This window comes from Marmota flaviventris, chromosome 13 (assembly GCF_047511675.1).
Source record: "Marmota flaviventris isolate mMarFla1 chromosome 13, mMarFla1.hap1, whole genome shotgun sequence".
Lineage (NCBI taxonomy): Eukaryota > Metazoa > Chordata > Mammalia > Rodentia > Sciuridae > Marmota > Marmota flaviventris.
The window spans coordinates 29,226,600-29,298,688 of record NC_092510.1 but is presented as its reverse complement, the minus strand read 5'-3'; the positions used below and the strand labels follow the sequence as shown (position 1 = coordinate 29,298,688).

The following is a 72,089-nucleotide window of genomic DNA, read 5'->3' as shown; positions in this document are numbered from 1 at the left end:
TCCAGCCAGTCCCTACCTGTTTTACTTACCACTGGGTCATCCCTGTCAGGGGATTTGTTCACTGATTGGGTTAAGGCTCTTATAATGCAATCATTTCACCTCTTAGTATTCTTGCATAGTCTCATGCATGAGTTTTTTGGGGACACCTAATATCTACACCATAACAAGAGTTGACTTTCTGGGCAAAATAAGACTATGAGATAATTGGTGAATTTTTCTCCAGAAACATCTAAGTTTTTGTAATGTTAGGCAATTCACTCTATCAAATTTAGACATCTTTCATACATATACACACACACTCACCCAAAGATGAATCTTTCATTTTTATTGTACTTCCAGCTAACCTAGACCTGCTACCACCTTGTGATCGTGACTGTTAGGTGGTAAGAATATCATAGAGAAGTGGACCCAGCATGGAGTTTCTGAACAAATCCTTGAATTATTTAATGCCAGGTGTTTATTATTTAGGAAACATAAAATACTATTTGGTTAATTCATTATCAACCAGATATTCTGTTGTAGCCAAAAGGATCTTTTATCTTTCAATTTCATAATTGAATGTATCTGCTAGAATAATTTGTAGCAGCAGATATCACAATGTCTCCAGTACTGGTTATCTCATCTTTAAAAATGAAGATGAAAACACTTGCCCTGGAGAATTGTTAAGATAATATGTGCGGAGAAAAAAATCCTGTAATATACCTTCTGCAACATAGTAGATGCTCAGTACTTCCCTTATCCTAGATTAATTCCTCTAGAGCTAGCATGCTTATTCAAATACCACTTCTCCATCAATTTGTCATTCTCTAGACTCGAGATAATATTGTAATTTTTCTTTTTATTGCTTTCCACATATAACCAATTGTGCTAAGGTATGAAGTTTTAAAGATGGTATTACTTTTCCCTACACTTGTAGATTTGGGATTTGAATTAGGAGTTAAGCGCTCCATTGATTTTTCCAGTCCTCTAGAACAACATAAATTATTTACTATAGCACAATATAGAATTAAATACAAATGATATGAAAACAATTTTATTGAATGTTTTTGGATTATGAGATCATATTATTCCAGAACATTTAGGACTAGGAGAGAACTTTAGAATTCTTTTTGATTACATAGATGAGAAAACAGGTTGGACTGTTAACTGATTTATACAAGGTTAAATCTGCTACTGTGAGCAGATTAAGATCATCCTGCAAGAGATATTTCTGGATGAAAGAGAAACAGGATAATTCAGACAGTGCAAGTTTTATCAAACTCTAAGAAGGATTATGGACTATTTGTCCTGAGAGTTTTTATTTTAAAATAATTTATTTTATCTTCTGTGAATAATGCTTAAAGGAAAGTCAAGATGATGTTTTGCCACTTCAATTCAACTAATGAATTTAGATAAGATCCAATAGGGCAAATACATAAAAAGATCACAGGCATATTTTTTTCAAGAAATTCAGCCCTCTGGTTTTCTATTTAAAACCTTTTTCATTTTGGGAATATGCTCTCTCCAGAAACACAGAGCAAATGCATAATATACCCCATGAGCAAAAAATTTTAATGTTCTGTCATGAAATCAACAATATTAATAAAATGGAATTGCATAGCATAGGATTTGTTTTAAGGCAAATATTTCCTTAATAGGAAAACTGAGCCACAGATTTTGAGCAGATTAGAATATGGGTTTATTCTGTGACAGAACTCTATAATGCAGCCACACCCCCAAGCCCCAAACTCAGAAGTTGACAAAGATTGACCATATCAACGATTCTATGTGTTGATTTTACCTTGGCCTGGGATTGTGAATGTGAAATAGACATTTCAGAAAAGTTCAGCTGAACATTTCCAAAATAGGTGGGCACATATGAGCTACAGGTTCTCGGGAAGCTCCTGGATTTTGTTGTAAGTTGTGAGCATATTTACATTGCTCATGTTTGAAGGTGCATGGTCTAGTCCAAGCAACCAGCTTAAATGCTTTCACTAAGAGCCCTTCGAGTGATCTGATTTACAAGGCCTCTTCCTAAGGAGCATACACACTTCTTTCTTCAGAAATGAAATTTATTTAAAAATCTCATGCCTTCCAATAAGCTATTATTATCACCAGAGGACTGTGGAACAACAGCCTTCGAACCTCACACGTGGAATGTTCCCCAACAGCCTGTGAAAGTTTCTTGGGCTCATCTGTTGTCTTTTGTTAGCAGCTTCCCACACCTCCTCCCCCAGTACACTCTATGTCCACATGACTCTTCTAGTATTTGAAGAATTTTTAGAGAGGGGAGGTGGCTTCAAGTCAGAGCTAAGCCAGATTCCACAGCTGGCCCACACACGATGCTTCAAGCCTCCACCAATTGACTCTGGGAGGTCAGAGCCACATGTTTGCAAATTATAGTTAGGTCCCTTATCAAAGAAGTAGACTCTCATCCTTGGCCATAAGTTCATCATTGTGCATATTTAACCATTCACAGAAAACTGAAGTCTGTGGGTTTTCATACTTGGAGGTTTTATTTTTGCCTGAGGGTCAAAGGCTCAAAATGATCTTTCTCAATAAAAAAAAAATAGGAAATTAAGGAAAACGACCCAGTGTCACTGGTGTTTTCTGTTGGTGGTATCTTTTATAATGATGAGTATATTGAGCAACTTTTGAATGAGATGCTTATATTTCTGGGAAGGAAAAAACTTAGAAATGGTCAATGTCACCACAACCTCTCTCTCCTCCAGCTATAATGAATGAAGAAGGATACTTTGCCCCATTTACAATGGCCAACATTGAGTCTCCATTGCTGTCTTATCTGAACAAACAATTTTACAGTTTCAAAATCACGTTTGTAGGCATTATCTCCTACTTCCAGGCATTGTTGATTGTCTCAAATAGATGGCAACACTGAGTCTAGGAAAGCAATGCAGCTCCTTTCCCATAGTCTCACTCACAGCAAAAAGCAAAAACTAGTACTATTTTATTTTAGAGAAGGAACCAGACTTTCTTCTGGTAAATAACTCACCACTCACAACTGTACATCTTTCAAAGACATTTCAAAACAGGGTTTTCAGTAAGGAGGAGCAATGGTTTCCTCTGAGCACGGTGACATTCTTGGAGGCAGTACTCCTAGAGGAGGCATCTTTAATGAATGCAGAAGCCCATATTTCCACAGTTGGCCTCTCCCTTTGTGGGGATGCATATTGACGCTTCTTAGCCCTTTCTCCAGTGGTCTTTCCCTCTGTCCTAGGCTACAGTGATCTCTATCTTTGCATAAATGCTGCTAAATGCTGTTAAGATGACCCTATTTGATAGACGTTTCCTATAATAAAATGATCAAGAAGCTATTGATTATGTCTTCACAAAATAGAAGAAAAGGATTGTCCCCAAAGTTGCATAATACAAGTAAAATTCCTACATTTTCTTCTGCTTAAAAAAGTGACTCGAATTCAGATTGAACTTATCATCGAACTCTTGGAAACACAAGGGGATAATGGAAGACGACAAGGCTATGCAGTTCTATAATTATTCTAAGACATGGTCTGGTAATTAGAGTTCAAGTCAAAGGAGTTAGGTTTTTCTGCCTATCAATCCATGAAAGACAGCAGGGTTTTTTTTGCCTGGTGAGAAAAGCCTGAACTTTCTTTTGATTCTTGTTTGGTCTTTGGGGTTCTCAATGTGTGACAGTGAAGGATGCAACGTTGATTAAGTTCATCTCTTCTAATCTCCTTTATTCTTCTGTAAAATGAGAATAAAGGCATCCATCTTAAAGGTCACTGAGAATATTAAACAAGTCTCTGACTATAAAGAACTTAGCCAAGTGCATGACACATGGTAATACTAATACTCTTACTACCAATACTAATGCAGAAGTATGATGTATGGGAAGATCATCAGCCAGGGAGTCAATGAACTTGAACTTGAATGGTAATTCAGCATTTATCCAAGTATTTATTGTTATGCAATTTTGTAATAAGTTATACATATAAAGTGGAGATTTCTTTGAGATCACTTTCAGTTCCAAACCTTTGATTATTCTGTTTGAATCTATCTATAGTGCTATGGATAAATGGAAATTCCATGTAAGTTAGGTGTGGTGGTGCACGCCTATTATCCCAGTGACTGGCAGGAGGCTGAGGCAGGAGGATCATGTGTTCAAAGCTAGCCTCAGCAAGTCAGTGAGGCCCTAAGCAGCTCAGTGAAACCCTGTTTCTAAATAAAATATAAAAAAAAGTCTGTGGATGTGGTCCAGTGGTTAAGTGCCCCTGGATTCAATCCCTAGTACCAAAAACCAAAAAAAGAAATTCCATGTACTTTCTGTCGTGTGAATTTAGTTGTGATACCATCTGATATGGAGTTAGTATGTTTTTGATTTAGATTCTTCGAAGTCACTGAATTTATCCTGTTCTTCATGTAAGAACTTTAACATAGCTTCACCTTCTACTTTTTGTTTATGGCTTCATCAGCAATGTGGGGACATGCAATTTCTAGGGAAGGATGTTTACCAGTTGATGACAGTGACAGTCCTCAGGACACAGTCATTTGCATAGGTTAGTCCCTGTTCCCTTGTGGATTTTGTATGACAAGTGGGGAAATTAGAATCAAAAGTAATCTCTTAGTTATTAAATTCAGTCACCTTCTTTTAGTGCTTATCTTTCTCGATAAATGTAAAACCTTATATTCATGCCTATTACCCTTTGGGGAGGTGGCAGTGGTGGTACCCATGATGTGAGTATCTTGTGTTCCCTTAGAAGCAAAACTAGAAATGAGAATTCAGATACTCGGGATCTGTTAAGGGAGCATGACCGATAAAGACCAGACAGCAAGTTGGGGCGGCAGGATGGAGAAGGAGCAAACCAAGCAGGGGTGGAAGGGTTGAGCCTCAGCTTCCAGTTGATCTTGCAGGAAAACTGCCAAAATACACTTCCATGCTCCCACACAGACAGTCATTGGCTAATGGACCACTCTGGGCGGGGAGGGTGGGGATCATACCCTCCTAGGTACTTTCAGATCTTAAAGCCTAGGGAGAAAGTAGTTCCAATAACCTCGAGTCAGGTGTCTGAAGAAAATCAAAGCTGTAGGGCTTTTGTGGCTAGGACCTGAGGAATCCTGGGCAGTGCACCAGCAGTATCCACTGGTCTCCATCAGTATCTCCTTTACACTCTAAGCTTTGTCTTAATGAGGTTGGAGATTTCTAAATCCTGATCTCTAAATTTGACCTCTTACTAAAATTTGTAATTCCCTTTATATCAAAAGTTGACCCAGTGTCCCCCTGGTTACGGGTTGTCTAAGCAGTCAGAGGTGGGGAGAGTGTGTAGTGGCTGACCTTGAGTCCTCTGATTGACCACTGCTCCTCTAATGGATGATCCCAGTATCATACACTCAATTTAGGGTCATTCCTCACTTTAGGAAGGCTTTCATGGAGCAAGCTTTCTGTGGGTGAGGGTTTTGACTCCATCTGAAGGACTCTGAAGACAGATGGATATAGACTGGGTCATCCAGTGGGCAGAACATTTGTCTCTTTGTGATATCTTCTCTGATTTGTCTTTTTACCTTGCATGATTTTAAGACTTTATAAAAGGATGGAAAAACATAAAGGGTTTATACAAAAGGCTTTAAAATGGCATTTTATGGATGGAACTGAAGCAGGCCAGAGACCCTCTACCCAAAAGACCTTTGCCATAATTCAGCTTCTCCTCTTGTTAGATCAGAAGGATGTCTGCAGAGGTTATTGTGGTTGGTAGTTTCCTCTTTCTTGTAAATGCCAGGTTTGCACACAAAAAGTGTGGTAGAGTTAGTCTGAAGGCTTGTTGTACAGAAAGATATTATCTCCATTTTCTTGATTAAAACAAAAACAAAAACTTGTGAAACCTGTGTCTGGGTCTAGGGGATAGAACAGAGAGTACTTGTCATGTAAATCTCCAAACCCCTCCATTCATTGGGTACAGAGTTCAAAGAATTTCCAAAATTTTTGTTCAGAGAATTTGAGGCAACAGCCCTCTCTGAAACCTGCAGTCAATAAACCTGCTTCCTGAAAATTCAAAATGAATGAATGAATAAATAAATAAATAAAATAAAATGGCATTTTATTAAATATAACTTTTTCATAGTGAAGAAAAAAAATCACCCAAGAAGGTAATTCACTAATTTGACTCCTAAGCTTTCTCTTTTGTATCCAGGTCCTTGACTTTCTTCCAGGAAATTCTCCTGTAAGGTATAAATCTCCAGTCTTCTTTTGTGAAAGACTTTTCCACTGGAACTTTGTTTCCTCTTTCTTAGGTTCCATCTTCTGACACCATCAGACTCTGTGGGATGCAGTGCTTCCCAATGGTGCATTTCCTAAGTCTGGGTTTTGAAGATAGAAATAACACTTATTATTGAAGAAATAATGGAAAAAAGCCTTAGCAAGGTAGTCCAACATTGAATGCCATGCACACATACCCATACCCTCAAGTTTTAACAGGAAAGATTCTCAGATGCAGTGTGGTCCCTAAAAAGGGGAAGAGGAGATTAATTTTGTCAATTGTCCTAAGATAATAGATGATTTCTTCCTCCCATAATGGCAATATTAGTTTGTGTTTTTATAGAGAACTATGGTTCTTTATGTTTATCCTCTGACTTGTACCGTGTCTTTGAAATTTGTGACATGAAGGCCAATGTTATTTGTTCAACGAAATTATTTTGTTATGTTTTTGGACTAAATAATTTCCATGTTTTCAAGCCTCTCTTACAGTTAAATTATGGTCATGTGACTGAATTGTGGGAAAAAGTGATATACACAATTCTTTGGCTTGATTTCTAGAATCCTTTCATTAAAGTTTCCATTTTCTCTCTTGTTCCCACCCAAGTGCCAGTTGGCATCAATATTACGATGATCTTGGAATCCAAGACTAAAGAACTTCCATCGTCCTAGGTCCCTGAATGACTACATGGAGTTCCTCTTCCTTTGCCAGTATTATCTAGAATCAAATGAATGAAAAAATAAAATCCATGATATTAGGTTTTCAGATTTGAGGGGTTTTCTGCCAATAGTAGTTAATACTGTCCAGACACATGGCTTGACTTGAAATAAGTAATAACTCTGCATTTGACCACACATTTATTAATGGCTGCCTCAATCATTACACATCCAGTTACTTATAAAGCCTGATTAAGTTCTTAACCAAATCACTGGGGCTTCAGCAGTGTGTTTTATGAAATTTTTTTCTATTCTCCTCAGCAAGAAGGAATGCCAATAACACTGCATGTACCTCCCACCCCTACCTTTGGTACTTGTCCCATTTTACTGTGACTTGTAGAGGTGATGAGTTGTAGCAGATTTGGTGTCAGATAACCAAGGGTTGAGTCTGAGTTCTGTCTTTTATTACTTCTGTGTGGTTTTGGTACATATAGAAATAATCATTTAGCCTCTTTTTTTCTTTCAATTTTTCTTTCATTCAAGAAGAACAAACACTTCCACAAAAATCGTAAGGTTATTTTGAATATTAAATGAGAAGATGTATATAAAAGGTTTGTAATATCAGTATATATTAGTTCATACTTGACCTGCATGTCAGTTTCCCTGTATCTAGGAAGCATGGTTCATTCAGTTTTTGAGTGTGTGTTCCTCACAATATTTTATTTAGGGTTTTATATATAGCAGGTACTCAAATATGTTTGTTGGATTGCTTAATGTTTTAACATAATAAATTACACTGAAAAAAATGCCAGAATTATCTTGTTTATATCCCACATAAACAATGACCTACTTAACGCAGTCTTTCTCTTTGTCCACTTGAGAGTTCCTCTTGATATGGTTCCATTATTCAATCCCAATGCTACAAAATTATACTGTTTATGTTTATGTAGTTTTCTCCCTAATGTTTATACTCTAGTTCATCTAAAACTTCTATCCGTTTTATCTTGAGTCTTTTGATAAAGATGTTTTCTTATTTGAATATGGAAGTCTCTGTGTAGTTCTAAGTGCTCGACATTACAATTTTATGGTACTATAACTTTGGCAATTTATGTCTCATAATTTTTAAATCTCAAGAAAAACCAACACACACCCACGTCCACATGTGTGCATGAACACACACATACTCAAATAAATAAAGAGAAGAAGGAAAAGATTTTTGCAAATTTAATTTCTTAGGAAAGAACAGATTCTTCTTTTTGCCCTGAAGGCTTAACCAACTGTAAGACACCAGAGGGTGGAGATCTAGGACTATTTATGGCATTTATACAATTTGTCCTTGCTTGCACAGCCTAACCTGATATTTAGTCACTTAAGATGATTGACCAACTGGATTGTTACTCTTTCTTTCTTCTCTTCCATTCTTTTCAATGTCAATGTTGCAAGCACCCTACCTCAGAATTATCCAGAAATCAGGAATAAGACCTACAGGGGAAGGGAATGTTGAAAAATACAGAAATATTGAACAGAGAATGTTCAGAAAATGTGGACTCCAATGAGAAGGTGCCACTTAGTATGAAACTTTCATCCAGTAAAAAAAGATCACTATTGTTTGTTCTTGTGATGCACCAATGAGGAATTAAACTTAGAAACCCAGATCCTACATGTGTCTTCCCTCAATGGGAAGAAAACTTGTTTGGGTTATTTAGGAGGCAGCATAGGATTAAGGAGTGACATAATCTCCTTCTTGGAAGAATCTGGCTGGAGTTTATGCCATTTTCGGAAAGGGTTGGGTGATACATCAAGAATGATAGACTGTTTGGAAAAAGACCTATGACAAACTCTAACCCCCTTGAGTTTTCTTGGGGAAGAAACAAGAAAGCAAAAGAAAATCTAGGCACTAATGTGCAAGTTCCTATTATCCTGATACAGAAAAAACTGTGTGCCCAGAATCCTTACAAGTCAATTTGGGCGATTCCATGGGGGACTGCATGCATTCAGATAGAATCTTAGTCTCAAAGATGCTTATATGGAGGGCTCCATCTTGTGTTGAGTGGAGGGAGGGTATTTTATGAAAAAAAAAAGAAAAAAAAAAAAAGAAGAGAAATGCAAAGGAAGGATACCCCAAAGCTGTGTTGAATCAAAGGAGCTGTAGTGAGTAACTTAGAAATGGGGCGCAATTTATTTACAAAATGCACTTTAAAATTCCCACTGTCATTACCTCTGTGTACTCTAAGCTTGTGTGATTTGTGAGTGGAGGGAGGATAGGATCTAGGCACTAATGTGCAAGTTCCTGTTATGACTCCATATTTTTTCAGTTGTCCATGATGATGAAGAAGGTGGCTGACTGGGGAATCCAACATAAAGGCATAATCTCTGTCTGTCTCTCTCTCCCTTGCACACACACCTACACACACTTCTGGATTTCTGGGAGAAGGCATTCTGCCCTTCTTTAGTCTTCTCTTTCTGATTCTACAGGGCTTTCTTACTTATACGTTCTCATCTGCTGATAGAAACCAAATTCATCCTAAATAAAATTAAACACATTTTTTTTTGAGGGATAAGAAGTTCAGTTTTCTGTCTTCCAAAGGTCAACTTATGGCAAGTTGATTAGTTTAATTCTCCGTCAAGGTGGTAGCAGAGGAGGACCAACTACCTTTTCAAAGAAACCCACTCTGTCCCATTGACTGAAGCTGTCTGCCTAAGCCCAGCACCTCCTGTTGTGTTTCATAATTGTAATTTCTCACAGCTTCTTGAAGTGAGTTTTTAATGAACAGACTGAAAGTATTGGTCATCAGGGACCAATGATGCATCGTTCATCAGAAGAGCCAATAGAGGATGTCAATAATATGATTCTAGTGGGGAAAAAAAAACCCTTCTAGATTAGTCGACAGGAATATATTTTGAATTCTAAGCAGTTCAAGATAATAACCTGGGGAAGGGACTCAAATTCAGACAAGAATATTAATTTTAATTACCTCTCCCCTTAAAAAAAGAAAAAAACTTCCTTGTTCTCAGTATGCTTCTTCAATCCTTAAGAGGTCCTGGACCCCATTCTCTGATCTGCAGAGGCAAGGCTGCATGCAGACCCCTCTTGGCCCTGGCATAGCCACATGACTAACGGAAAGCACACATGGGTTCAGTTACTTGAATTGAAAACGTCCTTGAATGAAGAGATATCCATACTGTGTCCCAATACTTCCACGTCCAACTAGTTATCAGCAGGCTGTGTGGAGTGGAAAGGTCTTCCAGCATCCGGGCTCATCACTGCCTAGTGATTTAATTCAAAAGCCTGGATTGTAAATTGGACTTGATGTCAAACAGCAGCCAAGGCTGAGAATCCGCCTGGGTGTGCTGTTCTTGCTGCAGGCTGACTAACCATCAGGTATGCTGTCACGTCTGGGTCATCTGCTGTCAGTGGACAGTCCCTGTGGGAGATCCAGGTTGGGAGCATTGCAATAGTCTAGACAGGAGGTGACAAACACATTGACCTTTGGGTTGAGATTGATTTCTGTGTGTTTTGACAGAAGACCTTTCCAGAAGAGAGTCTGGGGAGGGACAGCCTAGAAGTTTCATCATCTGTGAGGGGAATTAAACCTGTGTATCATCTCCACCCAGGCTTCAGTGCCAAAGAGAGTTTCCCAAGTGTTTGTTTTTTATTTTCCGTTTTTTTTTTTTTTTTTTTTTTAGCTAAAGGGTGATGTTTATTTATCAGATTTCCTGAAATGTTTTCTTTGGGCTTCAGGAGTGGGAGGGGGGAGAAGGGAGGAATGAAAAATGGGATAGAACTTACTTTAATGGAGTGTCAACTCTGGAGGCTATGGCCTCCAACCCAGGAAAGGTGCCTTCTTATAAACTATTTCATTTAAACCTCATACCGTGTTAGGAGTTTTGCACCCTCACCCTCACATTAAACAGGGCAGTTAGGCTCACAGCTGAGCAGACCCTACTCAAGGACATGCAGAAAGTAATTGCTTGTGTATTTCGACATTATGTCATTCTGCCTTCCCAGGGTCTGTATTTTTTTTTTAATTTTTTTTCCTGTCAGCTCCTCCTGGAATTCTGAAGGTTATACAAATGTTAAAATAATTAAAAAGTATGTTTTTGCTTTTTCTAAAATCATTTAACTTTAAGTAAAACTTTTGTAGCCATGGGTGGTAGTCATGAAAGAGAAGAGCGAGGGAGGTGAAGTAGGAATTTACTCAGGCTAACGTGTTTCAAAGTCTATTTCATGGGATGCTGATTTTGAGGAATAGAAAGTCGATGGTCCTTTTTCATAGTATACTATTTAGCGGTGATTAGATCCAATTGTAACCATTTTAATTATAGCTCTTCCCTTTGCCCCCCTATTTTAAAATTAGCCAATTGTGTAGATTGTAACCCTGAGCTCCTCCAATCAGAGTGAAGGGCAGAGCTGCAAAGCAGGCAGATGGCTCCCCACCCGCCCCGCCAGGGTTCTGCATGCTTTTGCAAAAGTTTGCCTTGTTCACCTGCTTTCTATCACGTATTTGATTTCTTGGTATTTCTAACACTGGCCCCTGGATATTTTTTTTTTTCCTTCACAAAAAGCGGTTAGGGAATTTTGTATAAAATATCTGCTTCATGAAGGGGCATATGATTGGATTTGCATTTTGTTGAAACCTAATTTTCTCAAATGTAATGGATCATGCTTTCCCTGCTCCTTGAAAACTGATTAACATACCATAAGTCTAATATTCTGTGGCCCACAATTTATAGACACTTGTTTTAAGTATTAATAGTAGTAGTTTTTCTTTGGATCTAGATTCAGAAACTTTATTAACTTCAGGCATGAGGACAGGATCAATTATAAAGGTTTCCAGTCACTTGCTATGGCCAAGGCTATGGCCTCTTAGCAAACCCAAGGACAATCTCAAACACTTGAGGAATACTTGATTACTGTTTGGAAGATGGCAAAGATATTTTAAATGTGAAAAAAAATACATAGTCTTCTAAAGTGAGTGGTATATGTTTCCTCACACCTGTAAGCCCCAAATATTTGCACAGACTATTTCTCAGAAATATTCTAAATCCAAAGGCCATTTATCTTCTGTAGATTAAAAAAAATGTCCAAACTAAATTGAAACATCTGACAAAGACTTTTCTTTTCTCATCTTCCTTCTTTGCTTTTATCTTCCTTGGCCTCCTTGAACCCTCTTCCTTCTTTTCCCTCCCACACATTTCCTCCACATTTGGACTATAGCTGCATTCCCCCTTAGCCTGGGCACTTCATCATGATGGGATAGATGTGTCAGTAATACTTACACAGAAAGCTCTATATCCAAGAACTCGTAACTACCTTCAAGCTGAACTTCATCTATGTTAGCTTGGTCATCTTAAAAAGAGATTCCCACTAGGTTAACCAGAGTTTGGAGGTTAATAAAAGCTTGTTTAGAAATGAATTTCAGCCAGCATCTCATTCTATGAACTATCAGATACAATTAGGCCACCCCTCCAGTTATTTATTTTGGATTTGTTCATGTGTTTAATAGTACACTAGAGATTTTTCTATTTGATTTTTAAAAATAATTATATTTATTTAGAAAAAGAGGTTTCAAAGCTAGGGGGAATTATGTAAACACACACACACACACACACACACACACACACACTACTTTGGTTGCCTCAAGCTATTTATTGATTTATTTTCCAATAATAAAACATTTCATATGGATTGTTTGTTTAAAAAGGAACAATATGTATGGTCAGAGAATTTTCTTTAAATGTATTGGGAGGCTTAAATTTAATTTTATTTGCTCTGATAACAGAAAATCCAATCTTCCAGGCCTTCAATTCAGCCCTTAGAGGAGTAGTCTCCTCCAATGGGGTTTTGTGCACATGCCATCCAGGTACAACTTGGTGTTTCAGTTAGCTTTGCTGAAGATTCCCATTGGGAGATGTTTCATAACCACAAGCAACCCAACAGTCTTTAAAATAAGAAAAAGAAATGTATTGCTTACTTTTTGAGTCTTTTCTCCACTCTGAAAATAACATCTACCAGGAAAGGGAAAAACAGTATTGAGTCAGCCTGGAAGCCTGAAGAGTAGATACCCTTCATTAACAAGGATTTTCCCAAATGCTTTGAAGTTGGTTTCTTGGCTTGCATTGCCAAGGGAGGACTCTGCACTTTAGAAACAAGAACTAGGCTCTGTTTTTCTTTCTTCCTTAGGTTCTTTACAGAAAATTTTCTTTCTTTAGTCAAATGGAGTTTGTCTTACATACGGATGCGAATTACCATAATATGAGGTTGAGTGACAGATATAACTCAAAATGTTTGCCATGGGGTTGGGTGAATGGCTTAGTGGGAGAGTGCTTGCTTCCTCTGGATTCCATCTCCAGTACCACAAACAAACAAAAAACAACAAGTAAGAATGTTTGCTTTCCATAATAAAGCCAAGATGATCCTGGAATTTAGGTAGCTGTGATAAAATATTTGTTTTAATGGCATTAAGATGTAGAAAAGAAATCTGGCCTGGTGGTACATGCAGATAGCCCCAGATACTCTGGAGGCTGAGGCAGGAGGATTGCATGTTTGAGGTCAGTCTGGGTAACTCTAAAAGGATGATAAAACTCTCAAATAATGTGCTTATGTGTGAAGCCCTGAGTTCAAACCTCAGTACCACCATCACAAAAAAATAAAAATAAAAACAAAAACAAAAAGTGAAAAAGACTGGTGCTTCCTGCAATCTGTAGTGGATTAGTATATTTTCTAAAATTTCTTAAAAAAATAAACTCAGATTCATTTTTTCCTTTAAAATTAGGAGACATTGATAGAGTATGGAACTGAATCACAAATGAGAAAATAAAGAGTAAAAATAGTTCTCAAGTGCTCAGACTGCCTGGGTTCAAATCTGGGCTTCACCAACTACTAACTGTGCAACTGTAAGCAAGAATCTTAACTTCCCCTAGTTCAGCTCTCCCTTTTCTAAAATGGACTGAACAATAAAAATATCTATCCTACAAGGTTTTAGTGGGGATTAAAGAATATGGGTACAGCCCAACAGACAGACTTTTATGATTTTCATTATTAAATGTTTCTGATTCCTACAAATACCTGGACCTATGTTCTCTCTGGTTTGTTCCATATATTTTGTGTCCCTGGAAGGATGAATATTGTGATTCAGATAAAAGGTGTCCCCCCAAAAGCTCATGTGTGTGGCAATGCAAGAACAATCAGAGGTGAAATGATTGGGTTATGAGAACCTTAAGCTAATCAGTACATTAACCCACTGATATGGATAGACTGGGTGTTAACTATAGGCAGGTGAGTGTAGTTGGAGGAGGTAGGTTACTGGGGAGAGCATTTGGGTTTATATTTTGTCCCTGGTGAGCAGAGTCTCCTCTGTTTCCTGGTGCTATGTTCTGAGCTGTTTTCCTCCACCACACTCTTCCACCATGATGTTCTGCACTGCCTGGGGCCCAGAGCAACACAGCCATCCACCTATGAAGTGAGACCTCTGAAAACATGAGCACCAAATACTTTCCCTCTTCTCATTGTTCTTGTCAAGTCTGTTGGTCACAGTGGCCAAAAAAAAAAAAAAAAAAAAAAAAAAGATTGTAAAACAGTGAACAAGGAGCGGGCATTTCTGACATGTTAAATGATCTATTGAATCAGTTATTCAAATAATTTTTAATGAGGGGCTACTATGGGCCTGGTACTGTGCTAGGACTTGGGATATAGCAATGATAGTAGAAATAAGATCCGTGCTCCTATAAAGCTTACTGGGAGAATAATCAATAAAAAACATTAAAAAAAAATGAACGATTCCACATGGCGCTAAAAGCTTTGAGGAAAATAAAGCAGAGAAGTGGTTGAAGCATTCCATTTTAGATGAGCAGGTCAGAAATGGCCTCTTTGAGAAAAGTTTATTCAAGCCAATACTTGAATAAGAACACAAAGAGGTCATCCAAGGATCTGGGGAAGATGGAGAGGGCACACCAAATTGCAAAGGGTTGAGACGAGTAGGAATTTGGAATATTTGAGTGATAGATAGAAAGCCAGTATGTCTGGGGCAGAATAAGCAAGAAGGAGGTTGGTAAGGAAAAGTCATACAGCCAGATTATAGACGACCTTGAAGGCCATGGCGAGAACGTCAGGCTTTATTCCATCATAGTACCAAGAAAATTACTGTTGACCTTTACGTACAAAAATGACATGGTGGAGCCTCCCTGAGAACACAGAGTGCTTTGGTTATTTTCTGAGATTTGAAATTATCCTATGTTGTTCTCTTTCTCTCTATACCTTTTAGGTAGAGTCAGCTCAATAGATTAAACATTTGTTTAATAAAGTGAAACTTGGTAGAGTGCTTGCCTCACATGCGTGAGGCCCTGGGTTCGACCCTCAGCACCACATAAAAATAAATAAATAAAAATAGATTATGTCCATCTACAACTAAAAAAAATTAAAAAAATAAAGTGAAACTTTTAGAACATTCTATCTGTGACATTAACTGTATCAGATGTAGGCTTCAGATGATGTTTTCAACCCATGTCCACAATTTATAAAACCTAAAACATGCCCCAGTGAAGATTCTAGTATGTCCTTGGGTGAGGAGAAGGGAAGCAGATTCACTTCTTTTTCTTATTTCCACTGAGAAACAAAACAAAATTAAACAAAAATACCTAGTTTTTCATACTCCCACAACCGATAAGAGTCAATCCAGTCTAGTTGTTCTCTCTATAGTTTCTGATTAAAAAAATAGAGAATTGTAAAATTTTCAAATATGACATTGTTATGTGTTTTTCCTACTGCATCCAGCTTCTCCCAAGTTGAGCATCTGGGATCTTAATCCTATTATTAACCAACTGAGAGCATAATTCAAATACTGCACTGAATTTGAGGTTCTATCATCTTCTGTCTGTTCATGCATTATTGTGCTACAAAAGTCAGTCCTATGGAATTAGAACTTTGCAGAAGGATCAGAGTAGATATATATGTTGCATGTCAGGATACCCTTATTCTGGAGTTGGTTCTCTCTCTATTCTGTTAGCCCAAACTCATCATTTGATCTCTTGGCTTTGCCTCTTTGCCTCCAACTAAATTCTTGACCTGCAAAATGTGAAAATTATATCAGTTCATCAGTAAGTTTTCCTTCAGGAATAAGAATGTTTCAATAAAATTGGCTTACAACCAAAAAAGAGGCAGGGTTTGTCCTTGGCAAAATTGTGAGGGGGGTAAAAATCATCACTGTTATCTGGTTTCATTTTTTTTTTTAGCACTGCCTTAAAAGGACAAAACTCAAAATGTGGAACTTCTAGCATTACCTGGTAAATTGAAAACTATTCTAGAGGGTAGTGAGCTTCCCACACCCTTAACCTGCATAGGTTATCCCACTATGCTGGTCATAACCTATTCTATCTCTGTAAATATGCTTATCTGGAAGCTTTGGCATCTTAGAAGAATTTCCATATTTATGTTTTTGCCAGAATTAGGAATCTTCCCTACTTCCAAGTTGTTTCAAAAATCCCAGTAAAATTCCACAAGTTTCTTCCTTTACATTTTCTTTCTTTTCTACTTATCCATTGCTTACCTTATCAAACAGCTAATAACCCATAGATAAGGTTCAGTTCACCGTGTCTCCAGCCACACTGATGAATGATGGATGAATTGAGGCACATGATAAAGTTTGTCACCTCCCATCTGAAGTGGAAACTTGGGGTAAGGGTGTTAGGAATCAGTGTTGAGACTCAGGTCAGCTAGTCTGCTCGCAAATCCATGGAAGAAAAAATGAATTAGGTAGAAACACATCATGTGTGGCTACAAGTAAACCATTTCCTTTCCTCCTGCTCATCACTACTATTCACAAAATAAGTTACATGTTTCCTAATCATTTTAAGGTGAACAACTTTACAGTCAGTGTCTGCTATTTTCTTGATGTTTTAAACCAGGCCAAACCACCCATGTACCAGAACCAGCTAGTTCAAGAAAACAGACCTCATCTGAGGAAATTACTAAGGACTGCTCTCTTCCTATTTGCTTGTGACTCATTCACATGGCTCTCATCTTCTGATCCCGTGTTTAGATGTCTTCAGAGTCTCCATCTAGTCAGAATCCCAATGCCTGGAATCATCTGTTGGGGATGAGAGAAGGTATCGGGCATGTTTGTAGAAAAGGAAGGCTCACTTCCTAGCCTGGACATGAAAATAGTTCTTGTGCTTTCTAGTTACTCTGATGCACTTTGGTATTTTTAAAAGACATTTTCAAAGAGGAAGAACTGTCCTGCTGGGTCACTTTAGTCATAAATTCCTACATTAGCACATCAACGTTTGCATGAAAACAGCCCTAAAACATGAGATGAAACTGTTTGCCTGTACCTAGTGCCTTGCAGCCCGGACATTTCTAGTAAAATGACTGTTATTTTATCCCTTTCACTTTTTTTTTTTAGATGGACACAACGCCTTTATTTATTTTAGAGAGAAAGAGAGAATTTTAATATTTATTTTTTAGTTTTTTGGCGGACACAACATCTTTGTTTGTATGTGGTGCTGAGGATCGAACCCGGGCTGCATGTCAGGCGAGCGCGCTACCACTTGAGCCACATCCCCAGCCCTAGAGTGCTTGACTACACGTGTGAGGCCCTGGGTTCGATCCTCAGTGTCACATAAAGATAATAATTCATTATAACTAGTAATAATAGGTAGTTAATAATTAATAATAGGCTGGGCTTGGTGGCACATGCCTGTAATCACAGTGGCTCTGGAGATAGAGGCAGGAGGATCTCAAGTTCAAACTCAGCCTCAGCAATTTAACAAGGTGCTAAGCAACTCATGAGACCCTGTCTCTAAGTAAAATACAAAAATAGGGCTGGGGATGTGGCTTTGTGGTTGAGTGCTCCTGAGTTCAATCCCTGGTACCCCACCCACCACCAAAATTAATAATATACCAATATTGACTCATCAATTAAGGAATGTACAACACTAATAGGACATGTTAATATTAAAGCCAGGTGAGATAATGCACACCTATATCTCAGCTACTTAGAGGAGGCTGAGACAGGATTGCAAGATCAAGGGCAGTCTCAGCAATTTAGTGAGACCCTAAGCAACCTTGGAAGAACTTGTCTCAAATTAAAAGGGCTGGGGATGTGATTCAGTGGTTAAATTCCCAGCACCAAAAAATAAACAAAAAAAAAAAAAGAGGCAGGGAGTTAGGGTTATAGCCCAGTGGTAGAGTGTCCCTGGGTTCAATCTTAGTACACACACAAAAAAATTAATATTAAAGAGAAGCATAAAAGAACTCTTTTGCTCAGTTTCCCCATAAACCTAGCAGCTCTGCTTAAAAAAACAAAACAAAACATATATGTATTGAGTCTGACACAAATGATCAGGAGACACTGAAAATGAAAAGATGGTCAGAAACCGGCCCAGCATTCATCAGGCTGTGTGATGATTTACCTATGGGCTCTCTACCACTTGTCCTGGGAGGGAAGAGGAATATTTGCAAATTTATGTCCTGTTTTGGGGCCAATAGTTGGAAAGCAGAAAACTTTTTGTCTGTTTCTTCTCAATTGCCTTCAGATCAAAATAGTATTTCAACATTGCTTAAGGTGGCACCTTTTGGTCTCCCTACAGTGCATTGCTTTTTCTCTCTTGTTATAATTAATCCTTTCATCATCTTCTTATTCCTTTTTACACATTCAGGGCATAACATATTATCTTCTAGTCCTGAGGGTGGAAAAATATAGGCAGGTAACAGGAAGAGGGAAATCATCCTCTTGGGAGTGTCAGGGACCCAAGTCTGACCTGCATGGAACTGCAGTCGAACCCAGCCTGCTGTTTCTGCAGAAAGAAATTGGCCATGGACCACACACCACCTGACACCAGAGGTTTGCAGCAAAAAGGCCTCCACAGAAGTAGGGATGGGACACGAATTCACAGCCTTGCTCTGATTGGCTCTGGCAGCGATCCTTGCCCAAGATGCCAATATGGACTCCTGAGCTGAATTTACCACTTCAATCATGTTAGTCTCTTCCTCTCTTTTAACCTTATTATGACTTTCCTGAAGCCCTGCTGCATTGGCCACTGCCTTCCATTTCCTGGAAACTGGCTTCAATCTGGCCTCCCGAGATGTTTCAGGAATATCATATTTTTGTCCGGGATATGCATGCTTCTGTAGCCTCAAATAAACCTCTATTTTCTGGCCATCAGTACTCAAATTAAGTTGTTGGCACCAGTTTCGCAAAGTATCCCGAGAAACCTTATTAATTGGAGGCAAAATGGTCGGCAAGGGAAGGGGTCGTATTTTACAATTAGGTTTTATTTCAGGAAAGCAGACTTCCTGTTTGATTTCTGCAGTTGAAGAAACACTTGTTTCTATTGGATACTCTTGTTCTTCTGTAACTGGGACCAGTGTTAAAATCACATTTTCCCCATCGAATTGCTCCTCAAGGAAGTTCTTCTCAGTGACCCTGTCATTTGCGCCTGACATTTCCAGGAACACCGGGAGACGGCAAAGGAACTGGGCTCAGGACAGCTATGTTGTGTGCTCCTTGTATCCCTTTCACTTTTATGTGCCACATTTTCAATGACTTGCCCCAGTTCAATATTACTGTTATTATTTCTAACCATTTCATACACTGAAAGGAAAAACATAAAACATTCACAAATCAGGCTCCAGGAGGGACAGGAAGCTCACTCAGCTTGAATTTTCATTGTGGCTAAATGCAGGAATAGAGCCAGGTAATAAGGAGCCACCAAATAAAACAAAGCTGAAAAATTAACTAGTATCTATCGGGCTTTCTCTGTTGATGGAGATAAAATCTTAAACATTCATTTCCTGACTCCAAAATCATAATGAAAATGTTCATGACAAGCCTATTAAAGATATTCTTTTTTAAAAGAGTTTCAATGACATAAATCCCCAGAAATGGGCTAGAACCATTTGTGGTATAAACAGTTTTAAAAGTCAAATACTGAAATAATTTTAGGGTTATATAGATGTGTATATATTTTACATATGATGCTGTTGAAAGGATGTCACATGATAAGATAAAGGCTATACATTGGATTGCTGGAAATTGGTGCAACCACTCTGGAAAGCAGTATGGAGATTCTTTAGAAAACTTGGAATGGAACTACCGTTTGATCTAGCTGTTACACTCCTTAGCATATATCCAAAGGACTTAAAATCAGCATACAATAGTGATGTATCTACATCAATGTTTATAGCAGCTTAATTCATGATAAGTAAGCTATGAAACCAACCTAGGTGCCCTTCAACAGATAAAAGGATGAAGAAAATGTGGTATATATACACAATGGAATATTAATCATCCATAAAGAAGAATGAAAATATGACATTTTCAGGTAAATGGATGGAAATGGAGACTATCATGCTAGATGAAATAAAACCAATCCTCTCAAACCAAAGGCTGAATGTTCTTTCTGATATGTGGATGCTAACACAAAATATGGGAGGGGAGGAGGGAAGAACAGAAGTTGTTTGGATTAGATGAAGGGGAATGAAGGGAAGGGAGGGGAATGGGAATAGGAAAGACAATAGAAGGAATCGGACATAACTTTCCTATGTTCACACATGACTACGTGACCAGTGTAACTCCACAGCATGTACAACCACAAGAATGGGAAGTTATACTCCATGTATGTATAATATGTGAAAATACACTGTACTGTCATGTATATCTAAAAAGAACAGATGAAAAATAAACTTTAAAAAGGCTATATTGGATGTGGTCCACCAGAGTAGAGATTCTTTAACAGAAGTTTAGGAAGGAGTAATCCATTTGTCCATTGTTCATTCATTTATTTCAGTAGGTGCTGTGATGTGTTGCTCTGATATCCCCCTTTGAGACTGAGTCTCTTAATACCCCACCTCTCTGAGGGTTGACCGCTGATAATTCATAGTTCAGTGCTTCCTTAGGAGAATTTTCCCTGGCTGAAGGGAGTTGCCTCATCCCTAATTGCCCATCCCCCAGGGAAGCTCACTTGTCTGAGTGGTCTATTTGGAAAAACAAGGCTAGACTCGATTCTCTCCCCACTGGGGGCTTCTCTGAAGGCTCTTCTTGCTCATCTGCATTTAACTCACAGTTCAACTCTTTTAATTATATGTATTTCTCGAAGATCACTCCTTATAAACTTTCTGAGAACAAATCTCTGCTTCAGGGTCTGGTTCCCAGGGACATGATGTAGGACATTTATCAAATAATTCTGAGCGTCTATCATATCCTGAATGTGGTTCTTCATACTGGGGAAGAAAAAATTCTTTCTATCATAGAGCTTACATTCATGGGGGCTCACAGAGTTTATATTCATGAATATTACAAAAGAAAGCTTTGGATAGTGATAAATGCTATGAAGGACATAGAACAAGAAAATGTGTTTGAGACTCTTGGAGTGTGTGCATGTGTGTGTGTCTATGTATGTTCACACATGCGTCTAGGGAAACCCAGATTTATTTATTTATTTTTAAAAAATGTTTATTCTTTAGTTATAGTTGGACAAAACCTTCGTTTTATTTATTTATTTTTATGTAGTGCTGAGGATTGAATCCAGGCCTCGCATGCGTTAAGACAAGCGCTCTGCCGCTGAGCCACAATCCCAGATTAAAGAAGTGATGTATTTTGTGGAGCCCCTTGAATGACAAGAAGGAGTTGATCATACAAATAGCCCAAGAAATGAAGTTCCAGACAAGTACAAAAAGGACTTTGGCAACCCACATTATGATCGCCATTGAGGATGAGTGAAGCATTTATTCCAAGAGGTCGGAGCTCTATATGTAGAGTGACTTTTAAATGGATCCTAGGTAGAAAACACTTCAACTAATCAAATCTCTTCGTTCTTGTTCCTTGTTGTGTGACTTGGAGCTTATAAGAACAGTGAATGTTCCAAATGAAAATTCTAGTGTTATTCACTGAGAGAGTCAGTTTGTTACCCTGCCCAGGGTGAAAAGCCAGTTCTCTGTGTCCAGCGATCTGTAGCTCTTCACTTCTGAAGGCCATTGGTCTCAGGAGGATCTTGAAAAAAAAGTGCTTTGTTTTTTTCATACTTATTTCCTACTACTTCTAGAAAGCACCAACCCCTCCCCCATAGTATTAGGAATGAGATAATTTCAGGAAGCACTGCATGCTTTTCTCATATGTCAGAATAAATTGTTCATGTGTAATATAAAATTCAGTCTTTTTCCTCCTCCACTAAGTATTTCTGAAAGGATCCCATTACTGTTTATTAGTTGGATACAAACAGGATAATAAAGGATACTCGTAAACTTTATGGGTTTCTCTTACCTTTCTCTTTCAACACTGTCAGTGGCTTAGTGATGTATTTGTCTCTGATTAAAAATTTTATTTTTCACTGGGTATCTTATAAATAGCTTGGCAAAGTGGTATGGAGGAATTTTTATGGGTATGCCCCATAAAAAATAATCAGAGGTAGGACCAAGGGAAGTCTATATGGGCTTTCTTTAAGTATTAGAAGCTATTTCTTGGGATGTTGCTATGTCCCACCAGGATTCAGAGTTAGGACAAAGGGTTGGAATTTGTGCCTATCCAGAGTGTACCTCACCACAAGGTGAAACATTCTGAAAGTCATAATTCTCCAAAAGTGGACTTAATTGCCTCTGAGGTAATTACTTTTATTGTTCAAGGCATTCAAGTTGAGACTAGATTGCTAAAAAGTTCTCAAGTGTTCAGAAAGTGTTTCTCCATCATATGTCAATTTGAGTTAGATGAACTTGTAGAGCTCCATTTATGAGTTAGATGAACTTGAGGGTTCCATTCATTGATTCCATGGCATGAGATAAACACTGTGACCAGAGTGAGGAAATGCCGTTTATAGCAAGCCATTGAGGTTTTGGGGGTTGTTTGTTATTGTGGCAGGACTGAGGGCATCCTGATTACTACAGAAATACACTAGCTTTGCAATAGCTGAGTCTCTTAATGATCATGATAGTCAAAATTATAATAATGATGTTGGCATTTTGTATGCTGTAGGCATTGAGCTCAGTAGTTCATATACATCCTTTCATTTCTTCCTCATAGCCCTTTGATGAGATGTGTATTATTATATAGTTGTAATAAACAAGAATGAGGCCTAGAGTTTGAGGGACTTATTGAAGGTCACACAGTTCATGAGTGACAGCTAGAATCTGATCTTGGTCATGGATGAGTCCAGAATCCAGGTGCTCAGGCAAGTCCTTGTGTTGTCATTCCTCTTCTTCAATCTGAGTCTTAAACTTCTCATCTGTAAGGTGAGGCTAGAAACATTACTGCCACATCACTTTTCTTCCATTTGATGCTGTTTTGTGGAAAGAACAGGGTGAAGAAATCTTTCCTCTCTCTCTCTTTTTCTTCTGCTTCCTGGAATAATGGAAGCACAATCTCAAAACAGATTCCAGAAGATGGGTGGCAATGGGATATTTAACTAATTGTGAATTATCCTTGTTTGACCTTTTTTGGCTATATGACAAAGCAAGGATTCAGTGTGATCTGGTGATGCATGCAGTGGTATGTGACAAGATGCCATGGCTCCTTAGAGGCTGCAGTGAGGTGCAGGGTCAGAATGAAATCTGGCCTTGTGGCTCATTTACAACAAAGACTTGAGACAATTGGCATGATTTCAGTGTAGCTGGGGACGGCTGGGTCCAGCAGGACCAAAGAAACTCCTGTCTCCTTGTGGCCTGAATGGAAGCAAGAAACACATCTGAAAAATCTGAAAAATCCTGAAGATCCAGCCACTAGTCTGTTACATGAAATAGTAGGTGGGTTGGAGAGTGTGATAACATGCCACAAAAGACCACAGAAATAATTGGGCACAAGTTTTACTCAGATTGTTTGTATATCAGCCATTTTTTTTTTTTCTGAAACAGCCTGAAAAATACACTACACTCAGGAAGGAAATAGAGAGGCCATTTTTTTCTTTTTTCCCCTGGTAACTTTGTATTCCTCTCTCAACAGCTTCTTTCCTCACAAAAGTGGCCATTTCCATGGCCTTCTTTTATAAAATTTCTATGCATATATGAAGTTTGACCCATTCATATTGTAAGTGAATCAATCCTCCCTAGCAGCAGTTTGTAACCCTTGTATGATTAATCCCATTTATCTTGGTTTTTTTGGAAGCTTGTATTATTAGATTGATCCAAAGAAAGCAAAACTATTCACCTGTCTGAGCAATATCAAGTGTGAGTGTGTTTATGTGTGTGTGTGTGTGTGTGTGCGTGTGTGTGTGGTGGGAGCTGGACAGGAAAACAATGAGATGGGAGAGAAAGAGTGAGAGAGTCAAGGGAGAAAATATTAATATCATTTTCATTAATCCTTTTATCATGGGGACTTTGACATCAATATCCTTTCAAATTAATATCCTTGCCAGAAGTACTAGGATCACAAGTCAATGCAAATAAACAAAGGAAGAGTGCTCAGGTAGTGATAGATGAGGCAGTAGCTGCTGTTGTTATTTCTCCTCCTTGTTATCTCTTTACATTCTATTTTCATTCTTTTAAAAAAACGTGGTAAAATGTACATAAAATTTAGCCCTCAAGAGTTTGCAGGATAGAATCACAGTAGTCATGCTTTGAAGTTGGAAGTGGATTTATGGGAAAGTTAGAAATAAGCCAAGTTCACTTTCAATTCTTATCACACCATGGGAGCTTCAGGGTTTCTCATGGACTTTGCAAATCATAGGCCAAAGACTGCACAGGAGAAGGTCACAACCTTTGAAATGAATGGAGAAAGAAGTGACTGATGAGAGAGCCAAAGGCCTTGCTGGGACACCTGTGTGGATTGTCTTCATACATATTATTACATGTAGAATAATACGTAGAATAATAAAATGAGCCTTGCCAAAGGGCCATGCATTTCCTTTCTTGGCTTTGAGATATGTTTCTGAAAACTCCCAAGTAAGATTGGAACAATGTCTTTCCACCTCTTTTCAGTATCCCTTCTATTGCCACTCAAAGAGCCTTTTGAGGTGATTTTTTCCTCCCCTTTTCTCCATGAAAATTTAATTCCACAGTTATACTTTAAATCTGTTATGTATGGTATGTATTTCTATGTTTTACCTATAATAAGAGTAAGATTTTTTTGCCTCCTTCCATGAATCAGTTTTACCCCTTGACGGTGGTATTGCCCTCATAAGAATACCTGGATTGGAAGAGTGCATGTCACAAGTCACACTATAAAAACGTGTAAAATGAGTTTTCTGTTCATTTAGTACACATGCAATGATAAAGCGGAAATTGCCTATTATCTCCACTTTCTCATTCTCCCTTTCTTCTTAAGTAACAAGTTGCAAATATTTAGCTAAACATCTCACCATCAACTGAAGAACTATATTTTCAGGGCTTCTGGACGTGTTTCTTTCAACTGTCTGAGCTGAATGGCTGCATTTCTTAGCATCCTTGGTAGACTTCCTTTGACCACCTGACCAAGTTATGGCTAATGCCTTATAAGCAGAAGGAGATAAGTAAATGTCTACATTAAGCTATTGTAGTTTGAAGGTCTCTGTTACAGAGAACCTAACAGTTCCATTTTCATTACACCTTAAATTATTCATCAGTGTATACAATTGGTTCCAGAGAACCAATACAAGTTCCATTTTCATTACACCTTAAATTATTCATCAGTGTGTACAATTAGTTTACATTTACATTTATCAGGCTACATTCCCTATGTATTTTCCAGAATTTCTTCCTATGCCTTCTTTTCTATCCATCACCATAATTGTAATAAATTGCATTAAATAATTGCATAGAAATGCAGACCAAAAAAGTAATGGAACTTTATATGTATAATATTTGCTATAAAAAGTTGATTACAACAGATGGACATACACTTTGCATTTATGATTTATAAAACATATATGATTGAATTATGAATAAGGGGGCTTCTCAATTAGGAACAGACCATTGAATATTGGAATAAACAGGAGACAGCTGGAAGAGAATAAAATTGAGGAAAAATAAGATTTGATAAAAATCAGAAGTGATAGAAACAATTTATTTTTTAGATTCACCTAGAAAAAAAGAAGAAAAATGAAGTATTTGGGAATTCACTTAAGGGTGATATTGATTAGCAGGAAAAATAAAGTTCTAACAGTCAAAATATCTGTCAAAGGAAAAGGTTAGTAGTTCAGTGGTAGAGCACTTGCCTAGCACACACAAGACTCTGGCTCCAATCTTCAGTATCACCAAAATAAATCAATAAATAATTAAACAAACAAACAAATAAATAAAAACATAAGCCCTTAAGGAAAGAATGGAATTCCAGCCACAGTCAGACTGATGCTGATTTGGATCAGGCATTTGCCCACTGATACAAAAAAGCCTGAAAGACCTGTCACCTGCAGGCTTGGTGTAAGAGCTATCAATCATTTAGCTTAAAAATGAGGGGTAACAGGTGACATCTGGAACAGGATTTTCTGAATTTTTTGTGTATGTGTGCTGGGAATTTGATAGTGAAGACTTTTTTCGTGGTAACCAGCAGAATCATTCACAATGAAGTTCAAAATTGGGCAATAAAATCATAGACCTCTTAGAGATTTGAAAAGAAATAACAAAACGCACAAAAAGGACCGAGTCTGGTTGCCTTATAAAACTGGATCAAGAGAAACCATCTGACAGGATGGAGTGTTTTGCTGAATTTAAGATTATATAAACACATAAGTTTTCTTCCCAAGTCATGAATCACACACAAAAATGTTGCACATGCTGTATGAATGTTTACATAGCAGACATTGTTAGTGTCTAACCAATAGTCTTTCTTCTTTACTTTCCTTTTTTTTCCTTGTTTGGTTCTTTGTAGTCACACATGACAGTAGAATCCATTTTGATATAATTATGCAAGCATGGCATATTTCTTATTCTGATTAAGGCCCCATTCTTGTGGATGTACATGATGGTGAGACTCATTGTGGTATATTCATATATGTACATAGGAAAGTTATGTCTGATTCATTGCACTGTCTTTCCTTATCCCATTCTCCTCCCTTCCCTTCATTCCTCTCTGTCTAATCTACTGAACTTCTATTCTTTTTACTTTCTTCTTAATCAAATCAAACCATATTTTAGTTGGAGAGGCACCAGAGACTGGATCAGCCTTGGTATAAGTCAGTCATGGAGCTTCCCTTCTCTTTTGAGGGATTTTCACTTTCCCAGCCACCTTTGCAGCCAGGAGCAGTCACGTGACTCAGTTCTGGCCAATGAATTATCGATTGAAAGTCTTCTAGGGAGTATCTGCGAAAGATTTTCTTCTCTAATAAAAATGAAAAGCTCTGTAAGGAGAAAAAAATTGTTTCTCCTTATTCATTTTGCTCTGCTTGGGATGCTAGTGTGGTGACATGCTGAACTGCTCTATATGGATCCATTTGTAAACTTGAAGTGACATATAGGAAGATAAAAAGCTTATACAGGGAGGTTGATTGAATGTAATTATGGAAAATGTCTGATTTTTAAAAAAAATTTTGAGCATGGATTTTTTTTTTGAAAATATTGTTCAGTTACTAAATCACTGCGTGGTGGGGTGGGGGGAGACCATGAACACAATGGTGTAAATTTGATGATGAATGAGGAGCAGAGCATAGAAACTAACCAGGGAAGTAAGAATCTCCTTATTTGGTAGTAAGGCTGACGGTTTGATGCTAACATTATCCTTCCTCCCAACTAAGCAATATCAAAGGCAGTGAGCATTAAGTTCTGAGCTTTCCTTAGTGGATTCAGATTGAACCGTACTCTGATGGAAAATTTTTGGGAAAAAAGAGAAGACATAAAAGAAACACTCATCTGCTTCCTGAGTTAGGGTATATTTTCTTTTGTCAGTTTGGTAATGATAAAATGAAATAATTTTAGCTAATTCTGAATTGTTCTTATCAATCTTTGAACTCATATTAGTTTTGGGGAAATTAGTTAATTCAAATAGCCTCATTGTTGATGCCTCCTAGAGCTTGTTTACTACTTATAGCCAAAAGCATTCCTAATGCATACCAACAGTAATTCCAATATGTGTGGATTAAAAAGGAGATAAGGGTCAATGAAGGGAATGGCGAATGTCTACATATGGTGTTTGCCGATAATGACATTGAAATGAAACATTACACAAATAAGAGTTCTGAATGATGTGCAAATAGAAGAGAAAATAATATATGGTGGTAGAGAAAATAATATATGAATAATAATATATGAAAATAAAATATAAAAGTAAAATAATATATTAAATAGATGAGAAAATAATATATGGTCCAGGTGGTAGAACTAGTACAAGTTCAATATAACAGCAAGAGAGAATTAGAAGACCTAGGTTTAAACTTGTCTCCAGTACCTACCAGTTGAGTGACTCTTGGTAGATACAATAGCTTTTCAAAATCCAGATTCTTGATTTGTGAACAATAATAACATCTTCAAGGGGGTTGTTGAAAGATTTCAGGTGGCATATACAGTTATGCACCACATAGTAATGTTTTGGTTAGTGATGGACCACGTATATGACATTGGTCCAATAAGACTCAATAGACTGGAAAAATCCCTATCACCCAATGACAATGTTGCTGTTAGAATGTTGTAATATAACATATTAGTTAAGTGTTTGTGTTGATGTTGGTGTAACAAACCTACTGTGCTGTCAGTCATGTAAAAGTGTAGCACATATAATCATGTGCAGTACAGAAGATTTGATAATGATAATAGGTATCTATGTTACTGGTTTAATTATTTACTATATTATACTTGTTACCATTATTTTAGAGTATACTTCTACTTATAATAAAAAAGTTTTCTGTAAAACAGTATGCCATGTTATGCGGACAGGAGCATTTACAATTTACATCAATAGCCACCCTGAGTGATTGCTTATATCATCTTAGTTTGTGTGAGTAACCTCTGTAATGTTCACATAAGATGAAATTGCCTAATGACACATTTATCAGAATGTACCTGAGTTGTTAAGTGATGCATGACTATACTAAATTTATGGTGCCCAATATTCACTAGATTCTAAATGATAGAAAGTGGGTAACAAGCTGTTTTCAAATTTGTGATGAATATAGAAAGTCCTTGAAGCCTTAAAAAAAAAGGTCACTTTTGAACATCTTTGGGTCTGCATTTCATAGGAGAGGTTTAGATATTTAGGTTTAGATATTTCTAATTTTTTTCATTTTGTTTTAGATTTACATGTTTATTTCTAAGGATATAGGAATAAATTCAGTAAGTAGGCAAAAAGGATAGAAAATTTTGAAGGAACTATGGATGCTAGTCATTTATTTATTTATTTTTTTGTTTAATAGTCATTTATTCCTTTAGTTGAACAACTTCTACACACAATCAAAATGTATGGGCTTTTTGTTTTGTTGGGTAGAATGGAATTTAATTCTCAAGGCTTTATGAGCCTGCTTTAGATTATTTCCTAGAAATCAATTGACTTGAAATTGCTGGAGAAAAATCAGTTCAAGAAGGGCATCAATTAGATTTTAAAATTGAAACACCTATAATGTCCGCAAACCCAGAATTTGAAGACTAAGGGGCAATTCCTCCTCCACATTCAACTTCACCCTAGGAAAGAGCAGCCTAATCTACAGGAAAAGATTAACAGAAATGAAACAATGTGGTAATATACTTAATTGATGGACCAACTCGAAGAAAGATTTGGGGGATTGCTTCACCAGCAATGAGAAAAATAGCCACACAACATAAAGTTACGCAGGTAACAACTTTTTAAGTACCCTTGTGTGAGTTGCCGGTGACTTAACTGAGCAAATAAGTACTTTAAAATAGCCAGACATACATTTGCACATGTGGCTTGAGGATTCAATATGGTTTCAAACTGGCATTATGTACTTTAAAAATCTTGATCAGGACTTCTTTCTAATCTTGCAAATACTTAGCAAAAGCCATGGATTCACCAGCTACCCACCCTAGCCTACAAATCTTAAGTTAAACAATGAATACTCGAACCTGTTTCAAAAATATACTGATGTAAATGTCACAGAAAACTGTTGCAACAAGTTCAAAACGCTGTATACACCAAGCCACATTATTAAACCAGCTTTTACTCTTTATGTGAACTTATAGGACATGGTGAAGACTTTTGCAATTTTGTTTAGCCTAGATTTTTTTAATTTCTAAGATTCTTTTAATTTTCTCACAACAGGTTTATTCCTCTGAAAGTTCGACTGCATTTGGGGAGCTTTTCCCCTTTCAGAAGGAGCAATTACACAAATGAAACACTGAGTTAAATTTTAAAATGTGGGCTTTAAATTTGAATGCACATGACCATGTTATAGGATTAGGATATCCTCCTCCCATCTTAATCAAAATCCAATCTTTAAAGTTTGAACTGCCACACTCCAAAAAGCCCAACCACTAGTGGAGCATTACATCACCCCAATGAAGTTGTAGGTTTTGTCACATGCACCAAAAAAAAATCTACAGGGCTAGTTCCAGCACCCCTCTTTTAAAGAATTTATTTGACACCTATTATACCAGGTAGCATATTTTAAACACTGACATATAACTCCCTAATAAGATAAAGCAAGACAGAAAGTTTATCTTATTAGAAACAAGATACACCATCACTTATTGTCTTCAAACATTATTGCACTTTAAAACTTTCATAATTTGACAAAGCATTCATGAAATAATCTGCAGACTAGTTTTAACAGACAAATAACACCTTTAAGCAGACATGACTGTCCTAAATTGTTTATTAGGTATGAACTTTACAAACATCATACTTATATTAGCGAAAACGGTGGAGCTGGAGGTTATTGCGCCTTCTCCAAGCTGCACCGCGAAAACCACCAATAGTGTGGTGGAACTTGTGGCCCTTTCCAAGGCCACGACTCTTCTGGCCTGCAGATGTTAGGTCGCGCATCTCCCTGTGCTTGTGGACTGGTTTAGTGATCCACTGGGTTTCAGGATTTCTTCTGATAGCTTTATGGAATGGATCAATGAGGATAACCTCAAAGAATTTGTATGTGGAATCTTCACCAACCCAATAAGAATTCAGGACTCTCAGAGCCCCACAGTGGCGTCCAACTCGCTCATCAGCAATAGACTGAAGGCTTCCTGCAAACTTTAGCTGGTTAACACCATGATGGACAGGCTTGCCATAGGTGGCACCCTTAGGAATTGGGCGTTTGCGGCCACCACTGCGCACACGAATCCTGTATATGACATAACCTTGCTTGGCCTTGTATCCCAGTCTGCGCGCTTTATCCGGCCTAGTGGGGCGGGGAGCCCTGTGGAGCGCCCAGAGCTGGCGGTACTGCCAGCAGCGGACCCGCAAAAGAAAGCGCATCACATCCGACTGCTTCTTCCTACATAGCTCCTGGATATACTTGTACGCGCCCATCTTGGCTTACCTGAAGGCTGCCACCGAACCGAAAGGAAACGGATGCTAGTCCTTTAAATAGGAAGAGGGTTGCTGACAAATTCCTCCTTGTACACTCCTTTGATCTCTTTAGAACCATGGTTGTGCCTCTACCTCCCAGTGGTGTTTTGTTTGTTTTTTAGAGAGAACCTCAGAAGAGGTACATCAGATAAGTAGAAAGGAGGAGTGAGGTAGGGGCTCCTGCTCCTGTTTGGAGTAACAGGTCCTCCCTCACATCGTGCTTGTGTGGATACACAGTCCCACACATGCAGTTTCAAGGGGGACATGAGATGAGACCTCACGTTCTCTTCTGGGTCCTGTCAGGTGTCCTGGTGCTGTATGTGACTATTCGGATACTTGTGGTAGAGATGTAATGGGAACTAACAAAAACTTTAAGGAACCAAATGAGTAAGGTGAGTCGGGAGGTAAAACATATCCAGGGAAGTTTTGATGAGGATGGGGTTGGAAGTAAGAGAGGAATGAAAAGGACAGAGCAGGGCTCTGCTCTGGGAGCCGGAGACTGTGGGAGGGATGACAAGTGTGGGAATCTATGGATCTTTATGGGCCTGGCAGTACCTAGCATAAATGATGGCCAAAGATAATTTCACTCCAAGATTGTGAAAACATACATTTTTCCATGCCTAACATTTTTTTCTCTCTAAAATTGCCAATTCTGGTGAACCCAGCTTTTTTTTTTTTTTTTTAATTCTTCACTCTGTTTCCATCCCAGTCCTGCTCTATGACTAAGGTTTCTTCCTCTTTTGGGGACACCGCTTGGAGATCTTTACTGTGTGGTCCTAGATTCAGCCACCATGGCCTGCCTTCTCTTCATTCCAGCAGCCATGAAGCTTATTTCTTTCTGAGCAGGAGTTCACTCCTAGTGCTGTCGGGGCTCACAGCCCTGTTAATGAGAGCACATATCGCTCTGTATGTGCTGCACATATTAATTCATTCAATCCTCCAAATAGCCCAGTGAGGTAGATACTATTGCTATTATCATGATTCCCATTTTATATATGAGGACACTCATGTTAAATAACTTGCCCAAAGTCACAAAGTGAGAACTTGGCAGAGCCAGGATTCCAAGCCAATCTGCAGGGCTCCAAAGATCCTGCTCTTAACCCTATGAAATGCTGTTTTCATGATGTTTCTTTCTTGCTTCAAAACCTATCAAGATTTGTTTTAGGATTAACTTTTAGGATGATTGCAAACTCATTGGTCAGACCTGGAAATCTGTCTGTCAAGTGATTCCACCTAACTAGGCCCGCCTTTCAGGAGGTCACTCATTTATAGCTCACCAGTCCCCACACACAGGTTCCCCTTGATACTGGAAGCTGTGCCTTCACCATTCTGTTTTCTACTTCTTATAAGGTGTAACTGAGTCAGTATATAGTAATTTTCCCCTTCCCTGAGTTCCTATGATTTTGAAGTCTGAGTTAGTCAATGTAATAATTGGTTACAGTATGGTCGTTTCCCTCCCCTATGTTTATTTGTTTGTTTTGATATTGGGCATTGAATCCACGGGTGCTTTACCACAGTGTTATATCCCCACTTCTCTCACTAAGTTTCTGAGGCTGACCTGCACTTGTGATCTTCCTGCTTCAGTTTCCTGAGTTGCTGAGGTTATAAGCATGGACTGCCATGCCCAGTTTCCCCCTATGTTTTATATCATTAACTGGATCTTAGAGTTCTCCAAGGCAGGACACAGATATTCCATTTAAATCTGAACTTTCCAGGCCTCCATTTTCTTCTCTGTACCATGACAGAGTTCTTAATCTTTTGCCCATTTCTGCAGTTTTGCCATGTTTCTGGATGTGTTAGAATATACAAAAAAGTGCTAGAAAGAAATAGACAATTAATTGTTATTAGTTGGTTTGACTTGTCCTGAAGACCTGCTCAAATGAACAAAGATGAGGACTTTTGCCATTTGATTAGATGAGGGATTTTGGAAGCCTAAAATCATTGTAGGTTTTCAACACCTATTTCCAATGATGGAAAAAGGAATGATAAAAAAAAGATTGTGTTGACATTCCTTTCAAGTTTCCCTTTCTAGTTTCAACTGCTTCATCATTAGCCCATGTTTCACAGGAGCAGCCTGGATTATTTTTTTGTGAAGGCAAGGCCTTGATCAGATAAGGAATGTGCCTCAAGACTTAAGACAGCCCAAACCTAGGAGGTAACCTGAAAAAATGGTTGGGATCCAGTAAGGTAGCTGGTCATGAAGTGAAGCTAATTTGATTGGCTGCCTCTGGAATTAGACTGAGGGTTGGGTGGAAAAGTGGACAATGGGAAGCAAATAAGGGATGCAACAAAGATGTCAATTAGAAATTGAACAGATGGTAGAGGTAGAGAGAGAAAAGAAGAGAGAAAAAGATTGATAAAGGACAAGAACAGAAAAGACAGCCAGGCTGAGAGCTGCCCATTTTCACTATAGCTTTTGATTCCAGTTCCAGTTCTGATCCATGTATTTCTTTTGGGTATACAAACTTTTTATCATTAAATTCATTTAGCTAACCATAACATAGTTAAGTCACACAAATTTGCCTGTGCAAACAGCACTTTGCATTAAAAACAAAATATAGCCATCTTTTCCTCAGAGATATCTGTTGAACATTCTGTATCTTCAATTAATTGTGGTTCAAGAGAGAAAATTTTATTCAATGTTTTCTTTCTTTTTTTTTCCCCTTAAACCCAAGAAAGTATTTTAGGATAAGACTTCAAAGAATCTTGGAGGGGGGAAAATTACCACATCACATGAACAAGGAAAAAAGGGTTTTGTCTTTAAAACAGTATCTTATGCAATTATGAACCAAGAGAATTTAATTACCATGGGAATTATTCAAAGAGGCACATTAACTGGCACTATGAAAAAACTTTGTCCAGTATGTTCCTCCATATCCCTGAAACTCAAGTTGAACATGGCAAAATCCTGGAACAGTCAGTCTAAGATTGTGAAATCTGTTTGTTGCATCTAACAAAGGTTTGTTGATCATCTTCTGTGTGTTCTTACCCTAAATTCCCACCATGTATTTTGGAAATTTAGTGTTCCTGTTGGCTGTTTCCAGTGTTTACTTTTGCACCATCCCTCTCATCATTCTTCAACCCTTCTGTTCTGCGCATAAAAGCAGACAAAAGAAGCATTCAATATGGCAGGAATGTGACTTGTCACAGTCAGGCAGGATTGACGACGACATTGCATGGCAGTGCTGCAGTGAGTTGAATTCAGGAAACATCTGTGAAGGGGCTTGTAATGGAGCCCATGTCAGAGACTGCGAGGAGTTCAAAGAAACGAAAACATTTGTGTTTTCAAGGATCTGATCAAATGACTTACCTTTTGTTAGGAAACAGATCCACCACTAAGCACCATACATACACAGAGAATGCAGTGACCTGAAGAATGGCAGGAACATGGATGAGGAGTACAGCTATGGAAAAAAGTCCCTGGAGGTAAAGAATTTCAGGTTAATCTTTGAATAAAAAGGACACACTATTGATCATTGGAGATAAAGTGCAGCATTCTTAGTTTCTTACAGCTCCCAGTTAGAGAAGGCTGCCTCACGTGGGATTAGGTAACAGCTATTATGCAATAGCTGTAGAATGCAGCTTGTGTGTGAGGCAAGCAGTGTGGGAACCTCTTAGGAACTGGCTAATTTGAATTGTTACACAGCTCTAGACCTAGAGTTGTTTAGCACCTGGTCTGGGAGTGTGAGAATCCATGATTGGGACGACTGGGATATGCTTCGTGGCCCCAGAGAGTGGGAGCCTCATAAGGGAAGTGATTTCCTGTGTGTGTGTGTGTGTGTGCACGCGTGCACATGTGTAGCTTAGCAAACTATCCTCAAAGGGGAATTCAGAGTTTCTAGCTATAACTTCAAAACTAGGTCAAGACTACACTTGTGAAATATTATATTACAGTGCTAGAGCGTATTGCACTTAACTCAATTGGAGGTGGGCAGGTGGGAAGGCATGAATTAGGACATCAGGTTATAAAATTAAATTGAGAATAGATCTCGAAGAGGCTTGAACATCCGACTAATCAATACTGCACTCACAGAAGTCTGAGAAATGTGATCTTTTTGAGAAAATAATGAAAATATCATAGGGAGATAAATAAGTGAGGTGCTATATTTACCCATAATATTTTTTCTTTATAAAATTTACCTTCAAAACAGGCACATCAGTGGTAACAGTATTGTGTGGAATTCTATAATCCTAGGGGACATTATTGGATAAATGAAGACAGAAAATATTAAACCAACAGTGTAACAAAGTAAAGATATTTTACAATGACTATGTTTGTGTTAGCATTAAGTTGTAAGGGGAGAAGATACTATATGATAGATTTAAAACTTTCTTTCCTGAATTCTGAAACCATATATTTGCCAAATAGAAAAACTATTCACTTATTTTTGGTGGCTCTATTTGAAAATTAGCATGTTAAAATCCATTTAGCACATATATTTCTAGGTAAAGTTGTGAAATAATAATTAGTTACCATAAAGGTATAAGGAAGTTTTGGCAAATCTGGAAGTTATTGATCTGTGATAATATTTTTTTTTACAAAAAATATTAAGTGGATGAAGTACAAATTTTAGCCCAAGTGAAACATATATAGTGGATGTAATGGCATCACCCAGATATTGCCACTCAGGACCAACATTTGCTCTTTCCCTCAACAGTTGCAGATAGCTCACCAGGAAGGCTCTCCTAAGGACGTGTTTTTGTCCTTGTTAGGAGAGAACTGTTTCACCCATACTTTGATTGTCTCTGGGCAGGTATGACTGGTTATTGTCAGGATATACCCCCCTACAACTGCAAATTTATATGAGTCAATTTGAGCTACAAGGTGATTAATATTGGATTAAATACTATTTTTGGCTTGTCTGAGAAGATGCTTCTGGATGAGATAAGCATTTCAATTGGTAGATGTGGTAAAAGAAGATGGTCCTTCCTAATGTGGGTGGACACCATCCATTTGTTGATAAACTAAAGAGGACATAAATGTGGGGAGAATGATTCTCTCTCTTTCTCTTCCTTTCTCTTTCTGTCTGTCTCTCTGTCTGTCTCTGCCTCACAGCTTGAGCTGGGAAACCAGTACTCTTCTGCCCTCAGAGTAGAACTTAACCCCATTACTCTTCTTAGTTCTTAGGCTTTGGACTAGGACTTGAAAGTACATCAGTTTTCCTGAGTTGTCAGCTTGTAGATGACAGATCCCAGGACTTCTCAGCCTTGTCACATAAGTCAATTCCTTGCAATAAAATGGTCTCTCTCTATCTGCATAAGTGCAAGTGCATGTGTGCATGTGTGTGCATAATAAGAGAAAAATTTTAAGATTTCCTAATTTAATAACAAGGGCCAGAGGATGAAGGGGAAGAGAGATAAGGGAAATTAATCATTGAACAGCTGCAAGCTGCAGAGCAAGCTAAATGATTTAACAAATTCCCGAATGTATGTTAAAACCTTGATCCAAATCTCCAGTGGCTGGACCAGGAGGCTCCCTCACATCTAGCCTCAACCTCAACCAGTCTGGAAGCAATAAATACTACTTTTCCCAATGAAATATCACCTTATTTCAAAACTTTCCCCACTTCATGTTATCCCACTCCTCTTGTCTATGAACACTGTAGGTTCAACGTAAACAACTTGTTTTCCTTCTCCAAATTTTCATTGTCAAAACTGTTCTGGGCTTATAGGTCTGGTGAAAGTATTTCCTTCCAACTGCTCTCTCCTCTTGTTGTTGGTAGCTGAGGATACTTGTCGTAGGATACAGTCCTTTTCTGGTTAACCTCTGTCAAGACTCAATAAACTCTTTTATTTTAGAGATTCCTTGGTCTCAAGAGTATTTTTCTTCCCCAGGTCTAGGACTCCTGGTGCAAAAGGTGAAAGCCTCTGTTGATTTTATTCTTGACCTCCATACCCCATTCAGCTTTTCTCAGTGTGCTCATTCCTACTTCCTCCACTTCTCTACAGTTTCACACTCCCAGAAGTACTCCCGGTAAACTCCCTGCACACATCTCCATTGTGGTCTATTTCATAGGGAACCCAGCCTATGAACATGGACATGGACATCAACTGAACAATTCTCAGAGAATGTGTGCAATTCTGTAGGATAAAAATTCCTCTTATTCCAAATTGAGAGGTAGATGGTAAAAAAAAAAATACATATGCATTTTAAAAACCTTTAATCTATCTTTTAAAATAAAAAAATGGTATTTGAATTACTGAAGACCATAGAAAGGAATAAAGGCTTGCTGATTCATTTTATAATGTTAGTAGGACTTTAATACTAAAAGTTGATCAATATATTATAAAATGAAAAAGCCCTATAATTTCCTATAAGAATACAGAAATAAAAATTCTGTACAGCATATAACAATTGATTCTGGCTGTGTATTAAAAGAACTGTATAACATGGCCTAGTAGAGTTTATTCTAAGACCATAAGGATGGTTCAATATTAGAAAATCTATCAATGTAATTTATTACATCAACAAATTAAATGAAGAAAGCCAATGATTATATCAATAGATGCCTGAAAGGCATCATAAAATTCAAAACCCTTCCTAATAAAATTCCAAGTAAGTTAGAAATAAAGGAAACTATTTAAATATGATAGATTCTTTTTGTGAAAATCCAATAGCAAACATTGTAATAAACTAAGAATTTTTTTCCATTAAAAATGGAGTTGATTTCTTATTAGAATTAATGTAGAAGTGAAGTTTCTCTCACCTTTCAACTGGCTCTGGATGCTCCCCCACTGCAGTGAGGTATTTAAACCTCTCTTTCTGGCATTATACTGAGACTCTTACAGGCAGGTATGTGCCTTAAGAATTTTTGATTTCTTAGTGGCCGGCACAGTTTCTGATACACACACAAAAAAAACTTGATGGCATCTACAATGGAATGAGTATAATAGCAGAATTTTATACATTATGAAAGGCCACTTTTCCTCCCCCCAAAATAGGACTGTGTGAGTTTGATTTACATATGAGATGCTGAGCATGCCATGAACATAATTTGTAAAAATTACTTCCAAATATCTAACCCAAGAATTATATGTGCATCAGGATTCAAAAGAGAAATGCAAATCAAAACTACTCTAAGATTTCATCTCACCCCAGTCAGAATGGCAGTTATCAAAAATATAAGCAATAATAAGTGTTGGAGAGGATGTGGGGAAAAAGGCACACTCATACAAATTGGGACTGAAAGTTGGTGCAACTACTTTGGAAAGCAGTGTGGAGATTCCTCAGAAAACTTGGAATGAAATGACCATTTGACCCAGCTATCCCACTCCTTGGTCTATACCCAAAGAACTTAAAATCAGCAAACTATAGCAACATAGCCATACAATGTTTATAGCAGCTGAATTCACAATAGCTAAAGTGTGGAAGCAACCTAGATGTTTTTCAATAGATGAATGGATAAAGAAAATGTGATATATATACACAATGAAATATTACTAAGCATTAAAAGAGAATAAAATTATGACATTTGCAGGTAAATGGATGGAGTTGGAGAATATAATGCTAAGTGAAGTAAGCCAATCTCAAAAAACTATTAAGGCCAAATGTTTTCTCTGATTAGTGGATGCTGATCTATGATGGGGCGGGGTATGGGAAGAATGGAGGAACTTTGAATTTGGTAAAGGGGAGTGTGGGGAGTGGTTATGAGGATAGGAAAGATGGTGGAATGAGATTCGTGGTGGATTCGTGCAATGTGTGATTGCACAAATGGTGCATCTCTACACCGTGTGCAACCAGAGAATTGAAATGTTGCACTCCATTTGTGTATAATTTATCATACATTCTTCTGTCATGTACAACTATATAGATAAATAAAAAATTAAATAAATAAATAAATTTTAAAAATAAATTAAAAAATTTTAAAAAACACTGAAGAGTCCAATCCTTTCCACTTTCTATTATGCTATGCTTTTCTGAGATTTTAAAATACCACAGTTTCTGATAGTCATTTTTGAAGCTTCTTCCATGATTGTTCTAGGATTTATCCATCACATATAGATAATGAACTGTGTAAAGCTTTAAAAGGCAATATAGTTCAGTTCACTTAGCTTAAGTTTATACACCTTTGGAACCACAGGATTAAAAACAAGAAACAAATGAAAATCCAAAAACTAATTGAGAAATGCTCTTCTAAAAGGAATTTTGGTTTCATGTCCTTCTCATCTTCTAAAACCAAATTTTCTTCAAATATATTTTTCTTTCAAAATTGCTAAAGACATCCACATACTAAATTTCTCTGGAACCCTGAGCTCTCTCACTCGGTATTAAATACAGCCTTTGTCTGAAACTGGCTGCTACCTCTTCAGAAGTGAATGCTTTGTGCTGTGAGATTTATGACCCTGAGGTGGAAAATAGAGGTAAGATGGTCAGGAGGACCCCACAGCAGAAGGATTGTCTTTCTTTACCTGTTTATTCTGTGTGTTCCCCAGTTGTGTTCTTTGGAGGTGGTAAGGAAACAAAAAAACATGTTCTTATATGCCACAAATCTGAGTACTCTAAAGAGTGATTTAAAGAAACATTTTCTTATCATCTTTCTTTCCTATCTTCATCATCTACCTACCAATACATCTACTCACCTACTTACCTATTATATACACTCTATTATCTGTTTATCTATCATCATTCTTATCATCTTCATCCTCATCCTCATCTATTTCTATCTACTACCTGTTTGTCCATCCATCCATCCATCCATACATACATACATACATACACTTTTGGTTTTCCTAGACTCTCATCTCACCTCTTCAGACCTGGAAAAAGTACTCTAATTTTGGGAGAATCCATACTCTTCCCCTGCCAGCTCATGTGGTTGAAGGAAACGGATGCTAACCTCACCTTTAAGGGAGGACGTGGGTTCCAATACTGACCAAGGAGGGGAATTCCTGGAGCTCTGACCAGAATTACCAGGAAGAGACTCTCTTCAGAATTGCTAAATCAGTAGAGTTTAATCCTGGAATTGTTGGTGGCCACCTTGCTATCACAAATGGAGAAATTATATGCACATGAAGTAAAAAATAGAGGAAAAGGAATCAAGTGATGAAGGAAGACACATTTTTGATGAGAACATTTGAAAACTGGAGTCCAGCCAGGCTTGAAGCTAGACCTATAGACTTCAGTCATATGATCCAATAAATTCTCTTCTCTCTTTCAACATCAGTTGGAGAGGAATCATCTTTCAGCTGCAACTAAAATGCGTACAACAACAGGGTCTCTAAATGCAATTTAGGGGAGTTGGAAAAGGCTTCCAGGGAAAGCAATACCAAAATTGCCTCCCAATGGAAGTTAGGCTAAGAGGGAAGAAGTGTTTTTTGCAAAGAAAACATATTGGAAAAACAGGTTGAGGGAGCTCAGCTTGTTTGAGGAATTGAAAATGGTTTTGTCTGGTTGGCACACAGAAAGCAAGAAGGGCCAGCCAGAGGCAGGAGCACACCAAGGGGACATGAGCCTACAGAGGTCACTCTGGGTCAGATAATGCTGAACTTTATCCTCCAGGCAAGGGGAAAGGTGCTAATTAGGGCAATGGCAAGATCTGTATTCCTCCCTCAAAGTACGCCTCTGACACCAAGTGATTGTAAGTGATTGAAGAGGGACAAGAGAAAACTGAACACAAATTTCTTTATGCCCGAATAAAGCACCATTGTGTATTTATACCACATTTTCTTTATCCATTCATCCATCCACAGACAACAAGGCTGGTTGCATAGTTTGGCTCTTGTGAACTGTGCTGCTATAAACATGGGCATGCATGTTTCACTAGTATGATGACTTCAGTTCTCTAGGATAAATACCAAGGAGTGGTATAGTTCAGTCATATGGTGGTTCCATTTTTAGTCTTTTGAGGAGCCTCCATTACTACTATCCATGGTGATTGTACTAATGAACAAACTCACGAACAGTGTAAAAGTATTCCTTTTTCTTCACATCCTCTTTAGAACCTATTATGGCTTGTATTCTTTTTTTTTTCAAGTGTAGGTGACATTTAATAATGTAAGTAACCACTAAAATAGTAGAAATATAATGTATAATTTCCCTAATAGTTCAGAAATAGGATGTTTAACTTCAAATCATTAAATAGGAAAAATAAGGAATATAAAGGACTTATCAAATGTCACAAACTAGGGCATTGTAGAAATAAGGATAGAAATCAAAAGTCTGGATTCTGAGGCTAGCATTTTCTTCTATGGAAATACTCTGGCTATGTATTTACCAAACTTAAATATTTTAGGATGTAAGTAAGCAAGATTTGTGTTCTTAGCTGTCTTTTTAAAAATTTCTTTCATACATGACAATAGTGGAATGCATTACATTCATAATTATCCATTCACAGCACAATTTTTTATAACTCTGTATATAAAGTATGTTCACGCCAAATTATGCCATTATACATTAGCTCTCTTATTGACTTTTTTGCATTATAATTCTTAATACACCTTTATACTACAATTTATCATATTTTCTGTTTGTATATAAGGTATGTTGACACCAAATTCACATCTTCATACATGTATTTTGTATAATGATGACCATCTCCTTCCACCATTCTTGCTATTCCCCTTTTCCCTCCCTTTCCCTCCCACCCCTATTCCCTATCTAGAGGTAATCTACCTCCCCTGCTTTCCCTCCCTACCCCACTTTGAGTCACCCCCCCTTATATCAGAGAAAACATTTGGCATTTGTGTTTTTTGGGGATTGGCTAACTTCACTTAGCATAATCTTCTCTAATGCCATCCATTTCCCTGCAAATGCCATGATCTTATTCTTTTTTAGTGCTGAATAATATTACATTGTGTACAAATGCCACATTTTTTTTATCCAATCATCCACTGAAGGACATATAGGTTGGCTCCACAGTTTAGCTGTTGTGACCTGCGCTGCTATAAACAATGATGTGGCTGTCTCCCTGTACTGTGCTGTTTTTAAGTCCTTTGGGTATAGACCAAGGAGTGGGATAGCTGGGTCAAATATTGGTTCCATTCCCAGTTTTCCAAGGAATCTCTATACTGCTTTCCATATTGGCTGTACCAATTTGTAGTCCCACTAGCAATATGTGTGTGCCTTTTCCCCCCATGTTCTCACCAACACTTATTGTTGTTTGTATTCCTAATAGCTGCCATTCTGACTAAAGTGAGATGAAATTTTAGAGTAATTTTGATTTGCATTTCTCTAATTGCTAGAGATATTGAACATTTTTTTTCATATATTTGTTAATCAATTGTATATCTTCTGCAAAGTGTTTTTTCAGTTCCTTTGGCCCATTTATTGATTGGGTTATTATTTTTTTTTTGGTGTTTAGCTTTTTGAATTCTTTATATATTCTAGAGATTAGTGCTCTATCTGATGTGCAAGTGGTAAAAATTTGCTTCCAAGTTGTAGGCTGTCTATTAACTTCACTGATTGTTTCTTTTGCTGAGAAGAAGCTTTATAATTTGAATCCATCCCACTTATTGATTCTTGATTTTAATTCTTGCGCAATAGGAATCTTTTTAAGGAAGTAGGGGCCTAATTTGATATGATGGAGATTGGGGCCTACTTTTTCTTCTATTAGACACAGGGTCTCTGGTTTACTTCCTAGGTTCTTGATCCACTTTGAGTTGAGTTTTGTGCATGATGAGACATTAATTTCATTTTGTTGCATATGGATTTTCAGTTCTCCTAGCATCATTTGTTGAAGAGGCTATCTTTTCCCCAATATATATTTTTGGTGCCTTTATCTAATATAAGATAACTGTAATTATGTGTGTTAGTCTCTGTGTCCTCTATTCTGTACCACTGGTCTTTTTTTGGGAGTAGGCAAAATTTTAAAATGGAGAATTTAAAATTTCAAAATGGCAGCATTGTTTTAGTGACACAGAAACAAGCTCTCACTTCATGTCTGATGAGGGTACTATGTTCTCTCACACTTTGGAATTTGATGAAAGAATTGAAAGTACTACTTTATTAAGATCAGTATTATAAAAAGTAAGAGGTTATAAATTATGTTGTATAAAAGGACAAATGGAGATGGTTATCTTTCTAATTGGAGTGAGATTAAATTTCTGTATAGTTTTGATTTGCATTTCCCTAATTGCTAATGATGTTGAACATTTTTTTTTTTCATGTATTTATCGGCCATTTGTCTTTCTTCTTTTGAGAAATGTCTGTTTAATTCATTTGCCCATTTATTAATTGGCATTTTTGGTGTTAAGTTTTTTTGATTTTTTTATACATCTCTCTCACAATAGTAGCTAGCAAAGATTTGCTTCCATTCTGTAAGTTCTCCCTTCACATTCTTAATTGTTTCCTTTGCTGCATAGAAGCTTTTTAATTTGATGCCATCCTATTTATTAACTCCTGGCATAATTTCCTGGGATTTAAGTGTCCTATTAAGAAAGTTGTTGCCTATGCCTATATGTCAGAATGATGTGGTGTCTACGTTTTCTTCTAGGGGTTGCATTCTCTTTGGTCTAATTTGTAGGATGATCCATTTTAGTTGACTTTTGTTCAGGTTGAGAGACAAAGGTCTAGGCTTATTCTTCTACATAGGGATAACTAGTGTCCCCAGCACCATTTTTTTAAAAAAAGATTATCTTTTCTCCAATGTGTTTTCACATCTTTAACAAGGATCAGATGACTGTTTCTGAGTGGGGTTGTCTCTGTTTCTTCTATTTTGTACCATTGGTATATGCATTTGTTTTTATGCCAATACCATGCAGTTTTGGTTAATATAGCTCTATAATTTGAAGTCAGGTATTGTGAAAATTCCAGCATTGTTTTTGGGGCTTAGAATAGCATTAGCTATTCTGGATCTTTACTTCTACATATGAATTTTAGGATTGTTTTTTTTCTAGTTCTGTAAACAATGTCATTGGTATTTTAATGTGGACTGCATTGAATCTGTATATTGATTTCTGCCTATCCATGAACATGGGAGGTCTTTCCATCTTCTTGTGTCTTGTTTAAGGTTCTATAGTTTTCATTGTAGATCTAGGTATTTCATTTTCTTGGTTAGATTCCCTCCTATGTTTGTTTATATATTTTGAGGCTAGTATCAAAAGGATTGTTTTCCTGATTTGTTTCTCAGCAGATTCATTGTTGATATATAGGAAATCTATTGATTTTTTGTATGTTGATTTTGAAACCTGTTACTTTGCTGAATTTGTTTGTTTATTAACTCTAGCAGTCTTTTGGTGGAACTTTTTGTTGTAATATCAGTGGTGAGAGTAGGCATCTTTATTTTGTTCCATATTTTAAAGAAAAAGCTTTCAGTTTTTCCCCATTTGCTGTGATTCTGGCTTTGGATTTTTCATACATGGCATTTATGATGTTGAATTAGGTTCCTCTATCTCTAGCTTCTTTAGTGCATTTATCATGAATGAGTGCTAAAATTTGTGGAAGGCTTTTTTCTGGAACTATTGAAGTGAGATTTTTGTCCCTGATTCTATTATGTGATGAATTATATTTACTGATTTGCTTACGTTAAACCATCCTTGCATCTCTGGGATAAAAATCAATTTGTTCATGATGTACAATTTGCTTAATATGCTGCTTAATATAATTTGCTAATATTTTATTAAGAATTTTTGCATCTAATTTTATTCATGATATTGGTCTATAATTTTTTCCCTTGATGTGTCCTTATGTGGTTTTGGTATAAGTGCTATTGGCTTCATAGAGTAAAGTTGGAAATGTTCCATCCCTTTCTATTTTATGAAATAATTTGAGGAGTATTAGCATTGGTATTTCTTTAAAGATCTGGTGGAAATCAGTTTAGAATCCATTTGGTTCTGAACTTTTTTTTGGGGGGGGGAAGTCTTTTTATTACTGCTTCTAACTCATTGCTAGTTATTGGTCTGTTTAGGCTTTCTATGTCCTCTTGGTTCAATTTTTACAGGTTGTAAGTACCTAGAAATGTATCCATTTATTCTAGATTTTCCAATTCATTGGAGTATAAGTCTTCAAAATAGTCTGTAAGGTTTCCCTTTATTTCTATGATCTCTGTTGAAAGTCCTCCTATTTCATCTCTTACTTTATTAATTTGTGACTTCTCTCCCTCTCCCTCTGGTTTGTTTGGGAAAGGACTTGTCAATCTTATTTATCTTTTCAAAGAGGCAAATATTCATTTTATTGATTCTTTGTATTTTTTTTCATTTCATTGATTTCAGCTCTGATCTTTATTATGTCCACTCTTCTACTGGTTTTGGAATTGGTTTGTTCTTCAAGTGTCTTGAAATGCATTGTTTGATTGTTTATTTGGGTTCCATGAGCCAGTGAGAAGAAAGTGTTATCAGTTCTTGTGGGAAATATTCTGTAGGTGTCTGTTAAGTCCATTTGATTTATAATATCTTTCAGTTCCAAAGAGTCTTTACTGAGTTTATGTCTGGATGTTCTGTCTATTGATGAGAGATTCTAAAATCACTCCAGTATTTTTGTACTGGGGTCTTCTGAAGGTTTAATTCATGTAGTGTCTCTTTTATGTAATTAGGTGCACCAACATTTGGGGAACAAATATTTACCATTATTATATCTTCTTTTTGGATTGTTCCCTTAACCATTATAAAATGAACTTCTTAGTCTCTTCTGATTAATTTTGCTTAAATCCTCCTTTGTTGGATATGAGAGTAGCTAGTCTGGCTTGTCTTCAGGCTCCATTATCCTGGTATATCATCTTTCATTCTTTCACTTTTTGCCTGTGGTTGTGTTGGCCTGAAACATGAGACTCTTGCAAACAACATAGAGTTGTTTTTTAAATAAGATCGGGACAATTTACATCCAATGTTATTATAGTGAGATACTTATTAATTCCTAACATTTTGATTTATTTCTAGTGTTTAATTTGGTTTTGTTTCTCATTTTCTTAGCTATTCTACAAATGAGATTTGTCCATTTATGAGTCTTGGAGTTGTATCTGATTTCTTCTCTGTGGAGTATTTCTGTAAGTAAGTTCTATAGTGCCAACTTAGTAGGGAGGAATTCTTTTAGTTTCTGCTTTTCTTGGAAGGTTTTTGTTTCTATTTTGATTTTGAGGATAGCTTTGCTGGATATAGCAATCTTTGTTGATAGTTATTTTCTTACAGGACTTGGAATATATTATTCTAAGCCCTCTTTAATTTTAGAGTTTGTGATGAGAATTTGAAATAGGTCTAATTGGCTTGCCTCTAAATGTGAACTGATGGTTTTCTCTTGAGATTTAAAAAATTCTACCTTTGTTCTGTATGTTAGGCATTTTAATTATAATGTTCCATGGAGTGGTTCTTTTATAATATAATCTATTTGGGTTTCTTAATGCCTCTTTCATCCTGGTGTTCATCTCATTCTCAAGGTTTTAAAAATTTTGTTATTACTTCCCTGAAGAGGTTATCTATTTCATTAATTTCATCTTATAACCTTCTTTAATTTCATTGATTCTTAACTTTGATCTCTTAATGTAGTCCCAGCATTCTTGTATGTTCTGATCATGGTTATTTTATTTTATTTAGTACTGTCTGAATTCTCAAGCCTGGCCATTTTGTATTCCAGCTCTGAGATTCTGTCTTTAGCATTGTGTACCCTATCAGAAAGACTTCTGAGTTGACATTTTATTTCACTTATTGTGTCTTTTATTTCCAAGATTTCTGTTTGGTTCCTATTTGTATCTCTATCTCTTTATTGAAATTTTCATTCATATTCTCTACTGACTTTCTTAATTCATTTAGTTGTTTTTCTGTGTTCTCTTTGAATTCATTGATCATTTTTATAATCATTCTTTTAAATTTTTTCTCTGAGATTTCATACGCTTCAATATCTTTGGAGTCAGTTACTAGTGAATTGTAAATTCTAGGGAGCACAGTGTTACCCACCACCCCACATTTCTTGTATTCATGTATATTATTCATGTTTCATGGGTTTTATGCATCTCTTAGGATGGATTTCTCTTTCATTCTTTTTTATTTTTTTTAGTGGAGGGGGCAGTTGGGGATTGAACTAAGGGCACTTAGCCACTGAGCCACATTCCCAGACCTATTTTGTATTTTATTTAGAGACAGGATCTGAGTTGCTTAATGTCTTACTTTTGCTGAGGTTGGCTTTGAACTCACAATCTTTCTGCCTCAGCTTCCCAAGCTGCTGGAATTACAGGCAGGTGACACTGCATCTGGCTTTCTTTTCCATTCTTATGGGTAGGCCTTTTTAGGGCATGACTTTCTTTTGCCAAAGATCACCTCATAGGTGGGGCAGGCACAGGTTTTATGTTAGTTTTCTCTGTTTTTGCTGTAGGAGTGGATGTCTGTGAGTGGGATTTAAGTGCCCACTCCTACCTGTTCCTGCTTGGAACTTGGTCATTAATTTTTTTGTTTGTTTTGTTTTTGGTCTCTTCTATTCTTTGTATTAAAGTGTAGGTGAAGACTAGGTGCCATTTATTTGTATATGGATGAAAGCACGCTGTCTTTTGGCTGAGTTTAATTCAGCAGCAGAGTCTCTACCATATGAACTTGTAGACTCCTTGTAGAATCCCAGAATTGCACAGAAAAGTGGGAAACAAACAATGGCTACAACCAACAAAAACAATATACAGCATTAAAATAGATACCTGGTGCCTCTTATGACATGGACAACACTAATTACCACAAAAACTTGAATGGTGGGGTCAGCAATTGCCAACAACAAAAACGATAAATAACCCTGAAATAAATCAGTCATTAAAACAAAGAGCAGGGGTCAACTGTGTCATACATAGCAGTTACAATTGCAACACTATGAACGATGGGGACAGGAGTTATATATAAACCAAATAGCTCTAAAATAAAAATACAGTGCATTAAAAGAAAGGAAAATGTGATAGGAAGTTAGAAAAGGGTTCATAATGTTCAAAATATAACAAGAAAGAATGCAGACAAGATGTAGCAAGTGATGGCTAAAAAGAGAAGAAGAAATAGTGAAAAAAAGTAGAGAGAAAGAGAGAACAAGAGGATTTGGCTGTTAGCAGGAGAAGAAAGGAGAGAAGGAGAAACAAGAGAGACAAACAAATAAGAAGAATCCAAAATAAACAAACCCCAAACCCTAACCCACAAAAGACAAGGTAAGGAAAAATAGCTAAATTTTTAAAAAAATGCTAAAAATGAGGGAGAAATAAAACAAACACACACACACATATGTATATATGTATATCTTCACAAATCAATGAGCACAGCAAGAAACCTAAAATAAGTAAATGAAAAGGAAAAAAATCTTAATGAAAAATGAAAAAAAAATCTCCATTGAGATGCTCAAAACTGTCAATGAGAATAGATTGTCACTCTCTACGTGCAACTGTCCTTCTTCCATTTCATCTTGGCTTGGCCTATGTATGGAGAGCAGGAGGGTGAGGAAGAGAGAGAAAGCACTGGTGCACAAAGACTGGGGCTTCTTAACCCCTTACTCTCTTTATGATGTTCACCAAGCTGCCTGTTGGAGTGGTTTAAAACTGAAGCTGGTTTAAATACCTCTTAGCTTCCCTTCTCATAAGTATAAGATAATATAGAATGTTAAGTACCATCAATTGGAGTTTTAGCCGGATAGATGGATATACTTCTGGGGTGGGGCTGCTGCAGAGTTCTAAGAAGGGAGTCCTGGTGGCCAGGGATTAGGTCTAATTAAGATTTGGGGGCTTTGTTGGGTGATGTCTGCTCTGGAGAGATTACATTGATACACCCCAGAGCCAGTGAGATGCAGGAAGCTGGATCTCAGGAGTCTTCCAAGAATTCTACTTGCAGGGCAGGGGAGCCAGTTCTCCACACACTTTGCAGCCCATAACACAGCCTTTGCACATTTAGTCCCTGAATGTGTTCACATCCACCTGTTCAGTTGGGAGGTAACACAGTGCTCCCCAGAGTCTATAATTCACTAACTCTCTTTGGCTGGTCATGTGAGTCGCCAGACTCAAAAGGAAAGCAAGTTGAACTCCCCTTCATTTTTCTGACTCCAATTCCCCTGGGTACAATCTTTTTTGTGCCTGTTTTACTCACATTCTGCTAAGTACACCCAAGGCCACAGTAGGTACACACTGGAGCAGTAAGATAATATTTTCTATGATCTTCCAGCATCCCACCCCAAGCTGCAGCATGGGCCCCTCAAAATGGTTTCCCCCTCAGCTCTCTGCCAGTTGAGCACATTTCAAACACCAGTTTGCTGTGCAACCTCTGGATTAGCTGAGTTTTTCTGATCAACCTTGGTTTTTTCCATGTCCACTGGTTTCTCTCTCTGCGATGGACCAGCACCATTGCTGCTGCTGCCACCATAACCAGCTTGGCTCTTTCACTCACCTTGCTGAGAAGCAGTACACTTGTTGCTTGAATACCGAGCCACAGATCAACTTGAAATGCAGCCTTTTTCTAAGCTACCATCTTGAATCTAACGTTGTGTTTACTTAGAAGTAAGTGAATAGGCTGTAAGAATCGAGGGGCAGGGGCAGTCAGGGATAGAGCAAAAGAGAGAGAAGGAAAGAGAGAGAAGAGAGAAGAACAAGACAGGGATGGGAGATGTTCCACATGTTCCATTTTGGTGAGATGGAACCTTATCTTAGAGGCTGCTCATCCACCCACAGTAGTGTCCATTATCTCTTCCAATGAAGGCTATACCTATACCTCGATATTGCAAAATTTGCCTTGATAGTTCTCTATGTTCCTGCTGTCATTTATATTTAAGAACACAGTCAAGATATAAAAAGAAACAGAGTCTATAGGGAAGCTTAAAAGTGAATTCTATGTTTTAAAGAGGCTTATTAAATTGCCATGTTTATGGACCGAGACCTAATCTATGTTACATATTCAATCATATCTTCTTCCCAAATGGAGAGAAACATCTCACTGGCACATCATCATTCTTTGATAGCTGTAGCATAATCAAAAATTGAAATAATTACCCTTAACAGGAATAAATGAATTTTGAGTGCATATGCTCCCACCTCTTAAAGCAGAGAAAAGGAGGTTAATAAGACAGGGTGACTTTTGGCTGGAGAATCACCATAAGTCATTCTTAATTGGAGGTTTCACCTTTGTTCCCCTAAGCAACTGCCAAAGAACCTTCTACATGTGACTCGAGATAAATGAGCAAGTCAGGGAAATGTGTGCATCTCAAAGATGAACGGCTGGGCTATTTCTTTGAAATCCTAAAGGGGATGGTGGTGATTAAAGATATATTATTTTACAACCTAGAAAGCTAAGAAATGAAGAGAATTAAGAACTTCTGAAGGAGGAGACAAAGCTCAAGGAAATTTATAACCAGTGGTTCTGGGATTCAGTATTTCACTGTTGTTCTTATTCATGCTACAAGGAGGCTGATGTGAAAGATACATAATAATGAGACTTGTAGAATATGAACCAGAGTATCAGGACTTTGAGGAACAGAACAAAAGAAGTATTGAAAAGAAAATTACATGAATATACTCTCTTCAGCAATGAATTCTTCTATACCCCCAGGGAAAGCTGAGTCTATACTTGAGGCTCTGGCCTCAGTGAAGAGCATATGAGTGGAGAGTCAGGCACCGGAACTTATAGGTCTAGCCTATTCACTTCTCTGCCACTAATTTCGTGACAACAGGTTGTTGACCTCCTATTAGATCCCTACTATCCCCATGTAGAAAAGGGCAGAAAGCAGATAACCACTGAGATTCTTGCACATTCTGTGGTTTTGAGCATCTAGAGAGATGGACCAAGGAATGTATACTCATAATAAAAAGGCTCATAAGTAAACAGCTTGTTGTGTATTTTGCTTTGGGAATTTTATGTGCCATTTATTACATAGGAAAAGGAAGAATGGGTATGAAATCCAGACATCTTGGGTTGGCATGTGTAAGTAATAATATTCTTACATAAAATTTGGATAAACACTTATTATTCACTTGATATTACCCCAAATGTTTGGTTTTCAATTTCTTAATCTTCTGGAATGCTGGAAATTACTTTTGGCATTTTTGTCATTCCTGGGGAACAACTTTATGCTATTTGAAATAGAAATGGTTTCGGCCTCAAAATAACACAGTTTCTGCTAATCAACTAAAAATCTTCCAAGTCACACAGACTGTTGGAAGCCAGATCCATTTTTCTGGATAGGAAATGTATTTGCTCAGCCCATGAGATTGAGATCAAACTTGGGTATTATTTTCCAGGTCCTCGACTTTGGAAAGTAGACAAGAATACTCCAATAGCATGAGAAGTTTTGTGAATAGTAAGCGCTATCAGCATTTTCTTAGGAACCACATTGTGTCCTGTGAATAAAATAGACAGGTCATAGGTATATTTTTAGAAACTGATTTTTTATTTGAATCTGTCATCATTACCATGGAGCATGTCACATATTTAGCATTCAGAAATGCTTATTGAATACATAAATGAATGTATATAGATGGTATTTAAAAGAGACTATGAGTTTTATCATTAGGAATTTTCCTAGTTAAAATTTAACTATTGCAATCAATTTTGATCTATTATGTATATAAGAGGATTGAGTTAATGAATTTCTGAATAGATTCTTCTGAACTCATCTTGAGATAGCAGTCTTATTAACTTTGAAAGGCTTTAGAGGCATGTGAGTTTCTTTAAAAAAAAATCACTTCCAGAAATAAGAGAACCAGTCTGGTTATCTGGACATACATGGGTCAGTAAGGGAATCATTTAACCTGGGAATAGCTTCCCAAATGAGGTGGAAAGTATTTGAGAAACACTTCTTTATTTAAATCTTAAATTCTTGATGGTGCTGTTTGAATTGTATATGCGTGCATGCGCACACACATGTACATACATCGGGGGGTGGGGAACAGGATTGATTTAAGGAAGGTGTGATCACTTTTGACATTAAGAGAGAATATTCACTGAGATGTCTAGTAAAGTATAAACCATCTGGCCATTAAATATTCTGGCCTCTGACTAAAGATGGAAATGGAGTCATTTTTATCCATCTCCTGTGGGCTTCAACTTGGCAATATTTACTTATGATCAACCATTTTCATTTTTGATTAAGATAACTTTTCCTGGAGGCTTTGCCTGGGGGAAGCAAGCTCCTTTATTCGGGGCTAATATTAAGCCTTCCTCTGATCTTTATGTCTGCTAATGAATGCAGTGATTCATTATGCACAACACAATGACTGCTGAATTAAAGGCCGAACATCTAAAAACCTCTTTGCATCTGGATAGTTGATATTTGTAGGTTGAAACATCATTCCAGGTCTGTTTGTTCGCACATGTTTATTGGAGGAATAGGGTGTGACTTTTATTGTCTAGCAAAGAGTTATAGAACACCAGGGCTGATCTGCCACGCCAATATCTTTATTTTATGGTGAGAAACTGAGGCAGAGAGGTGGTTACTTGGCCAAGGACACTACTAGCTAGAACTGGAATTCATGTCTCTAGATATTTTTGAATTTTTTAATGAGAAATATAACCACAACTTGGACAATTCTCTATAAGTCCTCTACTTTTATTGAGGCTTCACAATAGAAGGGCTTCCAAAGTGACACTGTTCTAAGTTTTTTTTTTTTTTTAATCAGGTGTAAGTACACATAGATCCAGGTACATTCTATCTTAGAATCTGACAACTAATCTGTGTATCACTATAAGGGCAGCAGCAATTTTTTTTTGCGGGGGGAGTGGTCTGATCATAAGGACATATAGATTTATCAGTCTTCAAGTAAACTTTGGGGCACCAAACTGGTTTGTATTCTATTCAGTTCTTATCCATCTAGTCTTCATCTTGGTGAGGGGCTGCAGATGTTGACTTCAAATTAGGGCCTGGCTCTCAAACTCTTAAGAGTGCATGACAGTGTGTGGGTGTTAGCAGGCTCCCATATCACTGGCCATGCCCAGCTGAGACATGGGTCCACACATTGCTTGGGAAGGGGATAGCTCTTAAATTGGTGAAGCTGCCCCACAGTCTTTGAAGTCACCTTAGGCAAACTAACTCAGTTTTCTGTGCCTTAGTTTTTTCATCTGAATATGGAGATAATATTTGTGCCTGAAGAGTAAGGGTATCTGGAATGATGAACAGGATTGTCTAAAAATGGCCTTGAATGACTATCTCAGGTTGACTGGTGCAAGGTAACTGAAAAAGGGAGCCACTGCTTACACCTCAACTGGGAGCAATTATCCCCAATCTCAAAATCTCATGAGACTTGTGTCTTTCTCTTCCCAGCAATGCACGGGTGATGCTATGAATTCCCATACTTTGCTGAGGTTTTTACACTTTGGACAGCGGATTTTCCTAGCAATTGATGTGAACAACTAGCACATAACCTCAGATTACTGGCAAACAAGCAGTTGTTTGTGTTAGCTGGAGTGCATGCTTATTCCATATAGAGAAAGAAAACAGGGAGGCTGGTATAGTGCTGTTTGCTGGAACACAGTCATTTTATTAGCACCAAAGTGTCCCAGTTCCACATGGGCCCAAATAGCACCCTCTAGAGAAGGTTAAAGTATCAGACTCTGCACGTCTATTGTCCTGGGTTCAAGCTTTACCAAGTGATGCTTCCAGTAGTTGTCTCAAACCCTTGGGATATTAGGTCGTTGTGAAGATTAAATGTATTAATAAAATGAAAATACCCAAGGACAGCGTCTGATATTCTTTTTTTTAAATTGATTTTATTTTTTAAATACATGACAGCAGAATACAATTCTTCCTACACATATAGAGCACAATTTTTCGTACATTCCTCTGTTTGTATATAAAGTATATTCACACCAATTCATGTCTTCATACATGTACTTTGGATAATGATGTCCATCACATTCCACCATCATTGCTAACTCCCTGTCCCCTCTCTTCCCCTTCCACCCCTCTGCCCTATCTAGAATTCATCTGTTCCTCCCACGCTCCCCCTTCCTACCCCACTATGAGTCAGACTTCTTATATCAGAGAAAATATTTGGCATTTTTTTGGGGGGGGGTGGATTGGCTAACTTTACTTAGCATTATCTTCTCCAACTCCATCCATTTACCTGCAAATGTCATGACTTTATTCTCTTTTATTGCTGAGTAATATCCCATTGTGTATATATGCCACTTTTAAAAAATTAATTCATCCACTGAAGGGCATCTAGGTTGGTTCCACAGTTTAGCTACTGTGAATTGTGCTGCCATTGATGGGGCTGTGTCCCTGTAGTATGCTGTTTTAAAGTCCTTTGGGTATGGACCGAGAAGAGAAATAGCTGGGTCAAATGGTGGTTCCATTACAAGTTTTACAAATAATCTCCATACTGATTTTCAAATTGGATGCACCAATTTGCAGTCCCATCAGCAATGTATGAGTGTGCCCTTTTCCCCACATCCTCACCAACACTTGTTGTTGTTTGTCTTCATAATAGCTGCCATTCTGACTGGAATGAGATGATATCTTAGAGTAGTTTTGATTTGCATTTCTCTAATTGCTAGAGATGATGAAAATTTTTTCATATATTTGTTGGTTGTCTATCCTCTTCTGAGAAGTGTCTGTTCATGTCCTTAGCCCATTTATTGATTGGGTTATTTATTGTTTTTGGTGCTTAGCTTTTTGAGCTCTTTATATACCCTAGAGATTAGTGCTCTCTCTGATGTGTGGAGGTAAAAATTTGCTTCCAAGATTTAGGCTCTCTATTCATCTCACAGATTGTTTCTTTGCTGAGAAGAAACTTTTTAGTTTGATTCCATCCCATTTATTGATTCTTGGTTTTAATTCTTAAGCCATAGAAGTCTTATTAAGGAAGTTGGGCCTAATCCACATCTATTTCTTCTATAGATGCAGAGTCTCTGGTTTAATTCCTAGGTCCTTGATCCACTTTGAGTAGAGTTTTGTGCATGGTGAGAGATAGGGGTTCAATTTCATTTTGTTGCATATGGATTTCCAGTTTTCCCAGCACCATTTGTTGAAGAGGCTATCTTTTCTCCACTGCATGTTTTTGGCACCTTTGTCTAATATAAGATAATTATAATTTTGTGGGTTAGTCTCTGTGTCCTCTATTCTGTACCATTGGTCTACCAGTCTGTTTTGGTGCCAATACCATGCTGTTTTTGTTCTTACTGCTCTGTAGTATAGTTTAAGATCTGGTATAGTGATGCCACCTGCTTCACTCTTCCTGCTAAGTATTGCTTTAGCTACTCTGAGGGTCTTATTTTTCCAGATGAATTTCATGACTGCTTTTTCTATTTCTATGAGGAATGCCATTGGGATTTTGTTCGGGATTGCATTAAATCTGTATAGTGCTTCTGAAGTATGCTCATTTTGATAATATTAATTCTGCCTATCTAAGAGCAAGGTAGATCTTTCCATCTTCTAAAGTCTTCTTTGATTTCTTTCTTTAGGGTTCTGTAGTTTTCATTGTATAGATCTTTCACCTCTTTTGTTATGTTGATTCCCAAGTATCTTTTTTTTTTGAGGTTATTATGAATGGGGTAGTTTTCCTCAATTCCCTCCCAGAGGATTTGTCATTGATATACAGAAATGCCTTTGATTTATGGGTGTTAATTTTGTATCCTGCTACTTTGCTGAATTCATTTACTAGTTCTAGAAGTTTTCTGGTGGAGCTTTTTTGGTCTTCTAGATATAGAATCATATCATCAGCAAATAGTTCTAATTTAAGTTCTTCTTTTCCTATATGTATCTCTTAAATTTCTTTTGTCTAATTGCTCTGGCCAGTGTCTCAAGAACTATGTTAAATAGAAGTGGTGAAAGAGGGAATCCCTGTCTTGTTCCAGTGTTTAGAAGGAATGCCTTCAGTTTTTCTCCATTTAGAATAATGTTGGCCTGGGGCTTAGTATAGATAACCTTTATAATGTTGAGATATGTTCCTGTTATCCCTAGTTTTTCTAGTGTTTTGAACGTGAAGGGGTGCTGTATTTTGTCAAATGCCTTTTCTGCATCTATTGAGATGATCATATTATTCTAATCTTTGAGTCTATTGATGCGATGAATTGCATTTATCGATTTCCATATGTGGAAATAACCTTGCATCCCTGAGATGAATCCCACTTGATCATGGTGCACCTTATTTTTGATATGTTTTTGTATTCAATTTGGCAGAATTTTATTGAGAATTTTTGCATCTATGTTCATTAGAAATATTGGTCTAACATTTTCTTTCTTTGATTTGTTTTTGCCTGGTTTTGGAATCAGGGTGATACTGGCCTCATAGAATGATTTTGAAAGTGCTCTCTCTTTTTCTATTTCCTGAAATAAATTGAAGAGTATTGGTTGGTATTAGTTCATCTTTAAATGTCTTCTAGAATTTGGCTGTCTATCCATTGTTCCTGGGCTTTTCTTGGTTGGTAGGGTTCTGATGGTGTCTTCTATTTCATCACTTGATATTGGTCTGTTTAAATTGTGTATATCTTCCTGATTCAATCTGGGCAAATCGTATGACTTAAGAAATTTGTTGATGCCTTCAATATCTTCTATTTTATTGGAGTATAAGTTTTCAAAGTAATTTCTAATTATCCTCTTTATTTCTATAGTGTCTGTTGTGATATTACCTTTTTATCATGTATGCTGGTAATTTGGCTTTTCTCTCTCCTTCTCTTCATTAATATAGCTAAGTGTCTGTCAATTTTATTTATTTTTTCAAAGAACCAACTTTTTGTTTTGTCAATTTTTTTGTTTTGTTTTTTGTTTCAATTTCATTGATTTCATCTCAAATTTTTATTATTTCTTGCCTTCTACTACTTTTGCTTCTGATTTGTTCTTCTTTTTCTAGGGCTTTGAGGTGTAATGTGAGGTCATTTATTTGTTGACTTTTTGTTCTTTTAAGAAATTAACTCCATGCAATTAATTTTTCTCTTAGAACTGCTTTCATAGTGTCCCAGATATTTCATTATGTTTTGTCTATGTTCTCATTTACCTCTAAGAACTTTTTAATCTCCTGCTTGATGTCTTCTGCAACCCATTGTTCATTCAGTAGCATATTGTTTAGTCTCCAGGTGTTGGAGTAATTTTTATTTTGTCATTGATTTCCAATTTCATTCCACTATGATCTCATAAAATGCATGATAGTATCTCTACTTTTTTGTATTTGCTAAAAATTGCTTTGTGGCATATTATATGATCTATTTTGGAGAAGGATCCATGTGCTGCTGAGAAGAAAGTGTATCTGCTCAATGCAGGTTAAAATATCCTATATATGTCAGTTAAGTCTAAGTTATTGATTGTATTATTGAGTTCTATCGTTTATTTATTCAACTTTTGTTTGAAAGAATTATCCAGTGGTGAGAGAGGTGTATTAAAGTCACCCAATATTATTGTGTTGTGGTCAATTTGACTCTTGAACTTGAGAAGAATTTGTTTGATGAACATAGCTGCACTATTGTTTGGGGCATATATATTTATGATTGTTATGTCTTGTTGGTGTATGGTTCCCTTGAGCAGTATGTAATGTCTATCTTTATCCCTTTTGATTAACTTTGGCTTGAAGTCTACTTTATTTGATACGAGGATGGAAACCCCTGCTTGCTTCCACAGTCCATGTGAGTGGTATTATTTTTCCCATCCTTTCACCTTCAGTCTGTCTTTCATTGCCCATCAAGATGAGTCTCCTGTAGGCAGCACACTGTTGGGCCTTTTTAAAAAATCCAATCTGCTAGCCTATGTCTTTTGATTAGTGAGTTTAAGCCATTAACATTCAGGGTCACTATTGAGACATGGTTTGTATTACCAGTTATATTTGTTTATTTTTGTTATTCAACTTGACTTGATTTTCTTTTTTGATTAGTTTTTCATTTAGGGTACTATCTCCCTCTGCTGATTTTCATTGTTGTTTTTCATTTCCTCTTCATGGAATATTTTTCCAAGGATGCTTTGTAGTGCCAGTTTTCTAGGTATAAATTCTTTTAACTTTTGTTTATCATGGAAGATTTTTATTTCATCTTCAAATCTAAAGCTTAATTTTCCTGAATACAAGATTCTTGGTTGGAATCCATTTTTTTCAGAGCTTGATATATGTTTTTCCAGGATCTTCTAGCTTTCAGGGTCTGTGTTGAAAAATCTGCCATTATCCTAATTGATTTTCCCCTATATATAATCTGATTTCTTTCTCCTGTGGCTTTTAAAATTCTCTCCTTATTGTGTATGTTGGGCATTTTCATTATAATGTGCCTTGGTGTGGATCTGTTGAGATTTTGTACATTCATTGTCCTGTAGGCTTCTTGTATTTGGATTTCCAATTCATTCTTCATGTTTGGAAAGTTTTCTGATATTATTTCATTGAATAGATTGTTCATTCCTTCGGTTTGGAACTCTACGCCTTCCTCTATCCCAATAAGTCTTAAATTTGGTCTTTTATGCTATCCCATATTTCTTGAATGTTCTACTCATGGTTTCTTACCATTATCACTGTGTGATCTATGTTCTTTTCAAGATTATAGGTTTTGTCTTCATTGTCCGATGTCCTATCTTCCAAGTAGTCTATCTACTCTGTTGGTGATGCTTTCACTTGAGCTTTTAATTTGGTTTATTGTTTCTTTTATTTCAAGGATTTCTGTTTGGTTTTTTTTTTTTTTTTTTTAGAACTTCCATCTCCCTGTTCAGGTGATCTTTTGCTTCCTGTATTTGTTTATGTAGCTCCTTGTTGAAGATATTTCACTGCCTATATTTGCTCTCTTACAGATCATTTTAACCATGTACATCCTGAAATCCTTCTCTGTAATTTCTTCTGCCATGGCTGTCAATGATTCTAATGATGTGGTGTCTTGATTTGTTTGGGGCACTTTCTCCCTTATTTTTTCATGTTGCTCGTGTGTGTTCCTTTTCAGCTCTGTGGGTCTGGAGTGTTATTCTTTTTACCCTATAGGTTTATAGTGCTCTTGTAGGGTTCTAAGACATCTCCTTTGTGGGGAAGGAGAATGTTAACAGATCCCAATATCCACAATGTATCACCTATGAACAATTTGTTGTTATTAAGATGTTTATAGTTTAGTCTCAATGTACAGAAATGTTGGATTCAATTATTATCTAAATATCATCAGTAGTTTCATAAAAAAGGTTTACAGTTTCTGATGGTGGACAATGAACTGGGGTTGGGGTGTAGGATGATAAGCTGAGAGGAAAAGAGGTGAGGGTATAAAATTAATATATCTTAGGAAATGTGAAAGAGAAATCTAATGAAGAGGGTTATTAGCAAAAGAATAGACAGGAAGTAATTTAGGGTAGACAAGTACTTGGGAAGACAATAGAGTACATAAAAGAAACACAACATACATATGTATCCAGAAAAATACAGATGTTAAAATAGTAAAATTTTGAGGGGGAAAGAAACATGAAAGAAAAAAAAAAGGAAAAGAAAAAAAAAGCCCTTTATATTTAACACCTCTATATTATATTATTCAGATGACTCAGTCCTCAAAGTCCTATTTCATGCAAAGTTCTTGGTTTCACATATGTTGGGAATGTGAAGGATGGAGGATAGAGGGATAGAAGAGAGAGAGAGAAAAAGAAAAGCTCAAAGGAAGAAACCAGGGTTGTTGCTAATTTTAGAGATCCGTATCTTTCCTGCTTCTCTTTTCATCTGATAGGTGAGGTTGTCTGTCGTAAGCTAGTGTCTCTGCCCTCAGGATGGTGAAGGGAACCACTGTGGGAAGACTGGTCCTGACACAGGACATCTGGAAGCAGTGAGTGGCACCCGCCAGTCCCTGTAGGGAGACTACACCTCACAAGTCTCTTTTTGGGACTGCTCCTATGACTTGAGTGCCAAGTACTATCTCTCTATCTTTCCTGGAGATTTCCCAGTTCCTGGTCTCTCTGTTAGGCTCCAAACTGTTGTCCATCTCCATCTCTCTTACAAGTTCCCAATTGAGGAACCTGTCACACAGGGGGCTCCTGTGGGCGGCTCCCTGGTTGCAGTGTACACCTGTGTTGGGCAGCTACTGTGTTGGGTTACCACTCTTGGGACGGGGGAAGGTTGAGAGCCTGAAACCTGGCTGCTGGGAGCTGGGAGCTTCCCCCACCTAATATGGCAAGAATGTTGAGCCAAGATGAAGGCGGTCTGCCTTCAGCACTGGGGTGTCTAGTGAGGTGGGGGGAGCCACGTAATGTCATTGTGCTGTGGGTGGGTAGCAGCTGAGTGACCTGCATGGGAGCAGAGCGAAGTCTTGGAGATCTGCAGATGTGTTGACAGGTGATTCTGCTACGGCGCTCACCAGCCCTGCATTGGCTAGAACTTCAGGCTTTGGGTCCTGCTAGAATGCCAGTCGTCCTGTTCAAACGCTGAGGCCTGGAGCCCCATGTGGCGTCACAGTGCTGGTGATTTCTGTGGAGAGAAGCTGAATAGGGGTCTTCTAACACTCTCAGAGGTGCAGTATTCCGACTAGGAGAGATCTGGGTTGCAGAGTGACACAGGATGCTGCCTCCCTCTGGCCTGCTGTCTTCCTTCTCCCAGTGTCTGATATTTTTAGCTCTGAAATGGTCACAATCACCCCATCAAAAGGACACTGGTGAGACAAACATATCTAAGTCATATGCAAACCATAAATCATGTGCATATATTAATTATTATGGTTATTAGCTATATCTACTGTGCCATGATAGATACACATACCATGATATTATCATACCCTGCCATTGCCACCTACCATGATGGATATAGCATACCTTATGATATCTACCACTCATGATATTTTGTATCATAACATCCTTCTCATCTAACCAGACACATATTTATTAGAGAATAGACAGAATTCAGGTGTATATAACAGTGAACAGTGAGGCAGAAGGACTTTCAATTTAACTGGTTTTCCTTCTACATATTTAACATCTTTATTTTTGAAAGGCTCTACAAGTGTTGGAAGAATTGGACTTGTTTTCTGTGTCTTAAGAGTGAGGGATGCCTTTTCTTTCCTTTGCAGTAACTACCAAAAAAATCACATCTGTGCCTTTGCACAAAAAAATTTGTCAAAACCCTGTTTTTTGCCCCTCACTCTTTAAGCTGTATAAATACTTCTTTATGTGCTCTAACAAGTCTCAATGTGAATATGAGAAGAATAAATTTCTGTTAAAAATACCACCAGGTTCTTATTGCCTAGAATAAGAAATGGTAAGTCAATAAGCTTGGAACATGAGTCTGATTATCTCAAATGATGTGGACATGAGGGCTTGGCCATAAATGTGGCAGAAAGAAAAATATTCAAGTGGCTATCACTCCATAAATGACACCTCAAGAAACCTGAGAGCCAGCCTCAATTCCCATCTGTCTCTCACTCTCCACATCCAGCCTTTTCATTTCCACTTTTGATATATCTTAAAAACCATTCAGGGCTTTCTATTACCCTCACTGCTGTCTGGTCTTAAGCATCATCACCTCTCACATGAGCTACAAGAGCCTTCTGCCTTGTCTTTCTACTCTGCTCCACTCCACTTAATTCTCTGCAAAGGAGTTACAGTGATTTTTAAAAATATAAATTGCAGTAACTATCAGATCTCTTCCCAGCTCCAGTAGTCTCTTATTATATTTAGAATAAAACCCCAAATCATCAACATGGCTACAATAGCCTGCAAGAATTCACAAAATTATCCCCATTTTATGCAGGAAGCTGCAGCCTCTGTGGGTTTTTGGTTCCTTCTTTAGTTCATAAAAGTATTAGGCACTCAGAACATCTTTATATATTGATCACAGAGCCACTTTCAATTCTTCCCTCTAGCTCTCCTTTTCCTCCTCTGCTCTCAGCTCAAACACTTTTTAAACATGTAGACACACACACACACACACACAACACAATACTTTCATGTAAATATACACAAAAACGCGTTTGGTTTAGAAATGAGGTACCTCCAAAACCTCTTGTGTGAGACAATGTGCGAAGGTTCACAGGTGAAAGAAGTAAGTAGATTTTGGGAACTTTAACCTGATCAGTAGATTAATCCACCAATATTGATTAACTGTGTGATAACTCTAGGCAGGAAGGGTGTGACTTTGGGGTTTATATTTGTCTCTGGAACTCTCTTTCTGCTTCCTGGTTGTCATGTCCTCAGCTGTTTTTCTCTGCCATGCTATTCCCCCCACGATGTTCTGCCTTACCTTGGGCCCAGAGCTATGGAGTCAACCCAGCATGGACTGACCCTCTGAAACCAAGAACCCAAATGAACTTTTCCTCCTCTAAATTGTTTTGTCAGGTATTTTGGTCACAGTGACAAAAAGCTGACTAAAACACATTAAATAAGGTCTTCTTTATTTTCTGTTAGAGCACCCTGGGTTTTTTTCATCCATTACTCTTATATCAGAATATACAAGTGCATCTATAATTGTTAATGTATGTTTTAGTCTATTTGGCTGCCATCATAAAATAACATCAACTGAGTAACTTATGAACAATAGAAATTTATTTCCTATAGTACTGGAGATTGGAGAGTGCAAGATCAAGTAGATTCAGTGTCTGGTAAGGACCCATTTACTTGCCCATAGATGGCACCTTCTTGCTGCGTCCCTATACAGCTTTTTGGAGCTTCTTTTATAAGGGCACTAATACCACTCAGAAAGATTTTATCAAAAAAGTCCTACCTCCTAATTCCGTTACCTCGGGGGTTGACAATTTCGACATATGAATTGCTGAGTGAGATAAACTTCAGAACATAGAAGTGTATTTATTTAATAGTATTCTTCCTTAGTGAATGGTAAGATTCAAGGGAATAGGGATCATATTTGTTTTGGTCACTAATAAATACTTAATATTTACCAAAGTGCCTAGCACACAGTAGGTATTTAAGAAATTTTGGTAAGTAAATGACTATTCTATTTTTTAATATTTATTTTTAAGTTGTAGTTGAACACAATATCTTTATTTTATTTATTTATTTTTATGTGGTGCTGAGGATCGAACCCGGGCTGTGCACGTTAGGCGAGTACTCTACCGCTGAGCCACAATCTCAGCCCACTATTCTATTTTTATAAGTTGTAATAGTATGCTCTAGATGCTAAAGAGACTCAGGGATTTTCCACTGAGCCAGCAGTCTAGTGTTCAGAGGGAACTGTATGGAATCCATTGGAGTCCTGGATTTGACATCTATCAGATTTTAGGAAAGTTTATAAACTTCTCCGGGGAACCTAGTTTTATCACTGGTAAATTGAGAAAAACAAACAAACAAAGAAACCCTTAATATTCTCCTTTTTACCCCCCAGAAGAATTTTGAGGATCAAATGAGAGAATAATATTGAGATCATAGAGAATTTATTCAAATGTACATTGCTGTCATTATTAAATACAAAATGATATCTGAAAGTTGATAAGGAAAGGGAGACAGAATAAGGAGAGACAAATGAATGATAGCTAAGAGATCATTGGCAAATGAATGCAGTGGTCCAAAATTTCTTGTTCATACCTTTAAATTTCAATATTTAAGAGAAAAGTCACACCAATCAAAATGATCACAAAGCACTTATAATATGTACATTTTTAGGTTGTTTACATTTTTGGGAAATTTCCTAGCACATGAGTCCTAACTGATTGACAGCAGATGTTACATAAATTTTTAAATTTCTTAGATCTTCATGACTTTGCATATTAAATAAACATTCAGTACTTACTTTATCATACATCATTTCATATCTTCCCTAATTTTCCTTTCCTTTTGTAAATTATATGCTAATTTCTAAACCTGTATGAATTCTTTTATGATGCTAATGATTCTTTTTCTTTTACCCATTTAATTCTGAAATTCTCAATTCATCACACAATTTAAGCAAAACTTATAAAACATCCATTATAATCTGTCTCATTGCATTTGCTGCATGTGATTTTAGCTCAGAGAGTATTAGAAAAACTTCAGCTACAGGGTTTATTAGTGACATATTTTGACTCTGGATTTCACAGTGGACTTCATGTGATCATCTTACTTGATTCTAATCTAAAATATTATATAGCTTTAGTATAATGGAGAAACCTCATCTTTTATTTCTAAGTGTAAAAGGAAGTATGTTAATTAGCCATCATTTTTAAAAAGTGATGGATTAGGAAAGTATCTTATTTCATTCACTCTAAATTTAAACTCTTAAAAGAAAATGTATGTTTGATCCATAGGAGATATTCTTGGTATGCTTATTGCATTTACGTATCCATGTATTCAATAAACTACTATTCTAGGTGCTAGGCATTAAAAAAAAAAGATCCTTGACTGTGCAATATCTTCCTATTTATTTGCATCTGGACTTAAATTTTAGTTATGTAAAACTCAGACTTGATACAAAGATTCCTCACTGTTGAGAAACTTAAGATATCACTTTAATAAATGGTTAATGGTTGATTCCCAATGCTGGTTTTGCAAAACCTGGGTTGTCACACACTCTTAAATACACATTTAAATTCACTTTTGTTTTCTAAATATAAGGATCTACACAGCACCTTGTTGACGTGTGGTATTTAGTCAGGATACTGATTTGGCTACTTTAGCAAAACCCATAATTGCAGTGGTTTGAAGCAGATAGAAGTTGATTTCTTAGGTATGTAAAACTCCAGGCTGGTAGGGAGTCTGGATCAAGGGCAGTTTTGGTTCATGGGGGGATGCAGGGCCCAAGGGCTTTTTCTGTTGTGTGATTCTGCCATTTCTTAGGATGTTGCCTTTATCATTGTGGGTGATGATGTTCACTTCCGCCTGTTGTGCCCCAGACAGGAAGAGGGGAAAAGAGAAAGTGGAGGACACAGTTTCCTTTCAAGAACGTGACCTGGAAGATGCATAGGTTATGTCTTCTCATCCTGGTTCAGAAACATGTTGTTTGACTACACTAAGCCACAAAGGAGGCTGGAGAAGTTCATCTCTAGCTAGGAAATTATGCATCCAGAAAAACTGAAGACAGAGAATAGAATGGATACCAGAGAAAACCTATTAATTCTTAGGAGATGTCTCCACTGCCTTCTCCCCCGCCCCACCCATATAAATATATGCTGCATCTTATAAGGATATTTGATTTTTAAAAATAAAAATAAACATAAAATAGAAAAAGATTCACAAAGTTTCAAAACACTCATGAACTGAACATTCAGGATCTACAAGTATCTATCTTATCCTACATCTTGACTAAATCCTGAGGTGTGAACAATTCATATTCTAACACCTGAATTATCTAATTCTTCCCTTTAGTCTTTTTTTTTAAATATTTTTTTAGTTGTCAGTGGATCTTTATTTATATGTGGTGCTGAGAATCAAACTCTGTGCTTCACACATACTAGGCAAGTGCTCTACCACTGAGCTACGACCCCAACCTTAACTTACTCTTAAAAACTAGTAGCATAGGAATTTTTTCCTCTTGCTAGTCATATAGATGCGTATTGAAAAGAAATGGCTAAGCAGAAGCAGTCTATTACTGACAAATTCCACAACTGTACGTACTTGTTGTAAGGTAACTTTCCAACTACAGCATATCTGAAATTGTGGCTGAATTTGACACTTTACTACTAAAGCCTCCTTGGAGCCATTCATTGGTTCTCTCTGAAATCAGCCCTGGCTTCTGGGGACTCTTTAAAGTCTTCATTTATTCATTTACTCAGTCAATATATTGAATAGCTGTTGCATACAAGGCTGGTGGAGGAGTGGGATAAAAGGGTAAAAAATTATATGATCTTTGCCCTTGAGATATTTATGATCAGGAAGGAAAGACAAAGGATCCATGTGCTTAATTAATTAACCCTGTAATGTATAAGGAATGTTGAGGTTATCAGGTGGTTGGCAATTCAGAAGCAAAGGTAATCAATCCCATCTGGTGAGGAGATCTGCTTCAGGAAGGAGAGGGCTGGTGAGGATGTGTAGGATTTTGTAAGTAATGAAGGACTTTTTGTCACAATGGAGAATTTTTAGACAGTGAGGATGGTGTAAGGAAGGCTGTAGAGATGGGACAATGCAGGGTGATGTTGCCCGTGCTGTTTTCTCTAACTTGGGAGAAAGGTGGGGAACATGCTAGTGGCCTGGGAGACAAGGGTACTGATGTCTTTAGGCAGCTCCACCACGTGGCACTGAGGCAGGCCTCTGGAGAGAATTATTCATCTCCACATGTCTGTTCCCTGTGTACTACACGGACTCCACAGCAACAGCACCAAGCACGGGGGCAGGTAAGGACAACATTTAAGTCCTCACAGGCTCTCCCAATGTCTCTGCAGTGTCCCTCCTTTTCAGTATAATTGCACCCATTAATTCCTTATATAAATGAAAATTATTCTAATGCCTGGCTCTCCAAACCTTAACACAGTCTAGTAAGTATAGAAGGTTCAGTGTGTTGCATTAATTTTTTTTTTTTTTGGTTGTTGCTACTTAACTTGTTAATGGCAAGTCTTCCTCCATTACAGAAGATGGTGAAAGAGTTTGTCCCTGTGCCACTTTGGGGCAAATGCTGGGAAAACATAAGATAGACATGATTTAGGAATGTGGATTACTCAGAGTCACCGAATTAGCCATCAAAGGAGACTGTTGTTATAACTTTTCAGGGCTCCCCAAAGTGAGACTCTCAGGAGTTAATTTCTTAGATACAGGAGAAACACCAAGTTCTTAAAGTGTCCACCAGTCTTAAAAGTTAAGTAAATACATTTGCAGTTTGGTGCTGAGCATGGAGACTTCTGCACAAAGCTCTTTCCTAAAACAGTACTACTGGAGCTGAAATGGAACAGAGGCAAAATTTTAAAAGGATATTAAAATGTTAATTTCTCTCCAGTATTTCCACTTATAACAGTTTCTGAACTCACTTAGTTGAAAAGAATGTTTTCAACTTTGCCACAATAGGACAAGGTCTGGCTGAACTGTGAGCATTTCAAATCTGGAAGTGTTTTGATTTTGATTTACATTTAAATAAGGCTTCCTGCAGATGGAGGACTTGAGAGAATCTGTGCCTCCTGTCATGGGCTCTGCGCAATGCAGATTGCACCTGAGAAGGGATCCAAAACAGAGAGAAGGGATTGGAGGCCCTATCAAGTAGTTGATTATTTTTGTCCTATCTTCTCATCTCAACAGGGATAAATGCTGGTGTAAGTGGAATGTTTTGGCTTCCCAGGAGGAAAGGAAGTACAATGCCCCAAGGTGGCATGAATATCTTCACCACTGTTGATGAGTTTAAGTGGTGAGGAAGCTAGGAGAAATTTTTCTTCAGGTCTCTTTCCAAGTGGGATATATACATTCAACCAGTGAGTGGGGAATAGCTAAGTGCTTTTCAATTTTGTGCCCCAGAACTTTGTTAACTTATCATTGGTTGCCTTTCTTCTAAGTATCTAAGACTGAATATAGAGTTTATTGGCTTTCTTCTAATATAGATTATTTACGGAACAAATTGGCAAGTAATAGACTTATGAACAAAAAAATCAGCATTAATATTAAGATTAGACCCTCCTAATATTTTCTACTCCCTTATTTCTTGAAAAATTTTGTCTCTAAGAATATTACTGTGGATTAAATAAAGGTTTTTTCCCCTCAAAATTAGATTTGGTAGAGTATCAAAATAGACTCAGTTGATTAGCTAGGTTAGAATTCTTCAACCCAACTGAATTTCTAGTCATAGAAAGAAGGTGGATCTCAAGTTGTAGTTTGCCACGTTCACTCTAAGTTGACTCTACGAACTCACAGAATGAGTTCAAGGCAAAAATGCTTCATAGGATAGGATGAGATTTAGAGGAAAGGCAAATTAATTGTGTTGCTTACAGGCAGGCTCAATGTGAAACACCTTTAAGGTGCTTTTAACAGTAAGAATAAAGTAACAGTATCTATGAGACTTAATACTAGCATCAGTAGGTAGGGAATGCTGCATTTGGATGCAGATGGCCATCCTTTGAATTGGTTTCTAAGGGTCAATTCCTATTTTTTGGGGGAAACCTGTAATACAGTTATCTATAGTACTTCTCTTTCATTCTAATTATATACCACCTTCTTTAACTTCTGAGATTGAGGTGTTCAGGTTTATGGCCCCCTTGAGTAGACAACTCCTATTTGTGTCTGTTGGAAAATGTTTTTCGTTAATCCAGCAGAAATACCTCCTGGGAAATTTTTGGACTCATTTCTCATAATTAGCCTTACACCATCTCTTTGTCTGACAGTTGTGCAGGAAAAAATATTATGGCATACAGGGACCAACTGGTAAGTGGCTAGAAAAAGTTTCTTTTAGAGCCATGGTCTGGGGGAATCCTATTCAAAATCAATCACATAACCAATGAGCATGTCAACTTGGTGATAGTGACCATAGCTGGAAATGATCTTGTCCCTTGCTGGGTGAGCCATATACCTATTCTCGGGGCTGAAAAATGGCTGCTTATCTAATTATTCTCTCATTTATCTGTTGACTAAAGTACTGTGTGAACTTATTGCACTTTAGTTGACTAACACAGTAGAAGACCACAGCCTGATGTCTTGATAGTGTGTCTAACCAACTTTGTGGAGATTGACTCAATATTATCCCTGTAGCTTTAACCCTGCAGCTCCTCAACTCCTCTGAGGACTTGGAACCTCCAAGACACCGAAGTTCAGGTACTTGCCAATCTCTGTCCATTTTGGTATCTAGACATTTCTCTTTGTCTCTCTTTCTCTTCTCTGTCTCTTTCCTCTCAAAATCATCTGCCCATGGTCACCATTACTTCCCCTCTTGAGCATTATCTCTGGAGGAAAGTTAAGGCATTTTTAGTACACAAGAAAGAATCTTTGAGTCCAAGAATAAGCATATTATTTCTACACTGAAAAAATTTCCCATATTAATGAATATGAAAGGGTTGGCAACCTGCTTAAAATGGGGGGACAAGGAGGAGGCACAAAGAAAACACAAATAAAACATCTTAAAAATTGTTCTGTCATGTCAATAGATCACGATTGCAACTCAATTCAACACAAACTTATTTTGCGCCTTCTATCTACTAGTCAGACGAGTAGAACATTATGATTAAAGGTACATGAGCTTGAATTGGTTGTGTTTAAAAACCAAGAGATCGTCCCAGGTGATCAATGTGTAAGTGTGGCAGGTGGTGGTGAGGAGGAAAGCAGGAAAAACTCAGAGTGTGGTTATTATGTTGTAAGCAACAAATGTCATGGACTATTTTTAACCCAAGACTTGATAAGATCAAGTCTGTTTTTAAAGGATGATGGTGGTTACAGTGTGGAAGACAAGTTGAACAGAAAAAGAAAGTGAAGGCTTTGCTTTTAGGGCAGTGAGAGAAACATTCTCTGCACAGCGTTCATCTCATTGCAGGGCCTGGGGCAAGACTGCATATGGAGATCCTCTCCCCACTCTGAGCTCTAAGCTTCCACCCTTCCAGGGCTTACTCTCTCTTTTCGCCATTTCTTGTTCCTGGCACTCACCCACCTGCATCCACATGTCTAACCTCTGCCTGTTGGCCCTCTCCCAATCCACAAACAGCTACCCTTAGGGATCTACATATTGCCTGTGCTCTCTGCAGATTGAGATTGCTCCTTTGTAGGAGGCTGTGCAGGTCCTGAAGTATATTCTAGGCTCTTTGGGTTAGTAATTCCAGGGTCTTGTTTACATAGAACATGGTCTTAGGGGCATGGGATCCAGAAGAAATAGATTTCAAGTGGGTATGTACTGTTGACACTGTGGATTCCTTGCCCTCAACCTTCAGCAAGTTGAGTGGGACCCTCAGAAGCTCAGGAGCTCAGGATAGGGGTTCAGTGGCCTAGACTTCAGGCATTTTCTTAAGAATTATTGCCCTTTACCAATGTGTAGAGAAGCCACACAGAAAAATTATACTATATCTGAATATGAGGTAAATACACAAACAAAAAAATGATGAGTGTGAGCAAGGTCCAGATACCATAATATTATTTATTCTCTTATTACAAAGATCATATTGGAGAGATGACATCTAACACCCCATGCTATGCAAATAAGCCAGTTTCAGAAGAGAGTTTCAGTTATGTTCTCCTCATTTTTAAATTGATCCAGGTTCTCTTTCATCTGCTCTGTGGTATAAAAGATGACCAAGACTTCATCAAAATACAAACAGATATCAGTGAACCAATTTACCACATTCTCAGTGCAAGACATTCCCTGCCTTAAACCACACCCAACAATTCATATTTTTTTCTTATGGGGCCACTGTCTTAAGTATGTCATATATATATAACCCCATAAATATAATTGTTCCAGACCAATTGTAAGATAAACAGTGATTGTTTGATTTGTTTTTCTTCCAAGTCAGTTTGGGCCTCTTATTTTAGTAGTTAGAAAATTTAGCAGCTTCTTGCCTTCTCTTTCTCAAGCATCAAACTGTGGAGTGGAAAAGAATATGAGAATTCAAATTCTGGCTTCATAATTGGCTATTTACTATTGAGATTTTTGGTCTCTGTGAACCTTGGTTCTCTCATCTATAAAATAAATTTAGTGATATGTATCTTACAAGATTGTTGCAAAGCTTCAAATAAAGGATATAAATGTCTATGAAAGGCCAAGCAGTAATTTAGTGGATACCTAGCACATTTCAATGTGTATGTTAGTTTGCAACTTTATCATTCCTACTGGTTCTCATTTGCCCAAAATTTACTGAGCAAGTAGTAAAATGTACGTTGGAAGAATAAGTATTTGCAAGGACACAAGAATAAGTTACTACTTGTGTATGTGTGTGTGAATACTCTAGCTCTTAGCCTCATCAACAGGATGTTCCATTCTTGATGGAACATGGTTTTCTTATTTTTCTACTCTAGTGAAAGCAGTGACAAAGAGTCATCTTCCTCACTCTGAGATTGAATCGTCTTTGGCAGGCTTCTGTTGGCTCTTCCATGAAGACAGAGGGAGGGAGTTTCCTTCACACTTGATGATCACAGATCATCAAGGTATACACCTCTGGAGGTGACTGTCAAAACTTAAAATTGTATCTTTAGTGCTTTGTATGTAATGGGTCTCCACAAGGAATCTGGCAATCTAGGTATGCCACTTAGACAGTGGACGGGTGGGTCTCTTGACCACCTGCACAAAGTGTACTGTGAGACCCTTTTCATTTCAGGGATTAATTAGAAAAGCTGTCTCATGTTAGGGAGGAAGGACATCATGGATCCCACAATGGAACCAAAACAGTGACTCTGTCCACTGTGGGCTGAAACTTGAACCACAAGGAGGGGTTGGGAAGTGGGTGTGGTCTTTGGAGGGAAGACTGAAGATGGCAAAGGGAAAGGATGAACACTTAGAGTTCTGATTCTGGGAACTAAAGACACTGTGGATTAAATGCACTCTTGAGGGAGCAAAATCAACTTTGCATGGAGATCCTGAGTGGGCTCTGTAGGGACTTGGGTGGGCAGCCTGTCTGGGTGACACAGAGGACCAATACACATGACAGTAAGAAGTGAAGAAACCACAGAGTGATCATAGCCAGCATCTCTGCTCTTTGGATGCAGATGTCAGAATCACTCCACCTCTCCTCTTTTGTACCTCTAAACTCCTAGGCCTTTGGATGTTTTAAAAAGAGTAACAAGGGGTGTTTTAGTCAGTTATTTTGTTGTTGTGATCAAAAAAACATAATAAGACCAACTTCCTCCAGCCACACCTTACCTGCCTACAGTTATCACCCACTTAATCCATGTCAATGGTTTAATCCACTGATTAGGTTTTACAACTAATAATCCAACATTCCACCTCTGAACAATTCTTGCATTGTTTTACACAGGAGCTTTTTGGGGACACCACATGTTCAAACCATAACAAGGAGGATACCAGACATTTTAATAATTTGGCACTGGGCCTCAAGACAAATTTATCTGGGGAAAACAAAGGACATGTGATGTCAATTGTATCTTCCAAATACAGAGTAATTTGTTTTTACTAGTGGGTATGCAATAGCATTTATGTGATTTTTTTTCTTTCCCCTATAGTTGAAGTTTTTGTTGTCAGTTGTTATTGCTGTTGGTCTGTATTCTTTTTATTTTTCATAAAAAAGGCAACAAATTAAAAAATGGCCTGTCTGGCAGACAGATCAGACTTCTTTCCAGTTATTACTTGCCGTCTACTACTGCTGGACATGGGTTATGACCCATGCTC

General features: G+C 37.5%; 1 protein-coding gene and 1 pseudogene across 1 annotated transcript; both read right to left on the bottom strand.

Moving 5' to 3' along the window:
- Window positions 1-18,398: 18,398 nt before the first annotated feature.
- Window positions 18,399-19,307, bottom strand: LOC114096573 (developmental pluripotency-associated protein 2 pseudogene; annotated as a pseudogene).
- An 11,031-nt stretch (window positions 19,308-30,338) lies between these two features.
- On the bottom strand, window positions 30,339-31,202 carry LOC114096586 (large ribosomal subunit protein eL15-like). The gene has a single exon (XM_034636538.2). It carries the CDS (start codon window positions 31,168-31,170, stop codon window positions 30,556-30,558), a length of 615 nt encoding a protein of 204 aa, XP_034492429.2. The 5' UTR covers window positions 31,171-31,202; the 3' UTR covers window positions 30,339-30,555.
- Between the last annotated feature and the right edge of the window lie 40,887 nt (window positions 31,203-72,089).

Coding starts and splice junctions, on each gene's coding strand:
- LOC114096586 (XM_034636538.2), bottom strand. CDS start 31,170: ATGGGCGCGTACAAGTATATCCAGGAGCTATGTAGGAAGAAGCAGTCG.